The 72,089-nt window shown below is 35.3% G+C and overlaps 5 protein-coding genes across 5 annotated transcripts; all 5 read right to left on the bottom strand.

The window, feature by feature from the left end:
- Nucleotides 1-14,441: 14,441 nt before the first annotated feature.
- On the bottom strand, nt 14,442-15,321 carry LOC112702877 (pathogenesis-related protein 2-like). Its single transcript, XM_025754099.3, has 2 exons — nt 15,027-15,321; nt 14,442-14,939 (listed from the first exon to the last, which is right to left on the bottom strand). Exons 1-2 carry the CDS (start codon nt 15,202-15,204, stop codon nt 14,644-14,646), a joined length of 474 nt encoding a protein of 157 aa, XP_025609884.1. The 5' UTR covers nt 15,205-15,321; the 3' UTR covers nt 14,442-14,643.
- Nucleotides 15,322-19,856: 4,535 nt separating this feature from the next.
- On the bottom strand, nt 19,857-20,619 carry LOC112702889 (pathogenesis-related protein 2-like). Its single transcript, XM_025754120.2, has 2 exons — nt 20,346-20,619; nt 19,857-20,258 (listed from the first exon to the last, which is right to left on the bottom strand). Exons 1-2 carry the CDS (start codon nt 20,521-20,523, stop codon nt 19,963-19,965), a joined length of 474 nt encoding a protein of 157 aa, XP_025609905.1. The 5' UTR covers nt 20,524-20,619; the 3' UTR covers nt 19,857-19,962.
- A 2,579-nt stretch (nt 20,620-23,198) lies between these two features.
- LOC112702884 (pathogenesis-related protein 2-like) lies at nt 23,199-24,717 on the bottom strand. The gene is made up of 2 exons (XM_025754111.2): nt 23,776-24,717; nt 23,199-23,684 (listed from the first exon to the last, which is right to left on the bottom strand). Exons 1-2 carry the CDS (start codon nt 23,951-23,953, stop codon nt 23,389-23,391), a joined length of 474 nt encoding a protein of 157 aa, XP_025609896.1. The 5' UTR covers nt 23,954-24,717; the 3' UTR covers nt 23,199-23,388.
- A 7,689-nt stretch (nt 24,718-32,406) lies between these two features.
- On the bottom strand, nt 32,407-39,973 carry LOC112702894 (NAD-dependent malic enzyme 2, mitochondrial). The gene is made up of 15 exons (XM_072200794.1): nt 39,591-39,973; nt 39,312-39,348; nt 37,421-37,555; nt 37,031-37,091; nt 36,736-36,839; nt 36,576-36,652; nt 36,349-36,462; nt 36,123-36,225; nt 35,717-35,824; nt 35,472-35,537; nt 35,250-35,322; nt 35,071-35,157; nt 34,922-34,976; nt 34,747-34,818; nt 32,407-32,597 (listed from the first exon to the last, which is right to left on the bottom strand). The coding sequence occupies exons 2-15, from the start codon at nt 39,333-39,335 to the stop codon at nt 32,519-32,521; spliced, it is 1,158 nt and encodes a 385-aa protein (XP_072056895.1). The 5' UTR covers nt 39,336-39,348; nt 39,591-39,973; the 3' UTR covers nt 32,407-32,518.
- Nucleotides 39,974-67,817: 27,844 nt separating this feature from the next.
- LOC112702904 (pathogenesis-related protein 2) lies at nt 67,818-68,776 on the bottom strand. The gene is made up of 2 exons (XM_025754134.3): nt 68,403-68,776; nt 67,818-68,315 (listed from the first exon to the last, which is right to left on the bottom strand). Exons 1-2 carry the CDS (start codon nt 68,578-68,580, stop codon nt 68,020-68,022), a joined length of 474 nt encoding a protein of 157 aa, XP_025609919.1. The 5' UTR covers nt 68,581-68,776; the 3' UTR covers nt 67,818-68,019.
- Nucleotides 68,777-72,089: the final 3,313 nt, after the last annotated feature.

Raw genomic sequence — 72,089 nt, forward strand, 5'->3', positions numbered from 1 at the left:
CACGAAAGGTTCCTGGAGAGTTTCTTGGATCAGGCTTCTGTTATTCCCTCCTGGCTTGGTACTTGCTAACTTGGATAGAGCATCTACTCTGCTATTGAGATCTCGAGTTATATGTTTGACCTCGGTTTCCGCAAAGCGCCCAAGGTACTCTAGAGTTTTTTCCAAGTACCTCTTCATATTTGGGTCTTTTGCCTGATACTCTCCACTTATCTGGGAGGTCACCACTTGGGAGTCGCTATATATCATCACTTTTGTAGCACCGACTTCTTCTGCCAGCTTCAACCCAACGATCAGGGCTTCATATTCTGCCTGATTATTTGAAGCTGGGAATTCAAATTTGAGGGAAACCTCTATTTGGGTTCCCCTTTCAACCACCAATATTATGCCTGCACCGCTTCCTGTCTTGTTTGAGGATCCATCTACATAGAGTTCCCATGTAGTTGGCTTTTCCTCTTGTTCTCCTGCGTATTCTGCTATGAAGTCGGTAAGGCATTGGGCTTTAATTGCCGTCCGAGTTTCATATCTCAAGTCAAACTCGGAGAGCTCTATTGCCCATTGAACCATTCTCCCTGCAACATCCGTCTTTTGGAGGATTTGCTTCATGGGTTGGTTCGTGCGGACTCTTATTGTATGAGCTTGAAAGTAAGGCCGTAGCCTTCGTGAGGCTACCACTAAGGAGTAGGCAAACTTCTCTAGTTTGTGGTACCTTAGCTCGGGGCCTTATAGAACTTTGCTGATGAAATACACTGGGTGTTGACCGACCTCGTCTTCTCTTATCAGGGCTGATGCGACAGCTTTGTCTGCTACAGATAAGTATAGGACGAGGTCTTCTCCAACTATAGGTCGGGTCCGAATCGGAGGTTGACTCAAGGATCTTTTGAACTCCTGGAACGCCTCTTCGCATTCAGGAGTCCACTCGAACTGACATCCCTTTCTCAATAAGGAGAATAGTGGAAGGGATTTTAGTGCTGATCCTGCCAAGAATCTAGAGAGGGCGGCAAGTCGGCCATTTAGCTGCTGAACCTCTCTTAAGCAAGTTGGGCTTTTCATTTCTAGGATAGCTCTGCACTTATCGGGATTTGCTTCGATCCCTCTTTGTGTCAGCATAAACCCTAGAAATTTTCCAACTTCCACCGTGAAGGTACACTTTGCGGGATTTAGTCTCATCCCGTGTGACCTTATGGTGTCAAATACTTGCGAGAGGTCTGCTAAGAAATCGGTCTCTTTCTTAGTTTTCACTAGCATGTCGTCTACGCAGACTTCCATTAAACTCCCCAGGTGGAGAGCAAACACCTTGTTTATCAGCCTTTGGTATGTGGCCCCTGCATTTTTTAACCCAAATGGCATGACCATATAGCAAAAATTTGCTCTAGGCGTGATGAATGATGTTTTCTCCTGGTCTGGCTCGTACATCGGGATTTCGTTATACTCCGAATAGCATCCATAAACAACAAGTATTGATATCCCGAGCTAGAGTCTACAAGGATATCAATACTTGGGAGTGGATAAGGGTCCTTGGGACATGCCTTATTTAAGTCAGTGTAGTCGACACACATCCTCCATTTACCATTTTGCTTCTTGACTAGAACTACATTTGCTAGCCAGGTTGGATATTTGACTTCTCTGATGAAGCCGGCTTCTAGGAGTGCCTGCACTTGCTCTTCCACTACTAGGGCTCGCTTTGGGCCGAGCTTGCACCTTTTCTGTTGTACAGGTCGGGACCCTGGGTATACCGAGAGCTTGTGGGACATAAGCTCGGGGTCTATCCCGGGCATGTCGGAGGCTTTCCAAGCGAAGAGGTCGGAATTGTCTCTTAGGAGTTTAGTCAACCCTTGCTTTAGGGTTTTCCCTAGGTTGGCTCCTATGTTGGTATTTTTTCCTTCCTCTTGGCCGACCTGTATTTCCTCAGTTTTTCCTCCCGGCTGTGGTTGCAGCTCTTCTCTGGCCCTCGCACCGTCGAGCTCTATGGTGTGGATTTCTTTGCCTTTTCCTCTCAGGTTCAGGCTTTCATTATAGCACTTTCTTGCCAATTTCTGATCTCCCTTCACCGTTGCTATTCCCGCTGGGGTCGGGAATTTCATGCAAAGGTGGGGAGTTGACACCACCGCTCTGAGTCGATTAAGGGTAGCTCTGCCGATCAAAGCATTATATGCTGACCCTACGTCGATGACTATGAAGTCTATACTAAGAGTTTTGGATTTTTCCCCTTTTCCAAAGGTAGTATATAGGGGTAGAAATCCTAGTGGTTTTATTGGCGTGTCGCCTAGTACGTACAAGGTGTCGGTGTAGGCTCTTAATTCTTTCTCATCCAACCCTAGTTTGTCAAAAGCGGGCTTGAAAAGGATGTCTGTCGAGCTTCCTTGATCTACTAGGGTTCTGTGGAGATAGGCATTTGCTAGTATCATGGTTATTACCACTGGATCATCGTGCCCAGAGATTATTCCTTGCCCATCTTCTTTTGTGAACGAAATGGCCTGGTAGACTCGCTTGAGGTGTCTCTTGCGGGAGGACTTGGTGAGTCCCCCTCCTGCAAACCCTCCTGAGATCATATGTATGTGTCTCTCCGGGGTCTGTGGTGGTGGGTCTCTTTTGTCCACATCGTCTCGTTTTCTCTTTCCATTACCGTCCGACCTTTCTATGAGATATTTGTCAAGCCGGCCTTCTTTAGCCAGCTTTTCTATCACATTTTTAAGGTCGTAACAGTCATTTGTTGAGTGACCATATATCTTATGGTACTCACAGTAGTCGCTGCGACTCCCCCCTTTTTTATTTTTAATGGGCCTGGGAGGTGGCAGCCTTTCAGTATTGCAAATCTCTCTGTATACATCCACTAATCGAGACCGAGTTCTTCCTTCTTCTTGGGCTCCCTCTCCCTCTCTTTTGTTGAAGGAAGATGCCCAGGTCGCCAACTCGAATCTCTCAGTCTAGCATTTTCCTCCATGTTGATGTACTTTTCAGCTCTTTCCTGTATATCACTTAAGGAGGTGGGGTGTCTTTTAGATATGGACTGTGAGAAGGGACCTTCTCTAAACCCATTGACTAACCCCATTATGACTGCCTCGGTGGGCAGGTCTTGGATTTCTAAACATGCTTTGTTGAACCTTTCCATATAGGCTCGTAAGGATTCTCCGACCTCCTGCTTTATTCCCAGGAGGCTTGGCGCATGTTTTACTTTGTCCTTTTGGATAGAGAACGTCATCAAGAACTTTCTTGAGAGGTCTTCAAAACTGGTGACTGACCTCGGAGGGAGGCTATCGAACCACTTCATCGCTGCGTTCGACAGGGTAGTCGGAAAAGCTTTGCATCGTGTAGCGTCAGAAGCATCAGCCAGATACATCCGACTTTTGAAATTGCTTAAGTGATGCTTTGGATCTGTGGTTCCGTCATGGAGGTCCATATCGGGGCTTTTGAAGTTCCTCGGGACTTTTGCCCTCATTATGTTCTCGCTGAAGGGATCCTCCCCTCCTGGGGGGCGACTCTTCTCGATCATCGCGGGAGTTCCGACCTTTGAGGGAGGATTCCAACTTCAAAAGTTTTCTTTCTAACTCTTTTCGTCGTTACATCTCCTCTTTTAGGTTCTTTTCCGTCTCCCTTTGTCGCTCACGTTCCTGTTCCAACTGTTTCAGGCGACTTTGGTGGACATAGACTAATCCCATGAGTTCAGTTGCATGGGATGGTCCGTCTTTTTCCGATTCGCGCCCTTCTGAGGAATTCACCTTCGGATTTTTGACTCCGGAGATAACCTCTCTATGCTGATCGTTGGTTCCCTGGTGGAGGGTCAGGTATGCGTCATTGTTTCCGGTATCCAAATTCTCTTGTTCAGAATATGATTCCACATGACCCTCTTCGGGGGATCTGTCCGCCATCACTGGTTGATCTCTCGGGTCCCCGACAATGGCGCCAATGTTACGATGGGTAACCGGAGGTTAATAGATTGGACTGTGTTGGTTGGCCTAATCGTCTGAAAGAGGAGGCCTGAGAGTGGGTTGACAGTCCAAGGGCTCCGTCCGACTTGTTTGTAAGAGAAGAGGGGGTGGTACCTGCAAAGACACTCCGATGCCAAAGTCAGCAAGGGGAGCAAAACAGGTTTAGAGAGTATTGGGCTTCTGGTGATACCTGAGGAGTGTCAGTGTATTTATAGGGGTGAACCCATAACCACCGTTGGAGTAGTTTCACCTTTTAAGGGGAATAACCGTCCCTTTATCTTAGGGAAGTTGAGATATGGCTCTTGGAAGTGGTTAGAGAGATTCTAGGGACAGTTATCCTCTTGAGGGAGGGTTTATCTGCCAGCTAATCCTCGTTCCCGACTTCTTTAGAGCAAGTCGTGCTGATCACCGACTTCGTGGAGTCTGGTTTGGTGTTAGGCGAGGCTCAACCCTTTGGGTTGGGCTTTTTTACTTGGATCCTGAGCCTTAGCGTTGGGTCAGGGTATGAACAAAAATGTATGTATTTATTAACCTAAACAAAATTATATGCTCAAGATCAAAATTTATGTATGTTAACCTGAATAAAATATTATTTTAGATACCAAAAATGTGTTAATTAATTGATTAAAAAAAAAATTTCTCACATCATTTTTTTCTTTTTAGATACTATTGCCAATGGAAGTGATTTAATATTATCATTATTTTATCCCATTTTCGAACTTAGATAGATACGTGGCTGAAGACTATCAATCGTTGTCAAAGATGGCGATTCGGCAGCTTTCAAATTCAAAGGAGGTGTTCTCTTCCATTAATATTGAATGTTTACGCATACTTGATGAAATAAATTATAGTGAAGTATTCCACGGATGAAAAACAAGAAACAGAATGCATGCAATGCCATCTAAAGTGGATGAAAGATTTCTAGACGCCCTTCTAGAACTCCCATTTTTTCACATTAAGAAAAAAAATTTGACAGGGGTTTATATGTGAATTTTTAGAATTGTAATTTTTGGCTATTTTCAAAAATACAAGGGATAATTTCTCATGTCCAAAAAAAAAAAGGGATAATCTCTAAAAAGCAAAAAAAATGACAATTTGTAAATGTTTTCTTTATTTTTCAGGTATCTAGAAATTATCGGAAGCATTTTGTGTTGGTAAAGATTTATATATAGTTGTTTTTATGTAAAATTATTAGTCAACTTTATATGAATATAATTGCACATAAATTTTCATTTTCTGTATTTCTTTAAAATTCTCCGTTCCTTTTTAAACATAACAGTAGAGGCGTTTTTACCCTTTTTTTTTTCTAATTGGTTTTAAACGGTTGGGTGTTTTTAGTTTTTTATTTTTTATTTTTTATTTTTTTCAAAACACAAAACAGTGCTGCAAATTGTGTTTGTTAAAAACAAAATATAAAAAACAAAATCACTATGAGAGATTTGTGTTTTTTAAAAAATATTATAAAATATATAATTTTCTGGTTAAACATCATTTTTGTTATCATAATAAAAATAATTTATGCATCATACACACTTTTTTTATAGTATTTACTGTGCTATAATGGAGGAACGAGGTATAAAAATCAAGAAGTATTTAACCCAAATGAAAAGTGGACACAGAATAAAATGGTAGTTTTGGTTCGGAGATAGAAAAACGAGTCCGAACAGGTTCTCTCTCAGTCTCGACAGTTTTTTTAGTCTATAATGTGATATAAGAACTTCCTTACCTTGATTTTTTAAAGATAAATTGTGCTGTCAGTATATTCGAAGAAGTGATGATTTTAGGTAGTTATGGTCATGATGAAATGAAGAGTGATGGTTTTAGGAAATTTGGACTAACTACTGTAGTTTAAAATGGGAAAGCAAGTACAACAAAGGTGTTCTTGCAAATAATAAAATTAATAAAATAAAAGATAAAATATAATTTTCGTTTTTGAAATTTGTCAAAAATTTTAAAAATATTTTTAAATTTTATTTTATTTTAATTTTGTCTTAAAGATTTTTTATTTGTATTAAATATGTTCTTGACAACTAAATTTTCAAAAATTTAGAATTAATTCATCAATAATATATAACAATTATCTCTGATTTGTTTGTACTGATGATTATTTTTGTAAAATTGTTGTTGAATTAATCTTAAACTTTTTGAAAAATTAGCCGTCAAGAATATATTTGATACAAATAAAAATTTTTTAGAATAAAATTAAAACAAAATAAAACTTAAAAATATTTATACTTTATTCTAAAATAAAATTTAATTAATCACATTATGTAAGTTCTGAAATGCTTCAATTTATAAAGAACTAAATTAGGAATGGCAAAAATCTCCAGCAGGGCGGGTATCCGCGGGGATTTACCCGTCACGGGGCGGATATGGGGACGATTTTGTACCCGCGGGGACGGGGGACGGGGCTCCGTATATTAAACGGGGCGGGGGCGGGGATAGAGGTCCCCGCCCCGTGGAGACCCGTTTAAACTCCGTTTATGTAAAAAGACTAAAATACCCTATTTGTGTGTACTATGATTTTGTTAAGCATTTGTTATAATTATTGAATTAAGTTAAATATAATTTATATGATTATAATTAAGCATTTGTTATCATCTTCATTATCTTTATTTGCTTTTTCTATTATAATTACTGTGATTTGGATAAGCATTTGTTATAATTATTCTAAAATTTTTATTATTTTACTGATTTTGAATTTTTGGTTAAGCATTTGAGTGCTATACATGTAATTCATAATATTAAAGTAGATATTGATGTAAGTAAAATACTAAATTATATACAATACACTATTTTTTAAATTTTTTTCTAATTTTTTTCAATTTTTATTATTTTTTTATAAAAATCCGCGGAGACCCGAGTCCCCGGCGGATATGGGGCCCCGTTACCCGTCACGGGGATGGGGTGGGGACGGGGACGGATAATGAAGGCGGGGGCGGGGGACGGGGGGCATGTCCCCGCCCCCATGGGGACCCGTTGCCATCCCTAAACTAAATATAGAAATAGAACGATGATTTTGCTTGCTTCTACATCAAGATCAATTAATGGGGATGCAAAATAAAAATAAAAAATAAAAAAACAAAGAAAGGGGAAGGGCATGTAACATCATTGAGAACAGGGTTTATCACAAATCGTGTCTCATATCAATTTTCAAGTTTGTTCTGCTGGTATAGTAAGGTCTTGTATGTTGCCAGTGGCGGCTGCCTAGGGTGGACGGGCGTTTTCCAATAGGATTGAAAACTCGATCTCAAGTTTAATCTATGATGCACTGACTTTGGAGATATTGTGAATTAATGTGTTTGAGTTTATTTTAGAAATATAATAAATGTTGTTGCTCACAAATAAATATATTATATTAGAGAGCAACTCCATCTAGTGAAGTTTTGCATTAACTCTCTCAAATACTTTGCCTACAAATAAAGAGAGTCTTATTACTCATGAGCAACTACACCTTATTATAAGAGGTGCCCAATAGAGTTGTTTAGTGTTCTGCTAGAACTTTTACTTTTAACAGAATTTGATTTCTGTTATTAACATTGCTCTCCAGCGTTACAGTAATCACTCATAATCTTTTAATCTGAATTTCAAACAACTTTTTGGCCGGCTGATCCTCATGGTAGATGACAACATAAGACATAGGAGAAAGTCCAAAAAAAAAGTAGAAATACATGCTTGCAACAATAGTTTACTCGACAAGCTGTTTATTTATAAGCCCTTTTCCAAAGGTACTATAGACAGTGCTCTCAGAGCAATATGGCGTCACCCTGACAGATTCAGAACTGTAGAAAAAGGAGGTAATTATTTTCAGTTCTTCTTTGATAAAAAGTTAGATGTAAAAAGAATAGAAAGAGGATTCTATTGACTCTTTAAAGATTTTATCCTCCATGTTCAAAGATGGACAGAAGAGGAGACTCGAATTTCTAGCTTTTCAGTTTGGGCCCAATTTTGGGGTCTGCCAAAATGCTACAAAATCATTGAGGTTGGTAGGAGGATTGGAAAAAACATTGGTGAAGTGATGGATGTGGGTTTCTTTGACATGAAGGGGAAGGAATCCAGAATTGTGAAGGCAAAGGTGATGATTTCAGGAGATAATTTGGTGAAAGATAGTTTCAATATCATTGGCCCGAATAATAAAACTATTGAAATTGGAGTGCGGTATGAGAGAATAGGTACTGTATGCATTTATTGTGCACACATTGGACATGAGGTTAAAACGTGTCACTTTTTTTATAGAAGACTCGCTGCAGGAGATTACAAAACAAAATGTTATAGGTGAATGGGTGAAGGCAGACCAGGTTGGGATTAGAGTGACACTGAAGGAGAGAAGCTCAGAAGAAACAACAAATAAGACCTCTGAACACTACTCAACTCCAAGAAAAAAACCACTCCCAGCTTGCTTTAGATAGCTTTTCGAAATTGAACATGGGAGAGAAAAATTCGAAAAAGATAGATAACTCAGTGCCAAATATGGAGAATGAAAAGACAGAGAACAATGTGAATGCAGAAGTAACAAACCTTTCTATTACAAATTCTGGTTTGAAAACTCAAAAAGAAGAGGCTATTGTTGAAGATGTCATGCGATTGAAAAATCAAGATGTAGAAGTGAAGATAAGAGGGCCAGGTAAATTGCTTTCAATTAAGACACTGGCTAGACAGAATTTGAAAAAAAATCACCTATAATCAGGTTCAAAAAAGAGAGCCTCTAAGGAAGATATGGGAGGAGATGCGAAGAAATTCTCTCCTAATAGAGAAGAGACCATTGGAATGATGGTGGAGGGTGCCAACCTTCAATTGGCACCCAAAGAGATATGAAGGTCCTGAGTTGGAATTGTCGGGGCCTGGGGAGACCCCTGACAATCCAGAACTTGAAAGGGATCTGCCGACCCCACTCTCCCGAAATTGTGTTAATTTGTGAAACTAAAAACCAATTTCGACAGGTTGAGAGGAAGATAGGAGGTTGTGGCTTTAATGAATGGAGTTTAGTGAATTCGAATGGTACCGCTGGAGGTTTGGCACTAGCTTGGAGGGAAGGAACAGAAGTGGAAGTGATTTGAAAAAAAGTCTACTTCATTGCAGCAAAAGTTACATATTTAGCAATTAATAAGATATAGGTGTTGGTTGGTGTGCACTTGAGTAGCCTAGAACAAACTAGACTGTTACAGTTCAATGAATTTTCTTCTATAATCAACCAGATGCAAGAGGAGGTAGTGGTGATAGGTGATTTTAACGTTATTGTAAACCAACAAGAAAAGGAGGGAGGTAGCGACAAATCTCCTTCCTCTATTGTTGTGTTTACTGACTTTATTGATGGAAATGCACTTGTTGATTTAGGTATGGTTGGGAGACCATTTACATGGACAAATAGAAGAAGGGGTCAAGAGCTTATCAAAGAACGCATTCACAGGGGGCTGGCAAAAGAAGAGTGGCTGAATTTTTATCCTTCAGCAACAATTCATAGACTCTCTGAGAACGGCTCTGACCATGCCCCCCTCCTTTTAGACACTAATCCAATTATAGAGAAATCTAAAAGGAGGTTTAAATTTCAAGAGAGATGGTGTAGTCAAGTGGATGCTAAAGATATCATTACAAGGGCTTGGAGGATGGAAGTAGAGGGTTCGATTATGTTTATTTTGGCACAAAAACTAAAAATCTGTAGGTATAAACTAGTGGAGTGGCAGCACCAATGCAAGTCAAACTCAAGAAAAGAAATTGAAGTGTTGCGGGAAGCAGGAGTTAATGGTGGGAAAATAACTGATGAGCTAGAGAGGAAAGTCGAGTCGGCTTACGATAAAGAAAAAAGTTACTGGAGAGAGAAATCTCGTATTAAGTGGCTACAAGCAGGTGACAGAAATACTAAATTCTTCCATCGAAGTGTTCAATCTAGAAACTGGAATAATAAAATCTGGAGACTAGAGAGGACTGATGGTGGAGTAGCTACAACTCATGATGGGATTGCTTTAGTGGTTGAAGAGTATTTTAAGAAGATTTTCTCTACTTCAGAAACTACTGATCCGAATCCGATGTTTGAAGATTTTGTGCCTAAAGTGACGAACTCTATGAATAGAAGATTATTAAGGCCGGTGTCGAGGGAGAAAATTAAGTGGGCAACCTTTAGCGTTCACCCACAAAGTGCACCAGGAGAAGACGGATTTACAGCCAAATTTTTTCAATTCTACTGGAATATTGTGAGAGAAGATGTCACTCGGACAGTCAGGAGTTTTTTTATTAGTGGAAGAATTCTTAAGAGTTTCAACCATACCCATATTTGCTTGATTTTAAAAGTCCCAAATGCCAGTAATATGACTCATGTGAGACCTATAAGCCTTTCTTCCATTATTTACAAGATTATTTCTAAAGTGTTGGTTCATAAGCTACAAGATATTATGAACAAATTAATCAACCCCAATCAAAGTACTTTTTTAAGGGGAAGGCTAATTTCTGATAATATCCTTATAGCCCATAAATGTATGCATTACTTGAAAAATAAGAAGAAAGGCTTAGAGACTGAGATGGTTATAAAATTGGATATGAGCAAGGCATATGATAGAGTTGAATAGCATTTCTTATGGTTTATGATGGATAAGTTGGGCTTTCATTCTAGATGGATTGATTGGGTTCGCGAGGTGGTGACTACAGTTTCTTACTCTGTTGTTGTGGAAGGTCAACCCTTCGGCTTTTTTAAGCCAAATAGAGGCATCCAACAAGGTGACCATCTATCTCCATATTTATTCCTATTTTGTGCACAAGGATTATCTTTTTTGCTACACAAGACAGAGCAAAACAGTCTCATTGAAGGTATTCAGATCAATCGAAAAAGTCCTGCTGTTAATCATCTTTTATTCGCTGATGACTCTATACTTTTTTGCAAGGCTAACACTCGATCTTGTGATCATATTTTGGAACTTCTAGAGACTTATGAGGAGTTTAGCGGTCAAAAAGTTAATTTAGATAAATCAGCTATCTTTTTCAGTAATAACACTCCTGCTGATATCCGAATCTCTCTTGCTAACCAGCTGCATATTAGACACATAGGAGCTCAAGACAAGTATCTTGAGCTACCTTCTATTGTCCAAGACTCTAAAAAGGCCACTTTTGGGTTAAGGAGAAAGTTAGGAAGAAAGTGCAAGGGTGAAAAAGACGTCTTTTGTCATTGGTTGAAAGACATGTACTTATCAAGGCAGTGAGAGAAGCAGTGTTTATTTATTCGTTATGTTGCTTCAAGCTCCCAGATACTCTTATTAAAGAGATTCACAATATTTTAGCTCATTTTTGGTGGGGTCAAAAGGGTTCATAACGAAAAATGACTTGGGTTAGCTGGGATACTATGACGAGAGCTAAGAAAGAAGGTGGTTTGGGATTTAAAGATTTAGGACCTCAGAACCTAGCTCTATTGGTAAAACAGTACTGGAGAATAGTCAAACAACCCCAATCTTTACTATCCAGAATGCTCAGAGGAAAATATTTTAGATACAGTAATGTAATGCAAGATGAGATCGGAATATTACCTTCTTGGGGTGGCAGAGTATTCTTGAGGGTCAAAAAGTGATAGAGAAGGGTCTCCGTTGAAAAGTTGGAACCATTGATAACATCAAAATTTTTGGAGATCCTTAGGTTTCTCCTCCATATCCATACTATGTTCTTCCCTCTGAAGCTAATTCTGTACCAACTCAGCCTCTATTTCGGGTCCGTAATTTGATGCTACCATATGAAACCAAAATTTAATTGAACATAATTTTTCAGAAGCGACGAGACGAAGAATTCTTGCAACCAATATTGGTGATGGAGAAGATGAGATCATTTGGTCTTTTAATAAGAATGAAAAATATCAAGTGTCTTTAGAATACCAAATAGCTTACCTTTTCTACCATTTACCCATAGACCTGTGCCCTGAAATGATGAGAAACAAGGAATTATAGAGTGATCTATGGAAGATGGGTCTTCCCCCTAAAATTCAATTTTTCTTATGGAGATCCCTTCATGGCTCAATCCCGGTAATGCAAGCCCTCCACCATCATATAACCTCTATCCATCCTATGTGCCGGTGCTGCAACAAAGAAAAAGAGTCCATAAATCATTACTTTTTCGATGCCCAATTTCAAAAGAAACATGGAAAAAATGTAACTTACAGGAGGTCCTTGATGCTGGAAAAAAGGAACACTTTCATCAAGCTTGGAACCACATAAATGGATCCTCTCTATTTTTTTTAACACTTGAGAGAATAAAGTGTGATCTCTCACCTTTAATTCTACAAGTGATACCAAAATTAAATAAGAGAGAGAGCAATAAAGGGTGAGATCCTACATTGGATACTATCTAGTTTTTTTCACTGGAGAGGATCCACTCCTTGGAACCACCTCAAATTGTTTTTCCAGTTAAGGGTTAATGGTGCTCACCTCCTCCATCTTACGGCTATTGTTTGCTGGTGAGTCTGGAATGCTCGTAATCGCCATGTATTTGAGAAAGAATCTCCATCATCGGATTCCATCGCTGCATCTGCATTCAAGCTTCTTCAAGAACTTGTTGCAATTCCACATTGAAGTGCTATTTCCTATTTTAAATTAAGTATTTCTTACTCTTTTGAGTATGTTTGGGAGAACCCCAATTCTGTTTGTACTAGTCTAATAGTTGGACTTTTTTTGTAATTCTATTTCTAATGAATAAAATTCTTTGTCTTTGGAAATAAAAAAAACTACACCTTATTATAAATACTTTAAATAGTTCCATGCATAAGATGGAACTCTTTGCGAGAGATCCATCAAATCTTTTGCCCTAATTCGAAGCCTCATTCTTGATTTTGAAAACGAGCAAGTATCGACTCTACTTTATTTAAGTTAAGTTTGTTTACAAACATGAGACACTGAAATAGAAACATAGAGACATAAAATTATGTTTAGCATATGAGATAAAATAGAGACATTGTGTCTAAAGATACTAAATTAGTTATTTTGTATTTATCCTGACAAGAAAGATATAAAAATATTAACAAAAAACATAACTTATTTTTTTTATTATTAATTTTTTATAATATATTTTTTATTATTATATTTTTTCTCAAATTTTTTGGATGAAAATAAATTAAATTTTAATAGTTTATTATAATTTATCATCAAATAAAATACAAAAACACTAATTTTTATATTTTTATTTTTTGTGTCCTGTTTTCAGTATCTTATCTTATATTATTCTCAAAATCAAATGCTGCCTTAGAGTTGATCGTTTAGTTCTCTTCTCCTCCAACTCCAAGGTAAAGCTTCACCTTTCTCATCCTTTTCATACCCCCATTTCACTTTACTTAAGAATTCATAATAATGTTTCATAATAATGGACAACGGATGCGTTTTTGGGAGGATGTTTGGCTTCTTGGTGGACCTTTAAAGGATCGGTTTCCGAGGCTCTTCTCTATTTCAAACCAAGGGGGATCTGTTATAGAGGACTGTGGATTTTGGGATGGGATTGAGTGGATTTGGAACTTCCAATGGAGGAGGGAGCTCTTTCAATGGGAGTTGGAACTACTGAGTTAATTGCATGAAGCCCTGAGACCTGTAAATCTAGTGCATAACAAAGAGGATAGAGTGGTGTGAAAATTTGATAGGCAAGGTATTTTTTCAACTAACTCATGTATGCAGGTGGTACAGGAGGAATTGTTCTCAGAGGAGGTAACCAGTTTCAATTTTACTAGGACTATTTGGAAAGGCTTGGTTCCACCAAGAGTGGAGCTGTTTGCTTGGTTTGTGCTGATAGGTTGAGTGAATACAAAGAAAAGGTTAAGCCGGCTTGGTATTATCACTCAGGAAGATTGTGCATGTGTGTTATGTAATAATGATATGGAACATATACATCACTTGTTTCTAGGATGCACTTTTGCTTGGCAGGTGTGGAGTGCTTGGATTTCAGCTTTTGGTCGACAATGGACTTGTCCGGGTTCAATGAAAAAGCACTTTTTAAGTTGGACAGAAGAACCGGAGAGTAAAAAAATTCAAAAGCAGTGGTTGAAGTGTTTCTGTGCGATTTTCTGGAACATTTGGCTGGAAAGGAATAGGAGGATATTCCAAAATACAAGTAAAGGCATTGAAGAAATTATCAACATGACCTTCATCAGTGCTAAAGAGTGGAGTGGTGTGGATCCCTTTAGTTGTTGATGGCTATGCCGGAAATGACTTGGAGACCGTATTCATGTTGTTTGTAGTTAGATTAGTTGTTGTTGGCTAGCTCTATTTGCTCCACCTTGTGTTGAGCTCTTGCTTCAAAAAAAAAAATGTTTTATTACTTTTATAATTGCCGTATAGTTGTTTGGTAAAGAAAGAAACTTGATTCAGCTATTGCATTTTGTTGTCATTTAAGGAGAGAAGTAGAAGTGAAATTTATTTTAAATTTTTAGCAATAAAATTTAATCAAATTATACATTACAGATCATTTTAAACAATTTAAAAATATTAAAAATAAAAAATATATTTTATCTTAGAAAGTAAATAAGCTATTGAGAAAAACTAAAATGATATTTGTATACCATAATAATCATTCAAATTTCTTTGATATATATATATTAAATTTTATTGATATGAACTATGAAGCCCAGACAAAGCTACAGCAAAAAAACAAAGAAAAGCAACACTTATTTTTCTTATTACATAGAAAAAACCAATTACTTGAAGCATGCGCACACACAAACATGCTCAAAAGAAAACAACTGCTTATGAACATGGAGCAAAGTGTTCTAATATTGAGTAGGGTTGGCCAAGACGTAACCCTCAATAGCCTTGAAGAGAGCTTCGCCCTTGGCCTTACCCTTCTTCATGTCTTCCTCCTCTGGCTTCGCTTCTCCTTTGGAGTGGAACTTCACACTCAGCTTCCCGATGGATCCTCCGTTGGGTCCTTGTACCAGCTTTGTCTCAAATGTTATCTTCTCCGCTGTGGGAGGCAGAGCCACTCCTCCAACCACGCTGTAGTTGTATGCATAGTTAGCCTCATCTATTGCCTCCACCTTGTGCAAGATAAACTTGGTTTCTCCATCTGCATATATATCATTATTATTATTACAATTCACAACACATAATTATCACATATATAGTATGTCTACTGAATTGAATAGTTACTGACCTTCGACAATGGTGAGTTTCTTGATGGTTCCAGGACCACCGTTTCCCTCGACGATTTCAACACTCTTGACGTCATCAATAATCTTAGGGGTGATGGAATCGGCATCCTTCATAGCATTGTAAAGCTTGGCGGGGGGCAGGGGGGAGGTGATTTCATCCTCGAATGTGAAGACGGCCATGATTGTGAATTAAGAAGCTAAGGGAAGGAATGAAAGGAATGAGAAGTAGTCAGTTAATAAGTGAGGTTGGCTTTTTAGTGTGCGGTTGATGAGCGAGGAATGGCTTTTATTTATAGGCATATAATGGGGTCATGGGTATTGGAGATGGGATTGTGTGTATGTGAAGGTGCTGACATACTGCTACCACCGCTATGTTGGGTGGTCTTTGATTTTTATTTTTCTTCTAAATATTATTTTCAGTTTAACTAGGTATCCTTTAAAAGTTGTACAATATTCAGTCTTTTATTACAATAATTTAAAAAAAATAAAACAAACATATCTAAAAATTTTAAATAGATTTAGTGTCTTTTTAAAATTAAATACACATTCAAAATACAAACTAAATAAAATTGAAATTTAAAATTTAAATTTAAATTTTAAATTTCTATTTTAAATTTAATATACTTAATTATTAATATATTATAATTACAATTTAAATACACATCCAAAAATCAAATTAGTTATAATTCAAAATTTTGAATTTAAAATTTTAAAATAAATCTTAAACCGTTTTAAAATTTTGGATGTGTTTCAAATATGTTTTGTATATAAGTCAATAATTCTAGATGTGTAATAAATGAAAAATAACCAATATTTACAAACATACATTTTAATAATTTTAAAAGCATTAATGTTCAAATAAGTAACATAAAATTCAACAAATAATAAAAAAATGAGAAATATTAGATGAATTTTATCGAATAAGATATAAAAAAAATTAATTTTATATTTAATGTTTAAATTTAAATTTTTGATTTATGATTTTGGATGTGTTTTAGAAATATTTTTTGTATCACTTAATAATTTTAGATGTGTTACAATTGAAAACAAAATCGAATTTTTACAAACAAGCATTTTAATACTTTTAAAAGCATTAATATTAAAATAAGTAACGAAAAAATCTAAGTATTAAAAAAAGAGAAATATTAGATGAGTTTTTCTCGAATAAGATATAAAAAATTAATTTTATTTTTAATGTTTAAATTTAAATTTTAGATTTATAATTTTTGATGTGTTTTAAAAATATTTTATGTATAATTTAATAATTTTAGATGTATTACAATTGAAAAAAATTAATTTTTACAAACATACATTTTAATAATTTTAAAAGCGTTAATATTCAAATAAGCAATGAAAAAATTCAAAAAAAAAATAAAAGAAAGAAAGAAAGAAAGAAAAAAATAAAGAAGAAGAAAAGAATATTGATATATACACTGATTATTTATTATTTAATTCAAATATTAATATAATCTTATTAAAATAATGATGAATGAGTTTTGAGTTAGTATGTAAGTCACTCGAAATAGAAACAAAATAGCACGACTCGTCTAATAATAATAATAATAATAATAATAATAATAATAAAATGTTAAATATGAAATAATAAATTTACCTGTAGAGAAATAATACTCTTCTATGAAAATTTTTGTAAAGAAAAGAGAAGAAAAAAAAAGAACGTACACAAGAGAGGGGAGGGGGACGTGCAAATAAATAAAAAACTAATAAAATAACTATTTTATGAAGTAGGTAGGAAGTTAGAGAAATTCTAGTATTTGAAATTTAAATTAATTTTAATTACAACATGTTTAGCTACAAATTAGGAATGTCTTTTAACTAAAATTTATTTAAATAATATTATTTAAATTTAAAGGCTGAATAAAGGCTGAATTTTAAAAGACACATAGCATTTTCCCAATTATTTTAGAGAAAATTAATAGTTGAGAATTATTACATAGTTTAATAAATTTTATTAAATTATTATTAAATAATTTTTAATTATTAATTTTAGATAAATATTTATACTTCTATTCATAATTTTTTTCTTTCTAGATACTATATATTGCCGTTGGAAGTAATTTAATATCAGCATTATTTTATCCCATTTTCGAACTTAGATAGATAGATACACTTGGCTGAAGAATATCAATCGTTGTCAAAGATGGCGATTCGGAAGCATTCAAATTCAAAGAAGGCGTTCTCTTCCATTAATATTGAATGTTCACGCATGCATGATGAATAAATTTCTAGTGAAGTATTGAACGGACGCACGACTAGAAACAGAATGCATGCGGTGGCATTTAAATTTTAAAGTGGATGAAAATTCATAGACACCCTTCTGGAACTCCCATTTTTCATATTATGTTTATTAGTCGCATAGAAAGAAAAAAAAGTTTAGTTAACATGTGTCTTATAAAAAAGTTGATGATTTCAATATCTATGTCACGAAATTTTAATTGATAATATTTATAAATAGTGCATCTGATTCAAATACTTTGTCATACATTTTGTACCTTTTTTTATTATTATTATTTTCTCTCTTTCACAATAAAACAACATTCGTACCGGCTTATAAATCGGTTTATCCACTATATATCACACATCAAACAATGCACTAAATCAAATGCTTATTTAACCGATTTATACGTCTAATACAAATAATTGTAATTTTAAAATATCTGCAGCCAATTTATTTTATTGTAACACATATCAAAAATCGAAATTTCAAATCCTTTTTCTATAATTTGTTTCGGAAGAAATCAACGAATTATTCAATATGTAAAAATACTTAAGTCACACCCCCCAAAGGCAACCAAACAAAAAGTCCGATCCATACAAATAATCTATAACTCGAAGATCTCGAGCTTTTTGGTAGAGCTCGACCTTAGATCAGATATACAAATCGACCTGTACCAACAAATACTTCGACCAAAGTAACAGAGGAGGAAAATAACTAGCATAGGGGATGCACTAAATGAACCGGAAAAAAGATAGCAATAGATTGAAAGCACAACAGAACACTCAAATGTCAAATATCATGGGACGAGATGTACACAACAAATTCAGTTATCAATTAGTTCGAGAACAACTATATATGCTCTAACAATTATTATCTCTCTACATTTTATAGTCTTCATGAGTCTATGACAAATAATCTTTTTTTGTTATTGCTATATCGATTTTTGAAAGCTAATAAAACTCTTATTTTAGAAGAACTACAAACACACAAAAATAAATCGACAGTTATGAGTCGGGATCAATTTAAATAAACCGACGCCTATAAGTCAAAATCACTTTCAACAAACCGTCAACTATAAATTGGAGTTACTAATAAACCAGCAACTATAAATTGGAATCAATACAAACCAGCTGACACCTATAAATCAAAATTACTCCATACAAATCGGCATTTACAAGTCGAAATCAGTCAAAGCAAGCCGACACGTGTAACTCGAACTCAATCCAACAAACAATCAACTATGAGCTCATCTAAAAATACACCAATATAAGCAACACCTTTTTTAATGACAAGCTTCACCAACTTTATTTTTAAAATTATCAAGTTGATTTTAGGGGCTAATCCTCATATTTCCGAGTTAAAATACAAACCGTATCTCTTTCATATCCTACCAAATTATAACTCAATTTTCATAAAAACTCAACCTAATTCTTTTAAAAATAATTAAACAGGTCAAACTTTGGAGCTCATCATATTATCATTATTCATAATAACTTAGTTCTATTTTATTTAATTTAATTTAGACTATTCTTTCTAACATGGCTAGTATTTTTTAAGTACAACAAGTTGAGCTTTGGGCTATTATTATTACCACGAATTTGATTTATAGGTCAAAAACTCAACAGGTCTTATTGAAAAATATCACATGTTAAGTTTGGGGATTGTGATCCATTAGTTATAACTCGGCCTAGTTATACCTATAAATCAGAATCCGAATAAAATAAATAAAATATGATCTTCTTCAGTTAGAGAGATTCTCACTATAATAGAACTATTTTGAAACAGATTGAGAATGGTTATTAAAATATTAGAAAAATATTTCAACTACTGCAAAGAGGTAATACTTTATAAATATAAAACTTTAAGTACGTAAAAGGTATACTATTCATTCTGAATAACATTATACTCATCTCTTATTTTATTTATTTGAATGTTGGAGTGTATTTTTAGGTATTTAATGTCAACATTTCTCTTAAAATCGATGTATACTTCTTTTATTTCAGGCAAAGAAAAACTCTCAGAATATACCTCAAGCTAGACTTATTATGGAAGAACAAGGTATAATAAAAGAAATTAAAAATGAACCTCCTTTCCATTTTCGAGTTTTCTCTTAGAAGTTAGAACTGAAGAGTTTACCCTATTTTTTAATCTTGATTACTTATCAGGAGTGCATGATCATACGACTTACAGCATTAATTTGATTATTTTATTCAAGGTATACTTTGGATTTAACCAAATTATAATGACCGATCATGTATATTCTATTTAAATATTGCTATATCAATATAGTTGATGTGGATGGGAGTGAACAACGCTAAGACAATGCAGTACCGTGATAGTGTGAGAGTAGTGATGAGGGAAGTATTATTGCAATTGGGTGGGTATGTGGTGAGTGGAAGATGGTGTTGTGATGGTAACGATATAGTGAGATAGCCTACTTCAGCAATAATAAAATGAGAAATGTGGCATTACAGTTGCTAATGATATGTGCAATGGAATGATGAGGTAAAGAATTGAAGAGAGGTAGGCACTTTAATAAAAATTTTATAATTATTTTCATGTAAATTTTTTTTTTGTAATATTAGATTTTGATATATTATATAAAAAGAAAAAATTTTAAGAGTGAGTATTTTTATTAAAATTTAGTTAACTAGTATTTAATTATAAAAAATGTGAAAAGATCTTATATTATTAAAAGTGTTCTAATATTGAGCAGGGTTGGCCAAGACGTAACCCTCAATAGCCTTGAAGAGAGCTTCACCCTTGGCCTTACCTTTCTTCATGTCTTCCTCCTCTGGCTTCGCATCTCCTTTGGAGTGGAACTTCACACTCAGCTTCCCTATGGATCCTCCGTTGGGTCCTTCAACCAGCTTTGTCTCAAATGTTATCTTCTCCGCCGTGGGAGGCAGAGCCACTCCTCCAACAACGCTGTAGTTGTATGCATAGTTAGCCTCATCTATTGCCTCCACCTTGTGCAAGATAAACTTGGTTTCTCCATCTGCATATATATCATTATTATTATTACAATTCACAACACATAATTATCACATATATAGTATGTCTACTGAATTGAATAGTTACTGACCTTCGACAATGGTGAGTTTCTTGATGGTTCCAGGACCACCGTTTCCCTCGACGATTTCAACACTCTTGACGTCATCAATAATCTTAGGGGTGAGAGAGTCGGCATCCTTCATAGCATTGTAAAGCTTAGCAGGGGGTAGGGTGGAGGTGATTTCATCCTCGAAAGTGAAGACGGCCATGATTGTGAATTAAGAAGCTAAGGGAAGGAATGAGAAGTAGATGGTAAGAAGTGAGGTTAAATTAGTTTTGTAGTGTGTGTGTGGTTGATGAAGAGAGGAATGGGTTCTATTTATAGGCATAGAATGGGGTCATGAGGAATGAGGATGAGATGGTGTGTATGTGAACTTATGAACGTGCTGACTCATTGCTACGCCGGTCATGTTATTCGTTGATTTTTCATTTTTCTTTCCATTGCTGCTTGGCTGAAGAATATTAATTATTGTTGGAGACTGGTTTAATTTAAGCTTTAAATTGTCAAACATTGCTATCTCGGAAGCATTGAAATTCAAAGAAGGCGTTCTGTTCCGTTAATATTGAATGTTTACGCATACTTGATGAAATAAATTATAGTGCAAGTATTGAACACAAAACTAGAAGCAGAGCAGAATGCAATTGCATTTCAAGTTGATCAAAATTTATAGACGACGCCCTTCTAGAATTTCCATTATTTAGTAATGCTAGTGAGATAATAAAAAAGGCCTAAATTTTTAAATAAAAAATTAGTTCAGACAATCTAAATTTTTAAATAAAACAAGTTTAAATAACTAAACTTTTATTATTTTTCAAACATTATTGTTTTCATATTAGGTATGTGTATCATTTTCATTCATATACTTTTGTTTATTAAGTATAAAACATGCCTATGACTAGGAATAATAATAATAATAAAAAAATTGTCTTCAATGTTAGGAAGAAAAAAGACTAATACTTTGAACAAATTTAATATTTGTTCTGTTCTTGTATTAATCATGTGATGGATGTATATATTGACTTTAAAAAAGTTGAGCTTATTTTCTTTTTTTTTTTTTTTGGAAATGAGTTATATTTTGTTTTTAAAAAGCACAGAGAGCTGCGATAGGTACTTACAAAACTATTCTAATACTTAAGTGAATAAGTTGAATATTTTTTTATGATTTATAATGAAAGGAATTAGCGGATTCCACCTAGTGGAACAAAATTTTATTGTTGTTGTATAATGAAAGGAATTAAAAACGGACCTCCATCCTTTCTATTTTTGAGTTTTTTCTTATAGATGATGAGTTACCCTTTTTTCAATCTTCAGCTGTTCATCTAGAAATCAATAATTATAATGAAGGCGATAAGTTATTTATCCATTATCGACTTACTGATTTTCTTTTGTTCTTTTCTTATATAATGTTCATCCATCTTTTTAAGAAAAAAATCATGTAATTTTGTTTATTGCACAACTGTCAAGAACCTTGGAATTTAAAGTAATTTAAAGATAATATCAATATATAATCCTTACTTAATAAAGAGAGATGATAGAATTAAGTGGCATTTTTTTATGATTTATGAGTTGGAGAGGATGAATTTTAGTGAAAAATATTTTTTTTTTAATTTGGGAGTTAGTATTTATTATCTTTTATTTTATTTTTGTGAAAGGTTAACTTTTTAGTTATTTTAAATAATTCCATTAGACAAACAATGAAAATTGTAAGCAATGTAAATAATAGACTACATCTCAAGTCCACTAAACATAAATAAACCTAATTAATTTAAACTTTAAAATTAAAATTAACTTTTTTTTTAATTTATTGTTTACGTTATTCAAAGAAAACATTTTCCTCTACTTTCTCTATTTTAAATTAACTAGGAAATTTTAACTTTATTTCTTTTTAACTTGTACAAAAGAATTTTTTTTATACCACACAGCTACACAAGACAGAACAAAACAAATCAAGGTATTTAAATCATCAATAGAAGATATCCATCAGTAATGAACCACTTATTCTTTTCAGATGACTAAATTCTTTTCCGTAAGGCCTCTTCAAAATTCTTTCATAACATCCTCTTTATGCTCCTGCAGTATGAAAACATAAATAGCAAGAAAGTGAATCTACAAAAATAAGCAATATTCTTTAGCAATAACACCCCCTTGAACTCGGGAAATATGTGGCTGAGATTATGAATATAGACTACATAGGAGCTCAAGATAACTACTTCGGACCACTATAACTTGTGCAACGATAAAAAAAAGATTACCTTTGGCGTAAGTAAAGAAAAAATCCAGAAGAAAGCACAATATTAGAAGAGAAAAATCTCCTGTTAGCTGGAGGAAGAAATGTGCTAATTAAGACAGTGGATAAAGCAATTCCCATACAAACATTGTCTGACTTCCTATTAGATGATATCCATCATATTCTGAACCAATTTTAGTGGAGTTAAAAAGGAGATGAGAGAAGAATGACTTGGATCAATTGAGAGACCCTAAGAAAGACTAAAGCGAGAGGTAGGCTCCGTTTCAAGGACCTGAGGGCACACAAGTTTATCTTAATGCCATGACTAGTACAATTTGGATTTGGTAATTTTTTAAATTCAATGTTGATAGACCACTTTAATTTGATATATCAATGTAACAGAAAAAAAATGGAAAACCGATCACATCATCATCGTTATTATTACTAGTGTCGCCTGTGGACAGATTATAATACATATATAACACTACTTTGGGTTTATAATTTTTTATCCAACCAGAAACCGAATTTGATAATTATACTAATTAATACTATACTTTGATAGTAAAATCTAAATATAAACTATTGATATAAAATGGGATAAAATATGACTTTTGAGCAAATAAGTTACTGAGTAAAAAGATATTTAGATGGTATGATAATCATTCAAATTTCTTAGATATTAAATTTTATTGATATATATGAAGCCCAGACAAAGCTACAGCAAAAAAATAAAGAAAGCAACACTTATTTTTCTTATTACATAGAAAAAACCAATTACTTGAAGCATGCGCACACACAAACATGCTCAAAAGAAAGCAAGTGCATATCAAGATGGAGCAAAGTGTTCTAATATTGAGTAGGGTTGGCCAAAACGTAACCCTCAATAGCCTTGAAGAGAGCTTCGCCCTTGGCCTTACCCTTCTTCATGTCTTCCTCCTCTGGCTTCGCTTCTCCTTTCGAGTGGAACTTCACACTCAGCTTCCCGATGGATCCTCCGTTGGGTCCTTCTACCAGCTTCGTCTCAAATGTTATCTTCTCCGCCGTGGGAGGCAGCGCCACTCCTCCAACCACGCTGTAGTTGTATGCATAGTTAGCCTCATCTATTGCCTCCACTTTGTGTAAGATAAACTTGGTTTCTCCATCTGCATATATATCATTATTATTATTACAATTTACAACACATAATTATCACACATATAGTATGTATGTATACTGAATTGAATAGTTACTGACCCTCGACAATGGTGAGTTTCTTGATGGTTCCAGGACCACCGTTTCCCTCAACGATTTCAACACTCTTGACGTCATCAATAATCTTAGGGGTGATGGAATCGGCATCCTTCATAGCATTGTAAAGCTTGGCAGGGGGCAGGGTGGAGGTGATTTCATCCTCGAAAGTGAAGACGGCCATGATTGTGAATTAAGAAGCTAAGGGAAGGAATGAGAAGTAGATAGTAATAAGTGAGGTTAGCTTTGTAGTGTGTGGTTGATGAAGAGAGGAGTGGGTTCTATTTATAGGCATAAAATGGGGTGATGGGAATTGAGGATGGGATGGTGTGTATGTGAATGTGAAGTTATGAACGTGCTGACTCATTGTCAAACATTGCTATTTCGTAAGCATTGAAATTCAAAGAAGGCGTTCTGTTCCGTTAACATTGAATGTTTACGCATACTTGATGAAATAAATTATAGTGAAATATTGAACGCAAAACCAGATGCAGAATGCAGTGGCATTTCAAGTTAGATCAAAATGTATAGACGCCATGCTCTTCTAGAACTCCCAATTTTTTAAGGTAAGTTAGTGAGATAATAAAAATATTTAAATTTTTAAATAAAAAATAAATTTAAATAATTTAAATTTATTAAATAAAATAAATTTAGTCTATTTGAATTAATTTTTTATTATTTTTAAATATTATTTTTAGATGTGTATTATTTTCATTCTACACACACCATATATTTTTATAATTTGTAGTCATCAATTAATTATCATTAGTATTTTTTATAGTGTGATATTATATTTAATAATATAAAATTACTCATTTTTCTTTTACTGATAAAGTGTTGGTCTCTTAAGAGTAAAGTATTATTTTTGTCCCCGACGTCTGACGTAAGTCCTAAAGTTATCCCTAACGTTTCAATCCTCCTATTTAAATTCCTAACGTTTCAAAACTGACTCAATATTGTCCTGCCGTTAGGGATCCGTTAACAGAATTGACGGCGGGGCAAAATTGAGACGATTTTAAAACGTTAGGGACTTAGATAGGACGAAAACATTGGAGACAAAAATGATACGTAGAAATAAATTTTAATTTTATCATTCAATAATATCAATTTTTTACTATATATAGTATTCAATTATTTTTAAACCACATCTAAGTAAATTACACTTAATCATATTACTTTCATTTTAAATATATTTTTTTATAATTTTACTCTTAAAGATTTTTAGTTATCATGAAAAAAATAATATATATACAACAAAATATAAATTATACATTTTGTCTCTAATATATCAAAATTCTTTAAAATTATAAAAATAAATTTAATTAAAATGAAAGTAATGTGATTAAGTGTAATTTATTTAGATGTAATTAAAAAATAATTGAATACTATGTACAGTAAAAAATTAATATTATTGAAAGATAAAATTAAATTAAAATTTATTTTTATTTATCGTTTTGGTCACTAACATTTTCGTCCTATTTAAGTCCCTAACGTTTCAAAATCGTCTCAATTTTGTCCCGCCGTCAATTCTGTTAACGGATCCGTAACAGCAGGACAACATTGAGTCAATTTTAAAACACTAGGAACTTAAAAAAGACGATTAAAACGATAGAAATAACTTTAGGACTTACCCCAAACGTTGGAGACAAAAACGATACTTTACTCTTTTCTGTAATAATAATAATAATAATAATAATAATAATAATAATAATAATAATAATAAATTTGTCATGCTAGATGTTGGAACCAGGAATCAAAAACTACTTGAAGATCATCAATAGTATTAAAATATTTTTTTAATATAGATGAATAATTAAATATGTTTTTAAATTATTTATTAATTTATATTTTAAAATTATAAAATTAAATAGTTTAATTAATTTAAAAAGATCATTTTTGTTTAATAAGAAAAAAAGGTATTTATGTCTTTTTATAAAATTAAATAAAAAAATTATTTTTATTTTTATTATATTATAAGGGTGTTTCAGTAAAAATAGTGATATGATATATATATTTTTAAAAAAACATTAGATGCTGAAATAGAAAATAAATTTCACATGTCATATTGTTATTTGGCCACATTTTTAAAGTATCAGTATATATAATTTTATGATCGTACCATAATAAAAACCTTTAAAAAAATACCACCACCACTCCAATATTAAAAAAGTTTTTCTTACAATATCCAAATATATAAAAAATTATAGAAAACGACTTAAAGTTTAAGTTATATAAAAAAAATGATTGTATATTTATCAAAATAAAAAGTTCGACACTTTCTATAATAATAATCTTATTCTGTGTTTTATGTCCATACATGTTAATTAATTAAATTTTAAAATAAAAAAGAGTTAAAAAAGACAAAGAAAGATGTTTGTTGTAATGTAAAGACTTTGACTTAAAAAAGAATTCATTGTCGACTTGCTGGTAGTTTTGTTGAATTATTGAAACTGCTTCTATTTTGTTTTATTTTGCTATTCTGTTGAATTACTTTTAAGTTTTGAAGTGATTTAGTATGATTTATCGAGTGTTGGAGGTTTTGGATCAAGTCAACAACCAGCAAGTCAACAACAATGAAATAAACAAGTCAACAACCAGCAGCAATCCATCAAATATACGTTATTGGCTCCTATTTTGTGCTTTATTGTCATCAAAATGCAGTGAAGAGGATTTGCATATCTCTGGATGCATTTTATACATGTCATGATAAAAAAAAATCAAGAAAATGATTCAGCTTTCATCATAAAACAGGACAATGTAAAATTATAGTCATCTTTACCTTACAAAAAAAAGTCATAAATTAGAACAACACTAAAATTAAAATAACATAAATTAGAACACCAAACCACAAACTCAAATTAAATAATTAAAACAGAGAACACTATGAACTTAGATAATAAAAATAAGAACACAGAACAAATTTTCAGACAGAAATGTTCAAACAGAACCACAAATTGCCAAAGCTGCAAGAACAAATTAAAAAGAACAGAACCAAAAATCCGAAATCAAAAATCATATAGCAAAATAAAAATAGGACTAATTATTAAAACAGAACAAAGAACAACTAATTAGATAAAAAAAATTAAAACAAATAATTTACCTGAAAACTAAGAGGCATCCCCATTCTAGATGCAGTGGAATGGCTACTGCGATGACTACAACAACGCAAGGACGACAGTGGCTACGAACTCGCGAAGGACGACGAACGACGGCTCTGGTGCATGGAGGACGACGGGGAGAGAGAACTGCTACGACAAAGGGAGAAGGAGAGAAAAGAGTCGCACCGCCGCGATGGTGCTGTCCGACGGCATTGAAAGCGGGGAAGGGGGAGGAGTTTTCGGCGCTGAGAGGTGGTGAGAGCTTAAAGGATTGGATACTAGAGAGAGGCTAAGCGGAGTTAGGGTTATTGGTGGGAGGGGATGGGATGCGCAATTCGGCGGGGCTGAGAGGGGCTACTGGGAGGGGCTGGGAGGCGCTGTTCGGCGGGGATGGAAGGGGCTGGAGGCTCTGTTTTGCGGGGATGGGAGGGACTTGGTGGACGAAATTGTGATCACTATTCTTTAAGTCGTATGAAATTATTATTGTGACACCAGTTGAATTCACAACTCCGTTCAACTAACCAGCAAGTGTACTGGGTCGTCCAAGTAATAAACCTTACGTGAGTAAGGGTCGATCCCACATAGATTGTTGGTATGAAGCAAGCTATGGTCACCTTGTAAATCTCAGTTAGGCAGATTAAATCCGTTTATGGGTTTTCGAAAATAAAAATAAGAAAATAGAAATAATAAAAGGGATAGAATACTCATGCAAATTCATTGGTGGGAATTTCAGATAAGCGAATGGAGATACTGTATGGCTCAAGGACGCCTGCTCTCCCATTGCTTCAACTCAATCCTTCTTACTCCTTTCCATGGCAAGCTGTATGTAGGGCATCACCGTTGTCAATGGCTACATCCCATCCTCTCAGTGAAAACGTTCCTATGCTCTGTCACAGCACGGCTAATCATCTGTCGGTTCTCAATCAGGTTGGAATAGAATCCCTTGATTCTTTTGCGCTTGTCATCACGCCCAGCCTTCAGGAGTTTGAAGCTCGTCACAGTCATTCAATCATAGAGTCCTACTCGGAATACCACAGACAAGGTTTAGACCTTCCGGATCCTCATGAATGCCGCCATCTATCTAACTTATACCACGAAGATTCTGTTGGGGAATCTAAGAGATACACATTCAAGCTCTTGTTGCATGTAGAACGGAAGTGGTTGTCAATCACGTGCGTTCATAAGTGAAAATGATGATGAGGGTTACTTATCATCACATTCATCATGTTCTTGGGTACGAATGAATATCTTGGAATAAGAATAATAGGGATTTGAATAAAAGACAATAGAATTGCATTAATACTTGAGGTACAGCAGAGCTCCACACCCTTAATCTATGGTGTGCAGAAACTCCACCGTTGAAAATACATAAGTAAAAGGTTCAGGCATGGCCGAATGGCCAGCCCCCATGATCTGAGAACTAATCGTCCCAAGATGTCTAATACACTAGTAAAAAGTCCTATTTATAATAAACTAGCTACTAGGGTTTACATGAGTAAGTAATTGATGCATAAATCCACTTCCGGGGCCCACTTGGTGTATGCTTGGGCTGAGCTTGATCTATCCACGAGCTGAGGCTTTTCTTGGAGTTGAACTCCAAGTTATAACGTGTTTTGGGCGTTCAACTCCGGATCATGACGTGTTTCTGGCGTTTAACTCCAGACAGCAGCATGTACTTGGCGTTCAACGCCAAGTTACGTCATCAATTTCCGAATAAAGTATGGACTATTATATATTGCTGGAAAGCTCTAGATGTCTAGTTTCCAACGCCGTTGAGAGCGCGCCATTTGGAGTTTTGTAGCTCCAGAAAATCCATTTTGAGTGCAGGGAGGTCAGATTCCGACAGCATCAGCAGTCCTTTTGTCAGCCTTTTTCAGAGTTTTGCTCAAGTCCCTCAATTTCAGCCAGAAATTACCTGAAATCACAGAAAAACACACAAACTCATAGTAAAGTCCAGAAATGTGAATTTAACATAAAAACTAATGAAAACATCCCTAAAAGTAGCTTGAACTTACTAAAAACTACCTAAAAACAATGTCAAAAAGCGTATAAATTATCCGCTCATCACAACACCAAACTTAAATTGTTGCTTGTCCCCAAGAAACTGAAAATCAAATAGGATAAAAAGAAGAGAATATACTATAAATTTCAAAATATCAATGAATATTAATTATAATTAGATGAGCGGGACTTGTAGCTTTTTGCTTCTGAACAATTTTGGCATCTCACTTTTTCCTTTGAAGTTCAGAGTGATTGGCGTCTCTGGGAATTCAAAGTTCAGATAGTGTTATTGACTTTCCTAGTTAAGCATGTTGATTCTTGAACACAGCTACTTATGAGTCTTGGCCGTGGCCCTAAGCATTTTGTTTTCCAGTATTACCACCGGATACACAAATGCCACAGACACATGATTGGGTGAACCTTTTCTGATTGTGACTCAGCTTTGCTAGAGTCCCCAGTTAGAGGTGTCCAGAGCTCTTAAGCACACTCTTTTTGCTTTGGATCACGACTTTAACCACTCAGTCTCAAGATTTTCACTTGGACCTTCGTGACACAAGCACATGGTTAGGGACAGCTTGATTTGGCTGCTTAGGCCTGGAGTTTATTTCCTTGGGCCCTCCTATCCATTGATGCTCAAAGCCTTGGATCTTTTTTACCCTTGCCTTTTGGTTTTAAGGGCTATTGGCTTTTTCTGCTTGCTTTTTCTTTTTCTTTCTATTTTTTTTCGCCACTTTTTTTTTTCACAAGCTTTTGCTTTTTCACTGCTTTTTCTTGCTTCAAGAATAAATTTCATGATTTTTCAGATCATCAATAACATTTCTCTTTGTTCATCATTCTTTCAAGAGCCAATAATTTTAACATTCATAAACAACAAGATTAAAAATATGCACTGTTCAAGCATTCATTCAGAAAATAAAAAGTATTGTCACCACATCAATATAATTAAATTAAATTCAAGGATAAATTCGAAATTCATGTACTTCTTGTTCTTTTGAATTAAAACATTTTTCATTTAAGAGGGGTGAAGGATTAATGGATTTATTCATAACTTTAAGACATAGTTACTAACTACTAATGATCATGTAATAAAGACACAAGTATAGATAAACATATAAAAAAACGAAAAGCAGAAGAAAAATTTAAGAACAAGGAATGAGTCCACCTTAGTGAGAGTGGCGCCTTCTTGAAGGACCATTGATGTCCTTGAGCTCTACTATGTCTCTGAATTGTTGTAATTTAGTTTCTCTTAGTTTCCTCTTCAAAGTCCTTTCAGGTTCTGGATCAGCTTTCAACAAGAATGCCTTTTTCCTTATTCCTGCTCATATGAAAGAGAAGAGGAAAATAAAAGGAAGAGGAATCCTCTATGTCATAGTAAAAAGGATCCTTATTATTAGTAGAAGAAGAAAGGGGATAATGGAAGGAAAGGATGAATAGTCTGTATAAAGAGTAAGGATAGGGGAGGTGATAAGAGATGAAGAGAAGTGTTAGTAAATAAATAAATAAATAGAAGAAGATGAGAGAGGGATTTTCGAAAATATTTTTGAAAAAGAGTTAGTAATTTCGAAAATTAAAGATGAATTAAAATTAAAATTAAAACTTGAAACAATTAGTTAATTAAAAAGAATTTTTGAAAAAGAGGGAGGTATTTTCGAAAATTAGAGAGGGAAAGGTAGTTAGGTGGTTTTGAAAAAGATAAGAAATAACCAAAAAGTCAAATTTGAAAAAGATAAGAAAATAAGTTAGATAAGATATTTTGAAATCAAATTTTGAAAAAGATAAGATAAAAAGATAAGATAAATAGATAAGATAAAAAGATATGATTGAAATTAGTTTTGAAAAAGATTTAATTTTTAAAATTAAAATTAATTACTTGACTAACAAGAAACTAAAAGATAAGATTCTAGAATTTAAAGATTGAACCTTTCTTAACAAGAAAGTAACAAACTTCAAATTTTTGAATCAACCACATTTACTTGTTAGCTAATTTTCGAAAATATGATGTAAAAGATAAGAAAAAGATTTTGAAAAATATTTTAAAAAAATTTCGAAAATTAATGAAAAAAAAGGAAAAGATTTAATTTTTGAAAAACTTTTGAAAAGATAAGATTTTTAAAATTGAAAATTTGACTTGACTTGTAAGAAACAACTAATTTTTAAAATTTTTTTACTAAGTCAACTCAAATTTTCGAAATTTAGGAGATGAAAAAGGAAAAGATATTTTTTTTATTTTTGAAATTTTTTTATGATGAGAGAGAAAAACACAAAAATGACCCAAAACAGGAAAATTTTGGATCAAAACACAAGATGCATGCAAGAACACTATGAATGTCAAGATGAACACCAAGAACACTTTGAAGATCAAGATGAACATCAAGAACATAATTTTGAAAAATTTTTGATGTAAAGAAAACATGCAAGACACTAAACTTAGAAATCTTTAATGCATGGACTCTAACAAACGAAAAATGCATATGAAAAACAACAAACAACACAAAACAAGAAATCATCAAGATCAAACAAGAAGACTTGTCAAGAACAACTTGAAGATCATGAAGAACACTATGAATGCATGGAGTTTTCGAAAAATGCAAGAAAATTTTTTAAAGCATGCAATTGACACCAAACTTAAAATTTGACTCAAGACTCAAACAAGAAACGCAAAATATTTTTTATTTTTATGATTTTCTAATTTTTTTGTATTTTTATTTTATTTTTTCGAAAATATTCTTTGAAAAAAAACGAAAATTAAAGAAAAAATTTTGAAAACTTTTTGAAAAGAAAATTACCTAATCTGAGCAACAAGATGAACCGTCAGTTGTCCATACTCGAACAATCTCCGGCAACGGCGCCAAAAACTTGGTGCACAATACCATGGCTTACATACATTCTTCACAACCTCGCACATCTAAAGCAAAAGAGTGTGCTTAAGAGCTCTTGACACCACTAACTGGGGACTCTAGCAAAGCTGAGTCACAATCTGAAAAGGTTCACCCAGTTATGTGTCTGTGGCATTTATGTATCCGGTGGTAATACTGGAAAACAAAGTGCTTAGGGCCACGGCCAAGACTCAAAAAGTAGCTGTGTTCAAGAATCAACATGCTTAACTAGGAAAGTCAATAACACTATCTAAAATTCTGAGTTCCCAGAGACGCCAATCACTCTGAACTACAAAGGAAAAAGTGAGATGCCAAAACTGTTCAGAAGCAAAAAGCTACAAGTCCCGCTCACCTAATTATAATTAATATTCATTGATATTCTGGAATTTATAGTATATTCTCTTCTTTTATCCTATTTGATTTTCAGTTGCTTGGGGACAAGCAACAATTTAAGTTTGGTGTTGTGATGAGTGGATAATTTATACGCTTTTTGGCATTGTTTTTATATAGTTTTTAGTAAGTTTGAGCTACTTTTAGGGATGTTTTCATTAGTTTTTATGTTAAATTCACATTTTTGGACTTTACTATGAGTTTGTGTGTTTTTCTGTGATTTCAGGTAAATTCTGACTGAAATTAAGGGACTTGAGCAAAACTCTGAAAAAGGCTGACAAAAGGACTGCTGATAAACAAGTCAAAAATTCAAGAGAACAACCAGTAAGGCAACAACAATGAAATAAACAAGTCAAAAACCAGCAGCAATCCATCAAATATACGTTATTGGCTCCTATTCTGTACTTTATTGTCATCAACATGCAGTGAAGAGGATTTGCTTATCTCTGGATGTATTTTATACCTGTCATGATAAAAAATCAAGAAAATGATTCGGCTTTCATCATAAAACAGGACAATGTAAAATTATAGTCATCTTTGCCTTACAAAAAATAAGTCATAAATTAGAACAACACTAAAATTAAAATAACAGAAATTAGAACACCAAACCACAAACTCAAATTAAATAATTAAAACAGAGAACACTATAAACTTAGATAATAAAAATAAGAACACAGAACAAATTTTCAGACAGAAATGTTCAAACAGAACCACAAATTGCCAAAGCTGCAAGAACAAATTAGAAAGAACAGAACCAAAAATCCGAAACCAAAAATCATATAGCAAAATAAAAATAGAACTAATTATTAAAACAGAACAAAGAACAACTAATTAGATAAAAAAATTAAAACAAATAATTTACCTGAAAACTAAGAGGCATCCCCATTCTAGATGCAGTGGAATGGCTACTGCGATGACTACAACAACACAAGGACGACAGTGGCTACGAACACGCGAAGGACGACGAACGACGGCTCTGGTGCATGGACGACGACGGGGAGAGAGAACTGCTACGACGAAGGGAGGAGAGAAATGAGCCGCACCGCCGCAATGGTGCTGTCCGACGGCATTGAAAGCGGGGAAGGGGGAGGAGTTTTCGGCGCTGATAGGTGGTGAGAGCTTAGAGGATTGGAGACTAGAGAGAGGCTAAGCGGAGTTAGGGTTATTGGTGGGAGGGGATGGGATGCGCAATTCGGCGGGGCTGGGAGGCGCTGTTCGGCGGGGATGGAAGGGGCTGCTGGGAGGTCAGGGTAATGGGGTTTCTTTGAGAGTTTTGGCTGCGGGGAGATGTGGGGGTGGGGTAATGGGGACGTGGGGTAATGGGCTTTTGGGCTGCCTAGTGGATTGGGCTAACTAATGGATTTTTTTTAGTTATCGGTTTGGTTTGGTTTGGTTAGGGTTTTCAGTGACAGAACCAAAAACCGAACCGTAACTAAAAAAAACCATTAGTTAACGCAACTCACAAAGCAGCCCAAAAGCCCATTACCCCACGTCCCCACCCCCATCAGATAACCTAGCTTCCCCATTACCCCACCCTCACATCTCCCCGCAACCAAAACTCTCAAAAAAACCCCATTACCCTGACCTCCCACCCAGCAGCCCGTCCCATCCCCGCCGAACAACACCTCCCAGCCTTGCTGAATAGCCCCTCTCAGCCGCGTCGAATAGCGCATCCCAACCCCTCTCACCCCCCTCTCACCAGTAACCCTAACTCCGCTTAGCCTCTCTCTAGTCTCTAATCCTCTGAGCTCTCACCACCTCTCCGCGCCCAAAACCCCTTCCCTTCGCCGCTGTAAAGGTGCGGGTCTTTTCTCTCCCTCTCCCTTCGGCGTAGATGTTCTCTCTCCCTGTCGTCCTTCGCGAGTTCGTAGCCACTGTCGTTCTCGCGTTGTAGTCATCGCAGTAGCCGTTCCTCTGCATCTAGAATGGGGATGTCTCTTAGTTTTCAGGTAAATTATTTGTTCTAAATTTTTTGATCTAATTAGTTATTCTTAGTTCTGTTTTAATAATTGGTTCTATTTTTATTTTGCTATATGATTTTTGGTTCTTTTCTTTCTAATTTGTTTTTGCAGCTTTGGTAATTTGTAGTTCTGTTTGAAAATTTGTTTTTTTGAGAGTTTTGGCTGCGGAGAGATGTGGGGGTGGGGTAATGAAGAAGCTAGGTTATCTGATGGGGGTGGGGGCATGGGCCGTGGGGTAATGGACTTTTGGGCTGCCTAGTGGGTTGGGTTAACTAATGGGTTTTTTATGGTTTTTTAGTTATCGGTTCGTTTTGGTTCGATTAGGATTTTCAGTGTCAGAACCGAAAACCGAACCGAACCGTATAAAAAACAACAAAACATGATTTTTTCGATTAATTTGGTTCTCGGTTTTGTTGGTTCGATTGATCGGTTTTGTTGGTTCGATTGATCGGTTTTGAACACCTATATGGTAGTATTTGATTTGATCCATCAAAGAAATGCGAACAGATAAATGTTTGAGCATGTAAAACAAGGACAATATGCTTAACCGCTTTAGGTTTTAGCAGCTTAGCGAATTCTAGAATGCAACACTATAAATATCAAATAAAGAGATTTTGCCAATAAAAGTAGTCCACATTAACATGTGCATACCATTCAGCAGCAGCCTGCAACATTCCATCTGTTATTAGCCGAGCACCTGACAAAATTGATCCTAGACCGATTCTTAAATGGAAAGTTTAAAATAAGAGACTAAATCAATATTTCCAATCATAAAGAATGATCATGAAAATTTATAAGACACAAGAAAGCTGAAAGCATGTCCTACCCTAGGAACAAATACATGTTGTTGGCCTGATTTACATGACCCACTTTTCCATTACCTGCATAAAATTTTAATCAGACGTTTCTTCACAGCCAAGAAAAAATGTAAAGTAGACAAGAAGCCTCAACTCAAAACCAATGAGAGCTAATTACCAAGATCTACATTTTCGAAAGGGCTTCCACTTCCAAATACGATATCTCCTCCGGCATGCTTAAAAGCATCAATAGCAGTGCACTCAGCTGTCCAGGTCACACCAACGACAATGTCAAAATTAAAAACAGTCATTACATTAATAAATTGTGAGAGTTTATTAAGCCTTGTGCAGACAAACCATTCATGGTAGGGCTAGACATGGCAAAGATGGCAGGTTTTGTTGAAACAGATTCTTTCATTGCCTTAAGCACCTGAGTTTAATCACAATTATTAAAACAAGAAATTGCTGAATAACACATACAGAACACCAAGCATTCTAACGTATCAATAAAAAAATATTATTAATATAGTTCACTCATGGATAGGACATGATATAAGTGGAATTGTACAAGATAATTACCTCCTCATTGAAAATGCCACCAACCCCAGACAAACCAAGGAGAACATGTGGTCTAACCTTCTTCACCTAAACATCAATATGTTCAACAATCAATTTTGATGTATGAATATGACTATGCGTGAACCCTCAAGATCAGCATCACCATAGGTAGATGGTTAAGTAATCTTATACCAAAATAATTGTTTTCAATATCATAACATAACCCTTGACACAAGAGTTTTGCTCAATTAACCCTTTAAATTTACCACTTCAATTATACTAGCACCCTCAGTGAGCCCTTCTAGGTCTCTTGGGTTTTTAGCAAATGGAGCTGCAGCTGGATCTAGATTATTCCTATCAGTTGTGACAAGACCCTGCATACAGAAATGGCATTGTCATCAGGATTAATGCAAATAAATACAAATTCAAAACAGCAGCATCCAACACTTGATTGCACACATTTATTTATTTTATAATTCCAGCATTTTATATTAAGTCATATCAAGACAAACAATATGATGGGAAAAAAAGAGTACAAATAATATAGCATTACAAGAAGATCAATCAAAATCAGAATTGGGTATCTTCGTGTAGTTACGATCGTAAACAGTTATAGTTTCAAGCATTACAACTTAAAGAACTGACAAAGCTAGTAAATATGTGAAAGCATACATCTTTATCAATCAAAAAGAATTGACTTTTGGCAGCTGTTTCACTGCACCCTGCCATCTTTGAAACTGCCTGGATGGCCATTTTCAGAACACCAAGCCCTGCACTGCAAGCTAGGGAAGAAATGTTCTTGGCACAAAAGTAGCTAATCTATAATGAATGTGATGAAACAACAAAATGAAATCAGACACCCAATATTAAGGTTGATCATAATAAGTTCTGCAATTACCTCCCAGCTCCAACCACAACTATCCTTTGGTTTAGAAAATTAGACAATGGCCGACCTTGGGCTCTTACAGATCCCAATATTCCAGCAAGAGCAACACCAGCAGTGCCCTGAAGGACATGAAGGAAAAATTAAATTTCAGTAGTTACTTCAATAAAACAGTCCAGTAGATAACAACCTTCAAGATTTTCTTGATTAATAGAAGTCTTAAATCATTTTCTCACCTGTAATCATCATTAAACATGCAAAACCTTTTATGATATCGTTCCAAAGTTTCAAAAGCCCACTTCATTTGGAAATCCTCAAACTGAAGAAATTATCACAACCATCTAATTATACAATTGATAACAGGTATGTGCCCAAAAGAATAAAAAGAAAGAAAGAAGAAACCTGCACAATGGCCTTAGGCCATCGAGCATGAACAGCTTCCATGAATTCATCCACAATTGATAGATACTCTTCACCTTCCAACCTTGGTTGTCGAAGTCCTAAATCTATCACATGAAAATGGCATAAGAACAGTCACCAATACCTTTAACAAGATCAACTAAGATTAATTCACATGCTAGCTTTTGGTATGGTCTTAGCAGTTTCTAAATATAATTGCAAAGTAAGGATAAACTAATCAACAAATGAAAGCTTTAAACAAGAAAACAAAGATCTGGCGGGGAAACATTTTACTCACAAAGACGATCTTCAAGTAGCTTTTGATTGCTGGTTCCAACATCTAGCATAACTGGAAGTATCTGCCACATTAAGAAATTTAACATATAACAACTTAGAAAAAGTTACTGGTTTTTACCTAGTAGATGATCTTAATGAAGTCAAAACGAACTTAAGATAGTCAAGCCCCTTTGTAAATGACACCTATCACAGAAGGTAATAAAACTGAAATAATTAAATAAAGTATATTAGTAAATTATATGTCCGAAGGTATCTTAGCATGGATAGTAATCCTATCCACTAGTATGCATTGATAATAATTTTAGTCCCAAGCATGGGTCACCGTGAAACAAAACTGAGCTAGAGAAAAGAGGTAGGAAGCAAATAGATAAACGGAGAAAAGAAAGCATACTCTTTGCGGGCTGATACCGGCAGCAGCAACATAAATGTCAAGTTTTCCTATTGGTATTCCAATGCCCTGAACTCCAAGGTCACCTAAGCCAAGGATTCGACTACCGTTTGTCAAGACAATCATAATCATATCTACCTGCAAAAAGGTGCAAGATGAAAAAATGAAAAAAGGTATAGATCATCAAATGTACCAAGAAACATCAAGGAAAAGAGTTTTCCCTTTAATAAACAAAAGAAAAGGATGCTGCCATAAACAAGATTAATGCAATGCCTCGGGAGCTGGCCAGTTATAGATCATCGACATCATCTCTTCTTTATCTTTGGCACTAAAATACATTCCATGTGGACGTCTAAATAACCCAGAATTCACAATGGGCTACAGATCCAGATTCACAGAGAAGTTCTCATTGAAAATCCAAAATCTCTTTTCTGTGCTTTATCCTTGGCAAAATTTTATGAAAAACAATTTGCAAATCAAGGTTCAGGTTCATCAGGGACTTCAACAACAAACTGCTCAACTACAACCACTTTTGATTTTCATGTTCAGCCACAGCAACAACAAGAAGACTCAACAGAATCTACAGAGCAAGCAGAATTTCAAATCTCAGATCTAAAAATCCAATCAAAATTTCAAGGTCCAGTTCCAGCATCATCAATCCCAATCTATGATATTACAACACAAGCAATTCAACAAGTAGAAGATTCAGAAGCACATATAAAATCCAAAATGTCTTTTCTGTGATCCTAAGTGTTCCTTGTATAGAGTTATTGAATTGAATATTTTATCCTAAGCATTTTATCTGTATTTTAACTATTAGTAAAATAACATGGAAATTGAATTGAAGCCTTAAATATAAAATGATTGAAAGAAAAATCAGCTAGCATATGGATACTTCTACTAAACACAAACAGAATAGCTGCAATGCATATTTATTTATTTATTTATCCCAACAATATAGTTTAAACAGAAACCATAGGAACGCCTACTCAAGAAGACATGCTTAGTTAAAAAGACAATTCTATCGTTAAAAAGGATAAGGACATATGGTATAGTTAAATCCCACAAAAGACAGTAAAATTTGAAATGAAAAATTTTCTAACTTCTAAAACAAAGATGTTGTCTTGTATTGTTAAAACACCATGTTTTATTTTCAAGTTTATTGGGGCAAGCAAAAGCAATTAGAATCCTAAAAGCTGCATTTTCCAGAATCAGTTTCTCCTCTGTTTGTAGTAAAAAAGCCAAATGAAAATTTTTAGTTTAGAAGGGATGATTTTCTTTTGAAGCAATACAGTTATTATGAACTCATATAATGATTCTTCTTCACACAAACAAAAGCATACTGCATAAATGCATATGAAGGAATCTATCTCCTTAGCACCTTGAGTACTTATTGTTAAGAGCAAGGTTACGAGAACCGGACCGGTCAATAAACCGATAGAGTAACTGGTTCACTGGTTCAATGGTTCGACCGAGGTTCAACCGGTTTAATTAAATATTAAATAAAATTATTAAAATTTAAATATATAATCTCAAATATTTAAAAAATATCATCAATCATTAATAAAATTATTTTAGAAAATTTAACATAACGCCAACTATCATCAAAATTTATCAAAATTCAAGAGAGCAGTAAAGCACCATAACAAAATTATGCCAGATTTCCTAAAATCAACCATCAACAATTATTCCAATTTCATAAAAATTATAAAAACCAAAAACTTAACACACTTAACAGTTTAACACAGAGGCAGCAACAAGCCTATTCTCCCCTTGCAAGAAATCAGCAATCCTCATCAATCAGCAACAAAAGTATAAAACAAGAAAATCTTTCAAAATAATTTTTTATAATTCAAAAATAGAAAAAATCAGAATCCAGAGACAAAAATTATACCATTAATCCAAACTCGGCCATCATACCACCATCAACACTAACTCAGGAGTAAAAGAAACAGCAACCAAGAATCAGATTTCAGTACCTCAATAAAATTAATAAAATAAGCAACCATAAATTGAAGCAAACATAGATTTGAATCATTAAAATACAAAAACTCAAATTCATAGAAATTAACAAAAGAAAAAAAATGAAGCAGAGTTACAGACGACAGAGGAATCAATCTGACATCAAAGGAAGGGCAAAACAGGCGGCGAGGAAAGAACGAAACTCAACTACCGGCAAGGGAGGAACGACGAGACAGAGACGAGGATCGAGCAAGTCCACGATAAAGAAGACGAAGACGATGGAGGAATCCAACTGCCCACACTTCGATCTGCAAGTCCACAACGAAGAAGACGAAGACGATGTAGTGAAGACGGCCACGAGCTTCGATCTGCAAGTGTAAAGGCCACGACGTGGAGGAGAAGAGAATGGATGGCCAACAGCTTTGAGCTAACCCTCTCTTTGTCACTGCTGGCGGCGAGGCACCCTCTGGCTGACAAGAAGAGTCGGCGACGGCGGAGGCGGTGGCTGCTGGCTGAGAGAGAAGAGGAGCTGGTGGCTGAGAGAGAGAGAGGGGGAGGGGGTAGTGCCGCAGTGGGTTAGGGTTTTTTTCTGATGGAGGGGAATTGGGAAATTAGGTATTTATAGGATCCATTTTCTTTTTTTTTTAATTATAATTTTGAAAACCGTTAAAAAACCGACCGGTTTTATCGATTCACCGGTTAACCGCCGGTTCGACCGGTTTTTTAACCGGTTTTTGCCAAACGGTTTTTGGCCTTACTCGGATCGGCTAGGTGACTGGTTCTCGGTTAATCCGATTGAACCGGCCGATCCGGTTCGGTTTTCAGAATCATGGTTAAGAGTATATATATATATACTAAATCAATGCTTTGCCATCACATACATAAATAGTTAAATACTATTGGAATAAGTATATTTTAAAATTTACTAAAAGCCTAAATACAATAAGAAAAGAAGTAAGAAAACACCAAACATTATAAGATTGAGACTAACACCAAATTGACCACCCTGAGTTTTTAGCACATAATTATCATTACGTTCTTTTTGGTGGTAATAGTAATAAATGTCTTGCTTTAAGTTTAAAGATAATATAAAATTCATTATGCATTTCAAATAAAAATCATTAATTTTTTAAAATCCCATAATAATAATAACACTAACACTGAATCACTGATCTATGGTTCAAAATTACATAAATTAAAAGAGAAACAAATGAAACACAATTAAAAGTAATGTTCGTACCTAATGATTGTTAGGAGAAATAGATGATGTATTTGTGGTGCTATCATCATTCTCATGCAAGGTCAAAATTTCAAAAGCTTTGGTCCCAGAATCAATTGTACTAACTGTCATCTCAGGTAAAAACAACACAATTAAAACAACATAGTAGGACACACACAAAATAAAGGTAGGAGAAGAAAAGAGTCCAATTAATTTTTCTGTTTTCTTATATTTTTATCTTAAATAAAAATGTAACTTTCCAATGTTCAACAGCAAGCCAAAGCAGAATTATATAAACTTTCAAAAAATATATAAACATAGTTGAGAGGCTAATATTTAAGTCTATGAATATTTATGTCAAAGATGACTGTACAATAACTAAGTTTTCCAGCAAAAGAGAAGAGAATTGAGATCTACTTCAACAGACACAACATGGATGCCATCTACTTCTAGCTCCTTTGTAAGGAAAAGTTTTAGAAAATTAAAAGGCAATAATAAACCCAGAGATGAAATCATTTTGGCAAGCACATAAAGAGCATTTCAGCCAATTTTTGGTTTTCGATAGTCACACACTTCAGATCCTCTTCCAAATAATCAGTATTGGACTGAAAATAACAATACAAATTGGATCATTCATTAGTTCTGGTTAAGAAACGTATACAAATAGCCACAACTTGTAGCTACAATGATGCAGTGGATACGGAAAGGGTATCAATTTCTAAAGTTTACATGTTTACTCACCAAATTGATTTTGAATTGAGTTTTACTATTTAAGTTTACCTAAGTTCCACAATTAGAAACCACAACTAAAGATCTATTTTGCATATTCCAATTATCAAAAATGAATTCTTCTAGGTTGTTGATATTAGATAAAAGTATTAAACTAACATCTTCCTTTGAAGGAGTCATGGACAATCCCAATCAGAAAAGATTGCTTTCAACCTATTTTTTCTTATTTCAAAAACATAAAAACGCAAAGAATTAGTCTTCATCTCAAGACATTGTTCTTACCAAAGCAGTTCACACACAAATCAGCGAGTGTTCAAGTCACTGCCTAAACCAAATGCCTCCATCTGTGGACTAAGCATTTTCTCTTCTCTTCTTTCAGCATAAAAATCCAAGGGGTCGCTTTTGTTCTGCAACAACAGCCGGAGAACTTCCTAAACAAACTGTATCTGCAGCTTCAAAAATTAACGACAAAGAGTGAAGGTTCGAAATGATTCCACAATGGCACTAAAAGTCCTAACTAAATAACACCCCATTTGTTCATACAAACAATCATAGAAAAAGAAAAAATAAACTCAAACAAACAAAACAAAACAAAAATAATTTAGAGAAAAGGGTGGAGGCAAACAAACCGAAACCACTTGTCCGACCTGGTCGAACAAATCGTAGAGGTTCTCATCGACCTCAGATCCCCAATGTACAACGACGTCGTAACGAACTGCTTCGACGCATTTGCAGCACCCGCCGCCGCCATTGGTAAAGAAGCGGCTGTTCTCTTGCGTCGTGGCCTCCACCACCGTCGTCACCTCAATCCTCTTCCTTTCTCTCTCGACGTAGCCTCCTTCTTTCTCAATCCATCACTGTCGTTGCCACCTTCTTCTCCTTCTTCGGTCGTGCTTCCTTTTGTCACTCTATTGTTTTCATCTTCTCTGCTTTGTTCTGCATTTCTCTGTCTCTCTCTCCTTTTTGTATTATCAGCAGTCACCGTTACAGCTTCCATCAGCAGCGAGCTCTTTACTTCTTCTTTCTCGCTTGTGATATCTCCATATATTTTAAACCACCATTTTATGGGCAATTATAGCGTACAGATTTGAAGATGAAGATATGCTCTTTGATTCGTTGCACAAGTGACGCGTGAAAATCTGCTGGTGGTTGGGGGAGCAGCTCGCTGACGTAACTAAACGGCTTGCAGAGGTCGCAGAGCCGGTCTAAGTTGGTCCACATTGAAGCTAAGCTGATGGGGGAATGGTGATTCCGGGTCAGCACAAGAATTCCGTTGAACGGATTAAATGAATGGACTTAGCTTTTATGGCCCCGTATCTTAAATTATTGTGAGTGGGTGGTGGGTTATTTTGGTACTGGGGGACTCAAACCAAAAAAAAAAAAAAGAAAAGGGGTAATAAATTCAACACTTCCATGTCAATGTGGCCGTTTCTTTTATGGAAGTAAAAATGTTAGCAATATGTAAGCATTATATTAAGGTTTAATAATTCTTTTGGTGTGTATAGTATTGCATAATTTTTAATTAAATTCGTATATTTTTTATATCTTTTAATTGAGATCTGTAACAAATTTTGTTTTTTTAAATAGGTCCTTGTTAGCAATAAGTGTCTTAATTTTTTAGAGACCGAAATAAAAAGAAATTAGTACAAAGACCCAAATAAAAAGAAAAATAATGTAGGAATTCAGTAAAAAAAATGTAGGTACAAGAACTCGATTTAAAGAAAAAGAACAGGGAGTTAATTATAAATTTTGCGAAACAATAGAAACCACAGGAAAATTAAACATTCTTTTAAAAAATGCAATGAAAATATGAAAATAGAGAATAAGACATAGCAATGTACGTTCTAAATATTTTTAGAATTTAATTACTCTATTGAGCCATGTAGTTTGGAAAATTTTTCAAATAAGACCGTATACTTTTTTTTTTCTTTTAATGGGGTCCCTGGCTCCCTGCATTCATTTATTTTGTCAATGAAGTCTCTGTTAACAGCAGTTGACTTAAATGTAAAAACATCTAATTAAAACAAAAGAAACTGGTACCGGACCCAATGAGAAGGAAAATAAAGTATAGACACCCGAATTAAGAATTAAATTTGTGCAAGAACTCGAATAAAAAGGAAAAAACTATAGGGACCAAAGTCAAAATTTTGCGAAACGATAAGAACGAACAAAGTAATGAAACCTCTTTTTGAGTATATATAGGTCGGTTTAGGTAAATACCGAATCGCCAATGGAAAGATTTTGCAACTGATAAAATAACGCTAGACTTGCAGGAGCACGTTTCCGATGAGAAGGTTGATGACGTGCCCACCTAAAAATGTTAGATGAAATTTGTAATTAATTTATTATCTAGAATGTAAGCCCCAAATCCCATGAATCCCACTCCGTTCCCCCTTTGATAGCTAATCTCCCTTTCCTAATGCACTCTGTGACCATCTGAACGCAGTCTCCCCAAAAGAACAGTAGAGCTAAAGCCCCACAGTCTGACACGGCCGATGCCACCGATACCGCATGGTCGTCATGTCGTAATAAGTTCTATTGCGTCTACCAAATACTCTACCGTCTGTCTTTTCCGGCGGGTCCGCATCGTCTGTGCGCCCAAAACGATTTCGCCTTCCCCAACCCGCTACTTTCTGTCTTCCTTGCACCTTCACTGTTGTCTTCAGAATGTCACGCCATAGGAATGTGCTTCGCGGTTTCTCGCTTCCCTCCGATTGGTCAAGCATGAGGACAGGCACACATTAAAAATTGCAGCTCACTTAATCATTTTTGTCCCGTTCGATCGCTGCCACACCACTAGTGATCACTCGTAGTTGTCCTCTGTCAGTGTTCTTTGTGGGTTTTGCCGTGTTGTATCTCGTCTGTCTCTTGTTATTGTGGCGTGATGTTTTATTTTAATTTATTCTGTCGTGATTATTATATGTGAATCTGTTTGTAAGTTTGCGGGCATTGTTGTTAATAAACTGTATGACTTGTCAAGTAATTTCACAATCCGAAACAATTAAGGGTTGAAAAAGTGAGAGTGTGATGGAAAGGGAGGATCTTTTGCCAGATCAGGATTCAGGAGGATTTACTAGGTAAGAGCAACTCATGAGTGAGTTTGCTCGGACGAGCTTGCGGTTTTGGGTTCAGAGGAAAAATGTAGAGGATTAGAGTTCCAAGTCGGACGGGTTGAATAAGTAATTAAAAATTCCATCTTCAACTTTTCAGTGGCCATCTTAGCATTGTCGTCGTCGAAATTTGGGTGCAATGAGGTTAGGGATACTATTGTCAAATTTTAAAATAATTCTACGGACTATGTGGTTACATGCAAATGTCAGAATTTGATTATATAATAATATATTTAGTAAAGTAATTAGTTAATAAATTTTAAATATAATAATCTAATTTTTAGTTAAGTAATATAAAAGAAGCTTTATTTATTTTATATTTTTATGTTATAGTTTAAAATATCATTTTAATAACATTTCTTAATATTAGAAACAAATTCTTGCATAATAATTAATCTTAATGAATAAAAAATCAGATTTTTTTGTATTTATTTATTTTAAATTTTTTAGAATAAAAAACTTCTACCTTTATATAATAATAAATATGATAATCTTCTTAATATATATATATATATATATATATATATATATATATATTATGTATTATTTATTTTATATGTTAAATAATTATAATCGCATAATAATATTGAAATCAGAAAACATATTAAATCTGCTACTAAAAAATAATACATTTTACTCTTGGATTTAAGAAAATATATTTTTAATAAATTATATATAATGAAAAATATTTTGCGCAAGACATTTGTAAACTAATTTTTCATATATGTAATATTCTGGTCGAGTTAGAGAATAAAAAATTTAACTAGGAAAAAATGATCTAAAAATAATAAAAAATAAAAATTATGTTATTATAAATATATGATTATACATATTATATATATATAACTATAAATGTTAAATTTTTGAAATAATTATAAATTATTATCTACTTATTATTACTACAAAATAAATATGAATAAAAAAGACTAGACGAGAGAGGTTTGAGGTGGCATATATATTAGAGAGTCTACAAAATAATGAAATGTATACCAATCTTAATCTTATATGAGTCACTATTACATACACACATATGATACATATACGTAGCTGATACATATTATTTATTCAGTTTTTCTTAAGAAAATAAAAAAATATTTTCATGTATTATATATAATATTTTAAATAAACTATATTTTGACAAATATGTGATAAAAAATTATATCGTATAATAATATTTTTAACAAAAATAGTTAGTTAATAAGTATTGGATATAATAATCTAATTATTTATTAATTAATTTAAAATCAGAATTTAATTATTTTCTATTTTTATGTTGCAGTTTAAAATATCATTTTAATATTATAAAAAAAATTTCACAATAATTAATTTCAGTGAGTAAAAAATATTTATATTCATTTGAATTTCTATATTCTTTATATTTTTAATTACATAAGTTTGGTTAGTTTAGGTCTTACTAATATAAGTTAATAATATATGGAAAATTTTTTGTAAAATACGGTTAGGAAGATTTAATTAAAAATAACCTTTTGGGAAAAATTTTAGGCTCCTCTCGCGAGATGCTAAGTTGACACTTCCTTTGTCTCTATTTATAAAATGTACATTTGTCTCCCTTGTAAGTTTTAAAAAATCTTTTCTTTAATGCATTTTAAATGTTTTGTGTTAACTAATTAATATAATTTGATCTGGATTTTTTTTTAAACAGTCGAATTTGTCCGTAAAATATACTGAGTAAAAATTTTATTTTTACTCAATAAATTTTGCTGACCAAAATATACTTTAGTAAATTTTTTTAAAAGTATTTTGATAAAAAATACAATTTAACCAATAAAAAAAATTTATTAAAGACTATTCTGATAAGTAAAATTTAACATGGCAAAACTAAAATAATATAAGGGAGGAAAATAATATACGTTAATATCGCGAAACTAAAAGTAAAATATAAAAAAATTATTTTGCATATTTTTTATAAAAGAATAATTTAATTATTAAATAACATTTGTAATTATTAATTCCTTAACAATCTTATGCCCAAAATATAATTCAATAACCTCAAAGCTTTACTCAACTTACTTGCTCTTATTTCCACTATTCTCCAACACATATGCAATGCCAGCACAAAGAACAAGAAACAAATCACGTACTGCATAATCCTATACATGTTATAAAGGAGAGATCGAACCATATATCTTTTGGAATTTATGCAACAGCCAGAACACATCATTAATGGACACATATCGGAGATCAATGACAAGAGCCTCTAGGTAGATCGGTGCTTACCAGGATGAGGAAGAAAGGCAACCCCACTCCCACCCAGCCACGACAAATGAGGGATTCAGGCAGTCGGCCAGCAGCTTCACCACGTGATACCACCACCGCAGCAAGCGGATCCCACTTTCAAATCCCAGCGGCACCTGCACGTCCTGTGACGCCGGTAGACCAGCCAGGATTTAGGGTTTCCTTCAATGATATGAGGCTACTGAAGCGAAGACCCAAGTGCTACCTTTCGTGCATTTTTTTTTTGGCACCCCAAACATGGCCCAGGTTGTGAGCAACCAACAGAACACGGGATTTTCACAATCCCGTTTGATCTCACCCAATGAAGCCGGCTCAGTTGCCCATCCCATCAGCGCCCTCAACTTCCTCAAAGCCAGCTGCATCCTGCATCATGGGAGCAACACGTGTCAAATCCTCAAATAATAAGATTGTACATCTGTATATCTATACAAACAATATCTGTACACTAGTGCGACCCCCATTTTATTTGTGTACTCAATCAGAGAGAAAGACAACACAAGAATAAAAGAAGAGAAAGAGAGAGAGAATCTAAAAAAGAGTAGATTTTTAAACCTGAATGGAATCTGTGCACTCAAAAAAGAAAGATAGCGCTTAAAATTTGTTTTCAAATTTTGATATCAAAAAACAGAAAGATTACGCTCAACTTGATCATTCTTTTTACACAACGTATTGAAAACAATCCAACAAATAACCATTTACAGCATTAATTTTGAATTAATATTAAAATAATAAAAATAACTGAAATAGTTTTTATATAAAATTAATAAGAATAATAAGAATAATTCACATTATTTTTATATAAAATTAACAATTAATAATTATTAAATAATAATTTAATTAAATTTATTAAATTATTTAATGACATTTAATTATCACTCATTATATATTTATGTATAAATATATATATAATTTAATATATTTTTAATATATATATTTTATAATTATAATTAATTTTAACAATTAATTTTAATATATACCTAATATGTTTGAATATTAGGGTTTTTTTTGTTAAAAAGAATATTTTTTTTAGTTAACAATTATAACCAGCAACAAAACAATATATAAATAACAGTTAATAGTTAAAATCGTCCTTGAAAGATACTCTGATCTCCATTTTGGTTTTCGAAAGACAAAATTAATCGAAATCGTCCTCGAAAGATACACGACTTGGTCACGTTAGTCCTTCCGTCAGTTGGATGATGATGTGTCACGTTAAGTACCACGTAGCATGATAACGTGATGGATTAATGCCTCGTGTCACAAGATGATTGGTTGATGTGTCAGATTATTGACACGTGGCTCAATTGACATGTAAAAAAGTTATTTATAATCAAAATAGTCCTTGAAATACGTAAACTATTTTCATCCTTAAAATTTTAAAAATTAATCAAATTAGTTCTTATATAATTTTTTTTTATTTTTTCTTGATAATATTAAATTTGAAATATTTTTTGATACTACTAATTTTAATAAAAATGTAATTGACAAACAAAAAATTAGTAATTGTATCTTTTCTTTTTAAAAACTTTTTCAATAAAATTATCTCTCTACTTTAATTCTTCTCAAAATCTCTCTTATTCTTTTTTATTCTAAAACTTTTTTCTTACATTATTACATTTTGCTGGAATATATATATATACTCAAAATTAAAATTGTTACGATGGGTAACCGGAGGTTAATGGATTGGATTGTGTTGGTTGGCCCAATCGTCTGAAAGAGGAGGCCTGAGAGTGGGTTGACAGTCCAAGGGCTCCGTCCGACTTGTTTGTAAGAGAAGAGGGGGGTGGTACCTGCAAAGACACTCCGATGCCAAAGTCAGCAAGGGGAGCAAAACAGGTTTAGAGAGTATTGGGCATCTGGTGATACCTGAGGAGTGTCAGTGTATTTATAGGGGTGAACCCATAACCACCGTTGGAGTAGTTCCACCTTTTAAGGGGAATAACCGTCTCTTTATCTTAGGGAAGTTGAGATATGGCTCCTGTAAGTGGTTAGAGAGATTCTAGGGGCAGTTATTCTCTTGAGGGAGGGTTTATCTGCCAGCTAATCCTCGTTCCCGACTTCTTTAGAGCAAGTCGTGCTGATCACCGACTTCGTGGAGTCTGGTTTGGTGTTAGGCGAGGCTCAACCCTTTGGGTTGGGCCTTTTTACTTGGATCCTGGGCCTTAGCGTTGGGCCAGGGTATGAACAGTGCCCCTACTCGAGCCCAATTTCTTTCAAGATTTGGGTTCGAGTATTCTAGTCGGGGTTGTAGTCGACTTGTTGGAGGACCGACGTGATGGTTTGGAACCGACGTGACCTTTCGTGACTTTTTGGTTCTCACAGTTACGTCTAATCAAGCGTCGCGTCTGTTAGGGATTTACGTATGGATTGATTGCCTTGATAACGGTGCACTCTCATTAATGACTGCTCCATTTTTACCATTATGCCCCTAGTACATTTATAAATACTTTCCCTCTCTTTCGTTGTTTCGTTTCTGCGATTTTCAAATTTTTCTTCTTCTTCATTCGTTCGTGGTGCAACCTCCGTTTGAAGGCCTTTATCTTCCTTTCTTTTACTCCCGGATAAAGGTTAGCCTTTTCTTCTCTTCTCTACGAAATGCTTCTTACTTGCACGTTTTTATTTAGGTAGAGAGAAGTTGGTTCGTAGGTTCTGATTCCGCATCCCCCTTAGAGACCATGTTTTTTATTCTTCTTTTCTTTTTTCCTTTGTAGGTTTTACTCACCTTTTTTAGGAAAAACAATGGCCTCCGTAGAAATTCTTGCTCAATGGGTCGATGTCACGGTCTTAGGAGAGGAACCTTTGGTAGACGCCGAATTTATCACCCACCTTCGCACTCATCACAGGATTTGTACTTCTGAGGAGGATGAGCCGAAGTACGAGTTAATGGTCCCGAGTCCGGAGGACCGGGTGTGCTTCGGGAGGGCCACTGAGGCGGCCCCTCATTTCTTCTTTATGTACGAGAGCATGATTACCCGTTTGGGTGTTTTTCTTCCATTTTATGATTTCGAAATGTCTGTGTTACGTCACTGCCGAGTTGCTCCTACTCAGCTTCACCCCAACTCTTGGGGTTTTTTGAAAATTTACCAGTTTATCAGCCAAGCCCTGGAATTTTCGACTTCCTTGAGGATTTTCTTCTATCTTTTCCATATAACTAAGCCCTTCAGTGGGCAAAATAATAAGCAGCAGTGGGTGTCTTTCCGAGCTATACAAGGTCGGAGAGTCTTCACCCTTTTTGACGAGTCCTTCCATGATTTCAAAAATTATTTTTTCAAAGTTCAAGCCGTAGAGGGTCACCACCCCTTTTTCCTGGATGAGAACTCCTCTCCTCACTTTCCTCTATACTGGTTGGAGGCATCCCCCTGTGAGAAATATGGTTTGGATGATCTGGATGAGGTGGAGGCAGCCATTGTGGGGTTCCTCCGAGAAGTATGGGGGAGGGCCCCATATTTGGATACCAAGAAGTTTCTTCAGGGGTCTCCGGCCTTTGTCCAAGCACAACTAGGTAGCCTATATATATTTGTTTGATTTCCGACATGTCTGACTTGTTTTTTCCGACTTTGTCTGATCTTTTGGCTACTATTTGTTTTTACAGAGATGGCGAAGAGGAACTCGAGTGAGTCTTACCAGAGGATCCAGGAGGCCAAGGCGAGGTCCCAGGCCAGGACTGGTGGTGCCAGAGCAGATGTCTCTCTTCCTCCTCCTCCTCCCCAAAATTTTGGGACTCCTTCTGAACCCATTGTGATTTCCTCATCAGCTTCTTCTCAGCCGCCCCCTCTCCCCGACCTTCTCCTGAGCCAGAGAGGAAGAAGCGCAAGGCTTTAGAGTCTGACTCTTCTTTTGAGGGTGAGGTAAGGTGGATGCTCCTGCATTCATCCGGAAATACATCTACCCCCATACCCGTATAGGTATGGATGATGTATCTATTCGGAACCACCTTACCACTTTGGCTGAGGAGAGTATCAGGGCGGCAGGGGTCTGTGCCAAATTCCTGGACATTTTTGAGAAGACCCCTCTTAGTTCTTTGGGTTCAACCTCAAAGGTTGAAGAGTTAGAGGGAAGGCTTCTCATGTACCAGGAGCATGAGAGGGAGTTGAAGAAGGAGGTCGCCAAATTGAGGGAGGAGAGAGATAGCCTTCGGGAGAAGGAGAGCAAGCTATAAGCCCAATGTAACATGGAGGTGGGCCTGAGGAAGACAGCACAGGAGAGTTACCAGAGTTTGTTCGAGGACCTTGTGGTTGTGAAAAAAGATTTGCTGAATGCTCGGACTGCCTACACCGAGTTGGAGGACTCTATTGCTGAGGGATCTGAGGAGGCCTGGAGGATTTTTAAGGAGCAAGTCGGGGTCATTGCCCCTGACTTGGATCTTTCTCCTTTGGATCTTGACAAGGTCGTTATTGATGGGGCCATAGTTTATCCCCCAGTTCCCCAGGTTGTCACCGAGTCAGATTTGAAGACTCGGGGGCAGAGAATCATTGAGTCCCCTCCTCGTTCGAAGGATGCTCCGAGTTCCTCAAAGCCTCAAAGGTCCTCCTCTCCGACTCCTATGGATACTTCTCTCCCTGGTCCTGACGCCGCTCCGACTACTCTTCCTGGCTCTGGTGGTGATCCGTCTACTCCTCTTCCGAAAAAATAATTTTATTGGCTATATGGGGGCCCGGCCTGTGGGTCCCCTTTTTTAAACTCTTTATATTTGTTGCTTGTGGTGGTGGTAACTTGAACATTTACTTCTGGCTTTTTAAGGCCGCAAACAAAATATTTATAATTGCCGTTTTTGGATAAGGATTTTATTTAACAAAAAATACCCTTTTTGGTATAAGGGTTTCAGCTACCTTTTTTTTGTGTGCATGCTTTTCTGATTTTGATTTTTTGAAGTCCCCTTGATCTTTCCTGAAAACCTTTCCTTTGGCTTGTCTGTCTTTCTGAGCCTTTTCGCTTTAAGGACTTTTAGGACAACCTTTAAGCTTTTTCCTAGGTTTTTCGATCTCTTTTTTGTTATTCCTTATACTCAACTTTGTTTTATTGAGTTCTTATGACTTAGGGTATTTTTGTGATTCGTTTTCATTTCTACTCGGTTTTTTCATTTCGACTTATGAGTCGGAATGTCTCTGGGTTTCTCACGATCAACTTTTATAACCTCTTTACACCGACTTGTACCTCGTCGTTTTATCCTGACGACCATCTAGGTCGGTTCATGGGATTTTCACGTTTTGTCGAGCTTAAGTTGGCGCGTTTCATAGAAAGACTTATTGCTACTAAGGGTTTTTGACAGCATATTTTCCCTTAGCCTCTACTTTGATGCCTCGTTAAAAACCCTTCTCCAGAAAAAATCCTTTGCTTTCGGAAAAAAATCGTGAAGTTGGGAAAAGAGTACATCAGGGAGTAGAGTTCACTTTTAACTGTAGTACCTTTTCATATTACAAGCATGCCACGACCTAGGTAACTCGGTGTCATTTAGGTCGGTCACTTTATAATAACCTTTTCCTAAGATCTCGCTGACTTTGTATGGTCCCTTCCAATTAGCAGCGAGTTTTCCTTCCCCTGATTTGTTGACTCCAATGTCGTTTCTGATCAAGACCAAGTTATTTGGGATGAAGGTTCTTCGAATGACCTTTTTGTTATACCTTGTAGTCATCATTTGCTTCAGCGTTGCTTCTCTTATCTGGGCTTCTTCTCGGACTTCGGGGAGCAAATCGAGCTCCTCTTTGTGCCCCTGTATGTTTCCGACCTCATCATGGAGAATCACCCTTGGGCTTTGTTCGCTGATTTCTACTGGTATCATGGCTTCTACGCCGTAGACTAGTCGGAAGGGCGTTTCTCCAGTGGCGGATTGTGGCGTTGTCCGGTAAGCCCATAACACTTGTGGGAGCTCCTCAGCCCAGGCTCCTTTTGCATCTTGTAGCCTTTTCTTTAACCCTGCCAGTATGACTTTGTTGGCTGCCTCGACTTGTCCATTTGCTTGCGAGTGCTCCACCGAGGTGAACTGGTGTTTGATTTTCATACTGGCCACCAGATTTCTGAAGTTAGAGTCGGTGAACTGGGTTCCATTATCTGTAGTGATGGAATATGGTATCCCATACCTTGTGATAATGTTTTTGTAGAGGAACCTCCGACTTCTCTGGGCTGTGATGGAGGCTAGTGGTTCTGCTTCTATCCATTTTGTGAAGTAGTTTATTCCCACAATCAGGTATTTGACTTGTCCCGGGGCCTGGGGAAAAGGGCCTAACAGGTCCATCCCCCATTTTGCAAAGGGCCATGGGGAAGTTATACTGATCAGCTCCTCAGGGGGAGCCACGTGGAAATTAGCATGTATTTGACATGGTTGACATTTTTTCACAAATTCTCTAGCATCTTTCTGCAAGGTCGGCCAGTAGAATCCAGCTCGGATTACTTTCCTGGCTAGTGACCTGGCTCCGAGATGATTTCTGCAGATCCCACTGTGAACCTCCTCTAATACCTTGGTGGTTCTTGAGGTTGGTACGCACTTTAACAATGGTGTTGATATCCCTCTTCTATAGAGAATATTTTTCACCAGAGTGTAGTGTTGTGCTTCCCTCCGGATTTTCTTAGCTTCTTTTTCCTCCTTGGGGAGGATGTCGAATTTCATGTATTTGACCAAGGGGTTCATCCATCCGAGGTTTAATCCGGTTACCTCAAGGACCACTTGCTTTTCCTCTGCCTTTACCACGAAAGGTTCCTGGAGAGTTTCTTGGATCAGGCTTCTGTTATTCCCTCCTGGCTTGGTACTTGCTAACTTGGATAGAGCATCTACTCTGCTATTGAGATCTCGAGTTATATGTTTGACCTCGGTTTCCGCAAAGCGCCCAAGGTACTCTAGAGTTTTTTCCAAGTACCTCTTCATATTTGGGTCTTTTGCCTGATACTCTCCACTTATCTGGGAGGTCACCACTTGGGAGTCGCTATATATCATCACTTTTGTAGCACCGACTTCTTCTGCCAGCTTCAACCCAACGATCAGGGCTTCATATTCTGCCTGATTATTTGAAGCTGGGAATTCAAATTTGAGGGAAACCTCTATTTGGGTTCCCCTTTCAACCACCAATATTATGCCTGCACCGCTTCCTGTCTTGTTTGAGGATCCATCTACATAGAGTTCCCATGTAGTTGGCTTTTCCTCTTGTTCTCCTGCGTATTCTGCTATGAAGTCGGTAAGGCATTGGGCTTTAATTGCCGTCCGAGTTTCATATCTCAAGTCAAACTCGGAGAGCTCTATTGCCCATTGAACCATTCTCCCTGCAACATCCGTCTTTTGGAGGATTTGCTTCATGGGTTGGTTCGTGCGGACTCTTATTGTATGAGCTTGAAAGTAAGGCCGTAGCCTTCGTGAGGCTACCACTAAGGAGTAGGCAAACTTCTCTAGTTTGTGGTACCTTAGCTCGGGGCCTTATAGAACTTTGCTGATGAAATACACTGGGTGTTGACCGACCTCGTCTTCTCTTATCAGGGCTGATGCGACAGCTTTGTCTGCTACAGATAAGTATAGGACGAGGTCTTCTCCAACTATAGGTCGGGTCCGAATCGGAGGTTGACTCAAGGATCTTTTGAACTCCTGGAACGCCTCTTCGCATTCAGGAGTCCACTCGAACTGACATCCCTTTCTCAATAAGGAGAATAGTGGAAGGGATTTTAGTGCTGATCCTGCCAAGAATCTAGAGAGGGCGGCAAGTCGGCCATTTAGCTGCTGAACCTCTCTTAAGCAAGTTGGGCTTTTCATTTCTAGGATAGCTCTGCACTTATCGGGATTTGCTTCGATCCCTCTTTGTGTCAGCATAAACCCTAGAAATTTTCCAACTTCCACCGTGAAGGTACACTTTGCGGGATTTAGTCTCATCCCGTGTGACCTTATGGTGTCAAATACTTGCGAGAGGTCTGCTAAGAAATCGGTCTCTTTCTTAGTTTTCACTAGCATGTCGTCTACGCAGACTTCCATTAAACTCCCCAGGTGGAGAGCAAACACCTTGTTTATCAGCCTTTGGTATGTGGCCCCTGCATTTTTTAACCCAAATGGCATGACCATATAGCAAAAATTTGCTCTAGGCGTGATGAATGATGTTTTCTCCTGGTCTGGCTCGTACATCGGGATTTCGTTATACTCCGAATAGCATCCATAAACAACAAGTATTGATATCCCGAGCTAGAGTCTACAAGGATATCAATACTTGGGAGTGGATAAGGGTCCTTGGGACATGCCTTATTTAAGTCAGTGTAGTCGACACACATCCTCCATTTACCATTTTGCTTCTTGACTAGAACTACATTTGCTAGCCAGGTTGGATATTTGACTTCTCTGATGAAGCCGGCTTCTAGGAGTGCCTGCACTTGCTCTTCCACTACTAGGGCTCGCTTTGGGCCGAGCTTGCACCTTTTCTGTTGTACAGGTCGGGACCCTGGGTATACCGAGAGCTTGTGGGACATAAGCTCGGGGTCTATCCCGGGCATGTCGGAGGCTTTCCAAGCGAAGAGGTCGGAATTGTCTCTTAGGAGTTTAGTCAACCCTTGCTTTAGGGTTTTCCCTAGGTTGGCTCCTATGTTGGTATTTTTTCCTTCCTCTTGGCCGACCTGTATTTCCTCAGTTTTTCCTCCCGGCTGTGGTTGCAGCTCTTCTCTGGCCCTCGCACCGTCGAGCTCTATGGTGTGGATTTCTTTGCCTTTTCCTCTCAGGTTCAGGCTTTCATTATAGCACTTTCTTGCCAATTTCTGATCTCCCTTCACCGTTGCTATTCCCGCTGGGGTCGGGAATTTCATGCAAAGGTGGGGAGTTGACACCACCGCTCTGAGTCGATTAAGGGTAGCTCTGCCGATCAAAGCATTATATGCTGACCCTACGTCGATGACTATGAAGTCTATACTAAGAGTTTTGGATTTTTCCCCTTTTCCAAAGGTAGTATATAGGGGTAGAAATCCTAGTGGTTTTATTGGCGTGTCGCCTAGTACGTACAAGGTGTCGGTGTAGGCTCTTAATTCTTTCTCATCCAACCCTAGTTTGTCAAAAGCGGGCTTGAAAAGGATGTCTGTCGAGCTTCCTTGATCTACTAGGGTTCTGTGGAGATAGGCATTTGCTAGTATCATGGTTATTACCACTGGATCATCGTGCCCAGAGATTATTCCTTGCCCATCTTCTTTTGTGAACGAAATGGCCTGGTAGACTCGCTTGAGGTGTCTCTTGCGGGAGGACTTGGTGAGTCCCCCTCCTGCAAACCCTCCTGAGATCATATGTATGTGTCTCTCCGGGGTCTGTGGTGGTGGGTCTCTTTTGTCCACATCGTCTCGTTTTCTCTTTCCATTACCGTCCGACCTTTCTATGAGATATTTGTCAAGCCGGCCTTCTTTAGCCAGCTTTTCTATCACATTTTTAAGGTCGTAACAGTCATTTGTTGAGTGACCATATATCTTATGGTACTCACAGTAGTCGCTGCGACTCCCCCCTTTTTTATTTTTAATGGGCCTGGGAGGTGGCAGCCTTTCAGTATTGCAAATCTCTCTGTATACATCCACTAATCGAGACCGAGTTCTTCCTTCTTCTTGGGCTCCCTCTCCCTCTCTTTTGTTGAAGGAAGATGCCCAGGTCGCCAACTCGAATCTCTCAGTCTAGCATTTTCCTCCATGTTGATGTACTTTTCAGCTCTTTCCTGTATATCACTTAAGGAGGTGGGGTGTCTTTTAGATATGGACTGTGAGAAGGGACCTTCTCTAAACCCATTGACTAACCCCATTATGACTGCCTCGGTGGGCAGGTCTTGGATTTCTAAACATGCTTTGTTGAACCTTTCCATATAGGCTCGTAAGGATTCTCCGACCTCCTGCTTTATTCCCAGGAGGCTTGGCGCATGTTTTACTTTGTCCTTTTGGATAGAGAACGTCATCAAGAACTTTCTTGAGAGGTCTTCAAAACTGGTGACTGACCTCGGAGGGAGGCTATCGAACCACTTCATCGCTGCGTTCGACAGGGTAGTCGGAAAAGCTTTGCATCGTGTAGCGTCAGAAGCATCAGCCAGATACATCCGACTTTTGAAATTGCTTAAGTGATGCTTTGGATCTGTGGTTCCGTCATGGAGGTCCATATCGGGGCTTTTGAAGTTCCTCGGGACTTTTGCCCTCATTATGTTCTCGCTGAAGGGATCCTCCCCTCCTGGGGGGCGACTCTTCTCGATCATCGCGGGAGTTCCGACCTTTGAGGGAGGATTCCAACTTCAAAAGTTTTCTTTCTAACTCTTTTCGTCGTTACATCTCCTCTTTTAGGTTCTTTTCCGTCTCCCTTTGTCGCTCACGTTCCTGTTCCAACTGTTTCAGGCGACTTTGGTGGACATAGACTAATCCCATGAGTTCAGTTGCATGGGATGGTCCGTCTTTTTCCGATTCGCGCCCTTCTGAGGAATTCACCTTCGGATTTTTGACTCCGGAGATAACCTCTCTATGCTGATCGTTGGTTCCCTGGTGGAGGGTCAGGTATGCGTCATTGTTTCCGGTATCCAAATTCTCTTGTTCAGAATATGATTCCACATGACCCTCTTCGGGGGATCTGTCCGCCATCACTGGTTGATCTCTCGGGTCCCCGACAATGGCGCCAATGTTACGATGGGTAACCGGAGGTTAATAGATTGGACTGTGTTGGTTGGCCTAATCGTCTGAAAGAGGAGGCCTGAGAGTGGGTTGACAGTCCAAGGGCTCCGTCCGACTTGTTTGTAAGAGAAGAGGGGGTGGTACCTGCAAAGACACTCCGATGCCAAAGTCAGCAAGGGGAGCAAAACAGGTTTAGAGAGTATTGGGCTTCTGGTGATACCTGAGGAGTGTCAGTGTATTTATAGGGGTGAACCCATAACCACCGTTGGAGTAGTTTCACCTTTTAAGGGGAATAACCGTCCCTTTATCTTAGGGAAGTTGAGATATGGCTCTTGGAAGTGGTTAGAGAGATTCTAGGGACAGTTATCCTCTTGAGGGAGGGTTTATCTGCCAGCTAATCCTCGTTCCCGACTTCTTTAGAGCAAGTCGTGCTGATCACCGACTTCGTGGAGTCTGGTTTGGTGTTAGGCGAGGCTCAACCCTTTGGGTTGGGCTTTTTTACTTGGATCCTGAGCCTTAGCGTTGGGTCAGGGTATGAACAAAAATGTATGTATTTATTAACCTAAACAAAATTATATGCTCAAGATCAAAATTTATGTATGTTAACCTGAATAAAATATTATTTTAGATACCAAAAATGTGTTAATTAATTGATTAAAAAAAAAATTTCTCACATCATTTTTTTCTTTTTAGATACTATTGCCAATGGAAGTGATTTAATATTATCATTATTTTATCCCATTTTCGAACTTAGATAGATACGTGGCTGAAGACTATCAATCGTTGTCAAAGATGGCGATTCGGCAGCTTTCAAATTCAAAGGAGGTGTTCTCTTCCATTAATATTGAATGTTTACGCATACTTGATGAAATAAATTATAGTGAAGTATTCCACGGATGAAAAACAAGAAACAGAATGCATGCAATGCCATCTAAAGTGGATGAAAGATTTCTAGACGCCCTTCTAGAACTCCCATTTTTTCACATTAAGAAAAAAAATTTGACAGGGGTTTATATGTGAATTTTTAGAATTGTAATTTTTGGCTATTTTCAAAAATACAAGGGATAATTTCTCATGTCCAAAAAAAAAAAGGGATAATCTCTAAAAAGCAAAAAAAATGACAATTTGTAAATGTTTTCTTTATTTTTCAGGTATCTAGAAATTATCGGAAGCATTTTGTGTTGGTAAAGATTTATATATAGTTGTTTTTATGTAAAATTATTAGTCAACTTTATATGAATATAATTGCACATAAATTTTCATTTTCTGTATTTCTTTAAAATTCTCCGTTCCTTTTTAAACATAACAGTAGAGGCGTTTTTACCCTTTTTTTTTTTCTAATTGGTTTTAAACGGTTGGGTGTTTTTAGTTTTTTATTTTTTATTTTTTATTTTTTTCAAAACACAAAACAGTGCTGCAAATTGTGTTTGTTAAAAACAAAATATAAAAAACAAAATCACTATGAGAGATTTGTGTTTTTTAAAAAATATTATAAAATATATAATTTTCTGGTTAAACATCATTTTTGTTATCATAATAAAAATAATTTATGCATCATACACACTTTTTTTATAGTATTTACTGTGCTATAATGGAGGAACGAGGTATAAAAATCAAGAAGTATTTAACCCAAATGAAAAGTGGACACAGAATAAAATGGTAGTTTTGGTTCGGAGATAGAAAAACGAGTCCGAACAGGTTCTCTCTCAGTCTCGACAGTTTTTTTAGTCTATAATGTGATATAAGAACTTCCTTACCTTGATTTTTTAAAGATAAATTGTGCTGTCAGTATATTCGAAGAAGTGATGATTTTAGGTAGTTATGGTCATGATGAAATGAAGAGTGATGGTTTTAGGAAATTTGGACTAACTACTGTAGTTTAAAATGGGAAAGCAAGTACAACAAAGGTGTTCTTGCAAATAATAAAATTAATAAAATAAAAGATAAAATATAATTTTCGTTTTTGAAATTTGTCAAAAATTTTAAAAATATTTTTAAATTTTATTTTATTTTAATTTTGTCTTAAAGATTTTTTATTTGTATTAAATATGTTCTTGACAACTAAATTTTCAAAAATTTAGAATTAATTCATCAATAATATATAACAATTATCTCTGATTTGTTTGTACTGATGATTATTTTTGTAAAATTGTTGTTGAATTAATCTTAAACTTTTTGAAAAATTAGCCGTCAAGAATATATTTGATACAAATAAAAATTTTTTAGAATAAAATTAAAACAAAATAAAACTTAAAAATATTTATACTTTATTCTAAAATAAAATTTAATTAATCACATTATGTAAGTTCTGAAATGCTTCAATTTATAAAGAACTAAATTAGGAATGGCAAAAATCTCCAGCAGGGCGGGTATCCGCGGGGATTTACCCGTCACGGGGCGGATATGGGGACGATTTTGTACCCGCGGGGACGGGGGACGGGGCTCCGTATATTAAACGGGGCGGGGGCGGGGATAGAGGTCCCCGCCCCGTGGAGACCCGTTTAAACTCCGTTTATGTAAAAAGACTAAAATACCCTATTTGTGTGTACTATGATTTTGTTAAGCATTTGTTATAATTATTGAATTAAGTTAAATATAATTTATATGATTATAATTAAGCATTTGTTATCATCTTCATTATCTTTATTTGCTTTTTCTATTATAATTACTGTGATTTGGATAAGCATTTGTTATAATTATTCTAAAATTTTTATTATTTTACTGATTTTGAATTTTTGGTTAAGCATTTGAGTGCTATACATGTAATTCATAATATTAAAGTAGATATTGATGTAAGTAAAATACTAAATTATATACAATACACTATTTTTTAAATTTTTTTCTAATTTTTTTCAATTTTTATTATTTTTTTATAAAAATCCGCGGAGACCCGAGTCCCCGGCGGATATGGGGCCCCGTTACCCGTCACGGGGATGGGGTGGGGACGGGGACGGATAATGAAGGCGGGGGCGGGGGACGGGGGGCATGTCCCCGCCCCCATGGGGACCCGTTGCCATCCCTAAACTAAATATAGAAATAGAACGATGATTTTGCTTGCTTCTACATCAAGATCAATTAATGGGGATGCAAAATAAAAATAAAAAATAAAAAAACAAAGAAAGGGGAAGGGCATGTAACATCATTGAGAACAGGGTTTATCACAAATCGTGTCTCATATCAATTTTCAAGTTTGTTCTGCTGGTATAGTAAGGTCTTGTATGTTGCCAGTGGCGGCTGCCTAGGGTGGACGGGCGTTTTCCAATAGGATTGAAAACTCGATCTCAAGTTTAATCTATGATGCACTGACTTTGGAGATATTGTGAATTAATGTGTTTGAGTTTATTTTAGAAATATAATAAATGTTGTTGCTCACAAATAAATATATTATATTAGAGAGCAACTCCATCTAGTGAAGTTTTGCATTAACTCTCTCAAATACTTTGCCTACAAATAAAGAGAGTCTTATTACTCATGAGCAACTACACCTTATTATAAGAGGTGCCCAATAGAGTTGTTTAGTGTTCTGCTAGAACTTTTACTTTTAACAGAATTTGATTTCTGTTATTAACATTGCTCTCCAGCGTTACAGTAATCACTCATAATCTTTTAATCTGAATTTCAAACAACTTTTTGGCCGGCTGATCCTCATGGTAGATGACAACATAAGACATAGGAGAAAGTCCAAAAAAAAAGTAGAAATACATGCTTGCAACAATAGTTTACTCGACAAGCTGTTTATTTATAAGCCCTTTTCCAAAGGTACTATAGACAGTGCTCTCAGAGCAATATGGCGTCACCCTGACAGATTCAGAACTGTAGAAAAAGGAGGTAATTATTTTCAGTTCTTCTTTGATAAAAAGTTAGATGTAAAAAGAATAGAAAGAGGATTCTATTGACTCTTTAAAGATTTTATCCTCCATGTTCAAAGATGGACAGAAGAGGAGACTCGAATTTCTAGCTTTTCAGTTTGGGCCCAATTTTGGGGTCTGCCAAAATGCTACAAAATCATTGAGGTTGGTAGGAGGATTGGAAAAAATATTGGTGAAGTGATGGATGTGGGTTTCTTTGACATGAAGGGGAAGGAATCCAGAATTGTGAAGGCAAAGGTGATGATTTCAGGAGATAATTTGGTGAAAGATAGTTTCAATATCATTGGCCCGAATAATAAAACTATTGAAATTGGAGTGCGGTATGAGAGAATAGGTACTGTATGCATTTATTGTGCACACATTGGACATGAGGTTAAAACGTGTCACTTTTTTTATAGAAGACTCGCTGCAGGAGATTACAAAACAAAATGTTATAGGTGAATGGGTGAAGGCAGACCAGGTTGGGATTAGAGTGACACTGAAGGAGAGAAGCTCAGAAGAAACAACAAATAAGACCTCTGAACACTACTCAACTCCAAGAAAAAAACCACTCCCAGCTTGCTTTAGATAGCTTTTCGAAATTGAACATGGGAGGGAAAAATTCGAAAAAGATAGATAACTCAGTGCCAAATATGGAGAATGAAAAGACAGAGAACAATGTGAATGCAGAAGTAACAAACCTTTCTATTACAAATTCTGGTTTGAAAACTCAAAAAGAAGAGGCTATTGTTGAAGATGTCATGCGATTGAAAAATCAAGATGTAGAAGTGAAGATAAGAGGGCCAGGTAAATTGCTTTCAATTAAGACACTGGCTAGACAGAATTTGAAAAAAAATCACCTATAATCAGGTTCAAAAAAGAGAGCCTCTAAGGAAGATATGGGAGGAGATGCGAAGAAATTCTCTCCTAATAGAGAAGAGACCATTGGAATGATGGTGGAGGGTGCCAACCTTCAATTGGCACCCAAAGAGATATGAAGGTCCTGAGTTGGAATTGTCGGGGCCTGGGGAGACCCCTGACAATCCAGAACTTGAAAGGGATCTGCCGACCCCACTCTCCCGAAATTGTGTTAATTTGTGAAACTAAAAACCAATTTCGACAGGTTGAGAGGAAGATAGGAGGTTGTGGCTTTAATGAATGGAGTTTAGTGAATTCGAATGGTACCGCTGGAGGTTTGGCACTAGCTTGGAGGGAAGGAACAGAAGTGGAAGTGATTTGAAAAAAAGTCTACTTCATTGCAGCAAAAGTTACATATTTAGCAATTAATAAGATATAGGTGTTGGTTGGTGTGCACTTGAGTAGCCTAGAACAAACTAGACTGTTACAGTTCAATGAATTTTCTTCTATAATCAACCAGATGCAAGAGGAGGTAGTGGTGATAGGTGATTTTAACGTTATTGTAAACCAACAAGAAAAGGAGGGAGGTAGCGACAAATCTCCTTCCTCTATTGTTGTGTTTACTGACTTTATTGATGGAAATGCACTTGTTGATTTAGGTATGGTTGGGAGACCATTTACATGGACAAATAGAAGAAGGGGTCAAGAGCTTATCAAAGAACGCATTCACAGGGGGCTGGCAAAAGAAGAGTGGCTGAATTTTTATCCTTCAGCAACAATTCATAGACTCTCTGAGAACGGCTCTGACCATGCCCCCCTCCTTTTAGACACTAATCCAATTATAGAGAAATCTAAAAGGAGGTTTAAATTTCAAGAGAGATGGTGTAGTCAAGTGGATGCTAAAGATATCATTACAAGGGCTTGGAGGATGGAAGTAGAGGGTTCGATTATGTTTATTTTGGCACAAAAACTAAAAATCTGTAGGTATAAACTAGTGGAGTGGCAGCACCAATGCAAGTCAAACTCAAGAAAAGAAATTGAAGTGTTGCGGGAAGCAGGAGTTAATGGTGGGAAAATAACTGATGAGCTAGAGAGGAAAGTCGAGTCGGCTTACGATAAAGAAAAAAGTTACTGGAGAGAGAAATCTCGTATTAAGTGGCTACAAGCAGGTGACAGAAATACTAAATTCTTCCATCGAAGTGTTCAATCTAGAAACTGGAATAATAAAATCTGGAGACTAGAGAGGACTGATGGTGGAGTAGCTACAACTCATGATGGGATTGCTTTAGTGGTTGAAGAGTATTTTAAGAAGATTTTCTCTACTTCAGAAACTACTGATCCGAATCCGATGTTTGAAGATTTTGTGCCTAAAGTGACGAACTCTATGAATAGAAGATTATTAAGGCCGGTGTCGAGGGAGAAAATTAAGTGGGCAACCTTTAGCGTTCACCCACAAAGTGCACCAGGAGAAGACGGATTTACAGCCAAATTTTTTCAATTCTACTGGAATATTGTGAGAGAAGATGTCACTCGGACAGTCAGGAGTTTTTTTATTAGTGGAAGAATTCTTAAGAGTTTCAACCATACCCATATTTGCTTGATTTTAAAAGTCCCAAATGCCAGTAATATGACTCATGTGAGACCTATAAGCCTTTCTTCCATTATTTACAAGATTATTTCTAAAGTGTTGGTTCATAAGCTACAAGATATTATGAACAAATTAATCAACCCCAATCAAAGTACTTTTTTAAGGGGAAGGCTAATTTCTGATAATATCCTTATAGCCCATAAATGTATGCATTACTTGAAAAATAAGAAGAAAGGCTTAGAGACTGAGATGGTTATAAAATTGGATATGAGCAAGGCATATGATAGAGTTGAATAGCATTTCTTATGGTTTATGATGGATAAGTTGGGCTTTCATTCTAGATGGATTGATTGGGTTCGCGAGGTGGTGACTACAGTTTCTTACTCTGTTGTTGTGGAAGGTCAACCCTTCGGCTTTTTTAAGCCAAATAGAGGCATCCAACAAGGTGACCATCTATCTCCATATTTATTCCTATTTTGTGCACAAGGATTATCTTTTTTGCTACACAAGACAGAGCAAAACAGTCTCATTGAAGGTATTCAGATCAATCGAAAAAGTCCTGCTGTTAATCATCTTTTATTCGCTGATGACTCTATACTTTTTTGCAAGGCTAACACTCGATCTTGTGATCATATTTTGGAACTTCTAGAGACTTATGAGGAGTTTAGCGGTCAAAAAGTTAATTTAGATAAATCAGCTATCTTTTTCAGTAATAACACTCCTGCTGATATCCGAATCTCTCTTGCTAACCAGCTGCATATTAGACACATAGGAGCTCAAGACAAGTATCTTGAGCTACCTTCTATTGTCCAAGACTCTAAAAAGGCCACTTTTGGGTTAAGGAGAAAGTTAGGAAGAAAGTGCAAGGGTGAAAAAGACGTCTTTTGTCATTGGTTGAAAGACATGTACTTATCAAGGCAGTGAGAGAAGCAGTGTTTATTTATTCGTTATGTTGCTTCAAGCTCCCAGATACTCTTATTAAAGAGATTCACAATATTTTAGCTCATTTTTGGTGGGGTCAAAAGGGTTCATAACGAAAAATGACTTGGGTTAGCTGGGATACTATGACGAGAGCTAAGAAAGAAGGTGGTTTGGGATTTAAAGATTTAGGACCTCAGAACCTAGCTCTATTGGTAAAACAGTACTGGAGAATAGTCAAACAACCCCAATCTTTACTATCCAGAATGCTCAGAGGAAAATATTTTAGATACAGTAATGTAATGCAAGATGAGATCGGAATATTACCTTCTTGGGGTGGCAGAGTATTCTTGAGGGTCAAAAAGTGATAGAGAAGGGTCTCCGTTGAAAAGTTGGAACCATTGATAACATCAAAATTTTTGGAGATCCTTAGGTTTCTCCTCCATATCCATACTATGTTCTTCCCTCTGAAGCTAATTCTGTACCAACTCAGCCTCTATTTCGGGTCCGTAATTTGATGCTACCATATGAAACCAAAATTTAATTGAACATAATTTTTCAGAAGCGACGAGACGAAGAATTCTTGCAACCAATATTGGTGATGGAGAAGATGAGATCATTTGGTCTTTTAATAAGAATGAAAAATATCAAGTGTCTTTAGAATACCAAATAGCTTACCTTTTCTACCATTTACCCATAGACCTGTGCCCTGAAATGATGAGAAACAAGGAATTATAGAGTGATCTATGGAAGATGGGTCTTCCCCCTAAAATTCAATTTTTCTTATGGAGATCCCTTCATGGCTCAATCCCGGTAATGCAAGCCCTCCACCATCATATAACCTCTATCCATCCTATGTGCCGGTGCTGCAACAAAGAAAAAGAGTCCATAAATCATTACTTTTTCGATGCCCAATTTCAAAAGAAACATGGAAAAAATGTAACTTACAGGAGGTCCTTGATGCTGGAAAAAAGGAACACTTTCATCAAGCTTGGAACCACATAAATGGATCCTCTCTATTTTTTTTAACACTTGAGAGAATAAAGTGTGATCTCTCACCTTTAATTCTACAAGTGATACCAAAATTAAATAAGAGAGAGAGCAATAAAGGGTGAGATCCTACATTGGATACTATCTAGTTTTTTTCACTGGAGAGGATCCACTCCTTGGAACCACCTCAAATTGTTTTTCCAGTTAAGGGTTAATGGTGCTCACCTCCTCCATCTTACGGCTATTGTTTGCTGGTGAGTCTGGAATGCTCGTAATCGCCATGTATTTGAGAAAGAATCTCCATCATCGGATTCCATCGCTGCATCTGCATTCAAGCTTCTTCAAGAACTTGTTGCAATTCCACATTGAAGTGCTATTTCCTATTTTAAATTAAGTATTTCTTACTCTTTTGAGTATGTTTGGGAGAACCCCAATTCTGTTTGTACTAGTCTAATAGTTGGACTTTTTTTGTAATTCTATTTCTAATGAATAAAATTCTTTGTCTTTGGAAATAAAAAAAACTACACCTTATTATAAATACTTTAAATAGTTCCATGCATAAGATGGAACTCTTTGCGAGAGATCCATCAAATCTTTTGCCCTAATTCGAAGCCTCATTCTTGATTTTGAAAACGAGCAAGTATCGACTCTACTTTATTTAAGTTAAGTTTGTTTACAAACATGAGACACTGAAATAGAAACATAGAGACATAAAATTATGTTTAGCATATGAGATAAAATAGAGACATTGTGTCTAAAGATACTAAATTAGTTATTTTGTATTTATCCTGACAAGAAAGATATAAAAATATTAACAAAAAACATAACTTATTTTTTTTATTATTAATTTTTTATAATATATTTTTTATTATTATATTTTTTCTCAAATTTTTTGGATGAAAATAAATTAAATTTTAATAGTTTATTATAATTTATCATCAAATAAAATACAAAAACACTAATTTTTATATTTTTATTTTTTGTGTCCTGTTTTCAGTATCTTATCTTATATTATTCTCAAAATCAAATGCTGCCTTAGAGTTGATCGTTTAGTTCTCTTCTCCTCCAACTCCAAGGTAAAGCTTCACCTTTCTCATCCTTTTCATACCCCCATTTCACTTTACTTAAGAATTCATAATAATGTTTCATAATAATGGACAACGGATGCGTTTTTGGGAGGATGTTTGGCTTCTTGGTGGACCTTTAAAGGATCGGTTTCCGAGGCTCTTCTCTATTTCAAACCAAGGGGGATCTGTTATAGAGGACTGTGGATTTTGGGATGGGATTGAGTGGATTTGGAACTTCCAATGGAGGAGGGAGCTCTTTCAATGGGAGTTGGAACTACTGAGTTAATTGCATGAAGCCCTGAGACCTGTAAATCTAGTGCATAACAAAGAGGATAGAGTGGTGTGAAAATTTGATAGGCAAGGTATTTTTTCAACTAACTCATGTATGCAGGTGGTACAGGAGGAATTGTTCTCAGAGGAGGTAACCAGTTTCAATTTTACTAGGACTATTTGGAAAGGCTTGGTTCCACCAAGAGTGGAGCTGTTTGCTTGGTTTGTGCTGATAGGTTGAGTGAATACAAAGAAAAGGTTAAGCCGGCTTGGTATTATCACTCAGGAAGATTGTGCATGTGTGTTATGTAATAATGATATGGAACATATACATCACTTGTTTCTAGGATGCACTTTTGCTTGGCAGGTGTGGAGTGCTTGGATTTCAGCTTTTGGTCGACAATGGACTTGTCCGGGTTCAATGAAAAAGCACTTTTTAAGTTGGACAGAAGAACCGGAGAGTAAAAAAATTCAAAAGCAGTGGTTGAAGTGTTTCTGTGCGATTTTCTGGAATATTTGGCTGGAAAGGAATAGGAGGATATTCCAAAATACAAGTAAAGGCATTGAAGAAATTATCAACATGACCTTCATCAGTGCTAAAGAGTGGAGTGGTGTGGATCCCTTTAGTTGTTGATGGCTATGCCGGAAATGACTTGGAGACCGTATTCATGTTGTTTGTAGTTAGATTAGTTGTTGTTGGCTAGCTCTATTTGCTCCACCTTGTGTTGAGCTCTTGCTTCAAAAAAAAAAATGTTTTATTACTTTTATAATTGCCGTATAGTTGTTTGGTAAAGAAAGAAACTTGATTCAGCTATTGCATTTTGTTGTCATTTAAGGAGAGAAGTAGAAGTGAAATTTATTTTAAATTTTTAGCAATAAAATTTAATCAAATTATACATTACAGATCATTTTAAACAATTTAAAAATATTAAAAATAAAAAATATATTTTATCTTAGAAAGTAAATAAGCTATTGAGAAAAACTAAAATGATATTTGTATACCATAATAATCATTCAAATTTCTTTGATATATATATATTAAATTTTATTGATATGAACTATGAAGCCCAGACAAAGCTACAGCAAAAAAACAAAGAAAAGCAACACTTATTTTTCTTATTACATAGAAAAAACCAATTACTTGAAGCATGCGCACACACAAACATGCTCAAAAGAAAACAACTGCTTATGAACATGGAGCAAAGTGTTCTAATATTGAGTAGGGTTGGCCAAGACGTAACCCTCAATAGCCTTGAAGAGAGCTTCGCCCTTGGCCTTACCCTTCTTCATGTCTTCCTCCTCTGGCTTCGCTTCTCCTTTGGAGTGGAACTTCACACTCAGCTTCCCGATGGATCCTCCGTTGGGTCCTTGTACCAGCTTTGTCTCAAATGTTATCTTCTCCGCTGTGGGAGGCAGAGCCACTCCTCCAACCACGCTGTAGTTGTATGCATAGTTAGCCTCATCTATTGCCTCCACCTTGTGCAAGATAAACTTGGTTTCTCCATCTGCATATATATCATTATTATTATTACAATTCACAACACATAATTATCACATATATAGTATGTCTACTGAATTGAATAGTTACTGACCTTCGACAATGGTGAGTTTCTTGATGGTTCCAGGACCACCGTTTCCCTCAACGATTTCAACACTCTTGACGTCATCAATAATCTTAGGGGTGAGGGAGTCGGCATCCTTCATAGCATTGTAAAGCTTGGCGGGGGGCAGGGGAGAGGTGATTTCATCCTCGAATGTGAAGACGGCCATGATTGTGAATTAAGAAGCTAAGGGAAGGAATGAAAGGAATGAGAAGTAGTCAGTTAATAAGTGAGGTTGGCTTTTTAGTGTGCGGTTGATGAGCGAGGAATGGCTTTTATTTATAGGCATATAATGGGGTCATGGGTATTGGAGATGGGATTGTGTGTATGTGAAGGTGCTGACATACTGCTACCACCGCTATGTTGGGTGGTCTTTGATTTTTATTTTTCTTCTAAATATTATTTTCAGTTTAACTAGGTATCCTTTAAAAGTTGTACAATATTCAGTCTTTTATTACAATAATTTAAAAAAAATAAAACAAACATATCTAAAAATTTTAAATAGATTTAGTGTCTTTTTAAAATTAAATACACATTCAAAATACAAACTAAATAAAATTGAAATTTAAAATTTAAATTTAAATTTTAAATTTCTATTTTAAATTTAATATACTTAATTATTAATATATTATAATTACAATTTAAATACACATCCAAAAATCAAATTAGTTATAATTCAAAATTTTGAATTTAAAATTTTAAAATAAATCTTAAACCGTTTTAAAATTTTGGATGTGTTTCAAATATGTTTTGTATATAAGTCAATAATTCTAGATGTGTAATAAATGAAAAATAACCAATATTTACAAACATACATTTTAATAATTTTAAAAGCATTAATGTTCAAATAAGTAACATAAAATTCAACAAATAATAAAAAAATGAGAAATATTAGATGAATTTTATCGAATAAGATATAAAAAAAATTAATTTTATATTTAATGTTTAAATTTAAATTTTTGATTTATGATTTTGGATGTGTTTTAGAAATATTTTTTGTATCACTTAATAATTTTAGATGTGTTACAATTGAAAACAAAATCGAATTTTTACAAACAAGCATTTTAATACTTTTAAAAGCATTAATATTAAAATAAGTAACGAAAAAATCTAAGTATTAAAAAAAGAGAAATATTAGATGAGTTTTTCTCGAATAAGATATAAAAAATTAATTTTATTTTTAATGTTTAAATTTAAATTTTAGATTTATAATTTTTGATGTGTTTTAAAAATATTTTATGTATAATTTAATAATTTTAGATGTATTACAATTGAAAAAAATTAATTTTTACAAACATACATTTTAATAATTTTAAAAGCGTTAATATTCAAATAAGCAATGAAAAAATTCAAAAAAAAAATAAAAGAAAGAAAGAAAGAAAGAAAAAAATAAAGAAGAAGAAAAGAATATTGATATATACACTGATTATTTATTATTTAATTCAAATATTAATATAATCTTATTAAAATAATGATGAATGAGTTTTGAGTTAGTATGTAAGTCACTCGAAATAGAAACAAAATAGCACGACTCGTCTAATAATAATAATAATAATAATAATAATAATAATAATAAAATGTTAAATATGAAATAATAAATTTACCTGTAGAGAAATAATACTCTTCTATGAAAATTTTTGTAAAGAAAAGAGAAGAAAAAAAAAGAACGTACACAAGAGAGGGGAGGGGGACGTGCAAATAAATAAAAAACTAATAAAATAACTATTTTATGAAGTAGGTAGGAAGTTAGAGAAATTCTAGTATTTGAAATTTAAATTAATTTTAATTACAACATGTTTAGCTACAAATTAGGAATGTCTTTTAACTAAAATTTATTTAAATAATATTATTTAAATTTAAAGGCTGAATAAAGGCTGAATTTTAAAGGACACATAGCATTTTCCCAATTATTTTAGAGAAAATTAATAGTTGAGAATTATTACATAGTTTAATAAATTTTATTAAATTATTATTAAATAATTTTTAATTATTAATTTTAGATAAATATTTATACTTCTATTCATAATTTTTTTCTTTCTAGATACTATATATTGCCGTTGGAAGTAATTTAATATCAGCATTATTTTATCCCATTTTCGAACTTAGATAGATAGATACACTTGGCTGAAGAATATCAATCGTTGTCAAAGATGGCGATTCGGAAGCATTCAAATTCAAAGAAGGCGTTCTCTTCCATTAATATTGAATGTTCACGCATGCATGATGAATAAATTTCTAGTGAAGTATTGAACGGACGCACGACTAGAAACAGAATGCATGCGGTGGCATTTAAATTTTAAAGTGGATGAAAATTCATAGACACCCTTCTGGAACTCCCATTTTTCATATTATGTTTATTAGTCGCATAGAAAGAAAAAAAAGTTTAGTTAACATGTGTCTTATAAAAAAGTTGATGATTTCAATATCTATGTCACGAAATTTTAATTGATAATATTTATAAATAGTGCATCTGATTCAAATACTTTGTCATACATTTTGTACCTTTTTTTATTATTATTATTTTCTCTCTTTCACAATAAAACAACATTCGTACCGGCTTATAAATCGGTTTATCCACTATATATCACACATCAAACAATGCACTAAATCAAATGCTTATTTAACCGATTTATACGTCTAATACAAATAATTGTAATTTTAAAATATCTGCAGCCAATTTATTTTATTGTAACACATATCAAAAATCGAAATTTCAAATCCTTTTTCTATAATTTGTTTCGGAAGAAATCAACGAATTATTCAATATGTAAAAATACTTAAGTCACACCCCCCAAAGGCAACCAAACAAAAAGTCCGATCCATACAAATAATCTATAACTCGAAGATCTCGAGCTTTTTGGTAGAGCTCGACCTTAGATCAGATATACAAATCGACCTGTACCAACAAATACTTCGACCAAAGTAACAGAGGAGGAAAATAACTAGCATAGGGGATGCACTAAATGAACCGGAAAAAAGATAGCAATAGATTGAAAGCACAACAGAACACTCAAATGTCAAATATCATGGGACGAGATGTACACAACAAATTCAGTTATCAATTAGTTCGAGAACAACTATATATGCTCTAACAATTATTATCTCTCTACATTTTATAGTCTTCATGAGTCTATGACAAATAATCTTTTTTTGTTATTGCTATATCGATTTTTGAAAGCTAATAAAACTCTTATTTTAGAAGAACTACAAACACACAAAAATAAATCGACAGTTATGAGTCGGGATCAATTTAAATAAACCGACGCCTATAAGTCAAAATCACTTTCAACAAACCGTCAACTATAAATTGGAGTTACTAATAAACCAGCAACTATAAATTGGAATCAATACAAACCAGCTGACACCTATAAATCAAAATTACTCCATACAAATCGGCATTTACAAGTCGAAATCAGTCAAAGCAAGCCGACACGTGTAACTCGAACTCAATCCAACAAACAATCAACTATGAGCTCATCTAAAAATACACCAATATAAGCAACACCTTTTTTAATGACAAGCTTCACCAACTTTATTTTTAAAATTATCAAGTTGATTTTAGGGGCTAATCCTCATATTTCCGAGTTAAAATACAAACCGTATCTCTTTCATATCCTACCAAATTATAACTCAATTTTCATAAAAACTCAACCTAATTCTTTTAAAAATAATTAAACA

This window comes from Arachis hypogaea, chromosome 1 (genome assembly GCF_003086295.3).
Source record: "Arachis hypogaea cultivar Tifrunner chromosome 1, arahy.Tifrunner.gnm2.J5K5, whole genome shotgun sequence".
Lineage (NCBI taxonomy): Eukaryota > Viridiplantae > Streptophyta > Magnoliopsida > Fabales > Fabaceae > Arachis > Arachis hypogaea.

What these genes read in the sequence shown, in the direction of transcription:
- LOC112702884 (XM_025754111.2), bottom strand. Translation starts at nt 23,953, where the DNA reads ATGGCCGTCTTCACTTTCGAGGATGAAATCACCTCCACCCTGCCCCCT. An exon ending in GAAACTCACCATTGTCGAGG is followed by an intron (nt 23,685 to 23,775) that starts GTCAGTAACTAT and finishes ATATATATGCAG; the next exon opens with ATGGAGAAACCAAGTTTATC.
- LOC112702894 (XM_072200794.1), bottom strand. Translation starts at nt 39,335, where the DNA reads ATGATGGCCGAGTTTGGATTAATG. An exon ending in GTTGTGGTTGGAGCTGGGAG is followed by an intron (nt 36,226 to 36,348) that starts GTAATTGCAGAA and finishes CCTAGCTTGCAG; the next exon opens with TGCAGGGCTTGGTGTTCTGA. An exon ending in TTGCAGGCTGCTGCTGAATG is followed by an intron (nt 32,598 to 34,746) that starts GTATGCACATGT and finishes TTATCATGACAG; the next exon opens with GTATAAAATACATCCAGAGA.
- LOC112702904 (XM_025754134.3), bottom strand. Translation starts at nt 68,580, where the DNA reads ATGGCCGTCTTCACATTCGAGGATGAAATCACCTCTCCCCTGCCCCCC. An exon ending in GAAACTCACCATTGTCGAAG is followed by an intron (nt 68,316 to 68,402) that starts GTCAGTAACTAT and finishes ATATATATGCAG; the next exon opens with ATGGAGAAACCAAGTTTATC.
- LOC112702889 (XM_025754120.2), bottom strand. Translation starts at nt 20,523, where the DNA reads ATGGCCGTCTTCACTTTCGAGGATGAAATCACCTCCACCCTACCCCCT. An exon ending in GAAACTCACCATTGTCGAAG is followed by an intron (nt 20,259 to 20,345) that starts GTCAGTAACTAT and finishes ATATATATGCAG; the next exon opens with ATGGAGAAACCAAGTTTATC.
- LOC112702877 (XM_025754099.3), bottom strand. Translation starts at nt 15,204, where the DNA reads ATGGCCGTCTTCACATTCGAGGATGAAATCACCTCCCCCCTGCCCCCC. An exon ending in GAAACTCACCATTGTCGAAG is followed by an intron (nt 14,940 to 15,026) that starts GTCAGTAACTAT and finishes ATATATATGCAG; the next exon opens with ATGGAGAAACCAAGTTTATC.